Raw genomic sequence first — 71,249 nt, 5'->3', positions numbered from 1 at the left:
CTCTTCTATGTGTTCTCTTATTTTTCTTGTGCTCCTTGGAAAAGGGTTTCGCTCTCCAAAGAAGTAACAAGGACATTGATGATGATCATAGTCACCATGTTCGTCTCAGCTCTCTTTTGCCATCACCTACTTGCAGCTCCTCTTCTGTCAAAGGTCAACCCCAATAATTAATATTCTTCCATGTTTAATTATTATAAGCATATTGATTATCATCATATCATTATTGGAGTATTCCACTTTAACATACTTGCTGATATACATTCTTGCATACTTATGTATGTTTATATATCTATCTAGATAAAAATAACAGAAATGTTAGTTTTTTTTTTTACTTTTAATTTTTAGTTAATTTTTTAAAGAATTTATTATTATTTAATTAATTTAAATACCCACTTTTATGTATTAGTTATTCATAAAATAAATTAAAAAAATTATTTGTTTTTTATTTTTTTTTTCTTCTGTGAACGTGAAGACCGAATAAAAAATAATTTTTAAAAGATATCTAATTATACTATAACAATAATTCTGTGACGTGTTCTTTTTTCTTTTTTTAAAAAAAAAAAAGGAAAAAGAAAAAAAAAAAGCTAGCCTCCCTCTAAACTCAGCATCACTTAATAAGGATGAGATACATGATGCAGAAATAAATAAATTAATGAGCCTAAAATAAATAGGTATTTTTTTTTATAGCAAAACAAAGAACATTATATATGTCACTTTATATATATTATTTTTAGTATTAAATAATTAAAAAGAAGTATAAGAAAATAAAAAATTATCTTTTATACTATAAAAAAACATACACTTAATAGTTGTTTTTAGCTTTAGTATTTGGGAACCCTTTTTTGTTAGATAAAAGGCCAGAAAAAGATGGGGGTTAGAGAAACGGGGTTCATATATATATAAGACACACTTTTTTCATAAAATAAAATACAATATTAATAATAAATTTTAAACTCTAAATTCTAGATATCACAAAATATTGCATGTCTATATTCAACTATTGAATTAATAATTTATACAAATATGTAAAATTATTGGAAATTTTTTAATTGTCTAAATAATTATTAACAAAACCGTTTGCCACAACAGAGAATCCTTTATGAAAATGGTTATCCGGAAATTCGGAAAAGATAGAGAGACGAAGGAGCAAATAAATCAATCAAGTTATTGTAGTGCTCTCTTTTATTTTATGGGTTCCCATCATCATTATCCCAATGAATATTCATATGGAGCCCACGATCACATGTGAAAAAAGGAAACAATCACTCATATATATTTCCTAATTTAATCACTTATTTATAATTTGTTTAAAAAATGGTATAAAATATTAAAATATAAGATCAATTAAGTATCCGAATTGCATTTTTTTTTTCCTCACCGAATAAATTAAACAAGTTGCATATATTTGCATATATCCTGCAACTAAACAAGATTAGAAAAAGAGGGGGAAAAGTCGTTTCTTAATAATTCACCACAATTATGATTCAATGATAATTTACACACTAAAAAGATTCACGTGTTATTATTTAACAATAATATTTAAAAAATAATAAAAATTAGTCCAAACAGTTCAAAAATATTTTATTTAATATTTATTAATTATTTTTAAAATAATTATATAATTTTAAATGTAATATATATATATATATATATATATATATACACACAATTATAAATGTTATTTAATTATGTTTTATCATATCATTTATAAAATGTTGACGGTATAATTGGTCTCACAAATTCTAAACATTATAATTAATGTATATAACTAATTCCTAACGTTATTAATGAGAATTAGACTTCATCATTATCTATTGCACGTAAATTGGATTAAATATTTTTTCTTTCCTTATAAATTTTTTAATTTAATTTATTAACATGGGTCAGCGACGACGGCTAGTATTTGGACTTATGACTGTGAGACTCTATTAACCTTTTGTTTTTTTTTATTTTATTTATTTTATTTTTTACCAATAATCAAAGAGCTTTGAAAATCATGACTGCATGTTCAACTAGTTGACGCGTTTTATTTTTGTATTTTTACGAAAAAATAATCTTCGAAGAAAACATTATTCATTCACGTTTGGCGTTTCGCCTAACCAATCCAAAATAAGCTAAAAAACAATTTTAAAAAAAAAGGTTAAAAAACAAGTGGCAAATATAGTATGATATTTCGAAGAGGACACTTTCGTACCCAAGCCAATCATTTCTTGTATGAAACTTTTTCTACATATATAAAGTCGAAGATAGACATACTCGTTCATACTTTCATTAGAAAAAAATATATATAGGACAAATTTTAGAGGAAAAGATCTTGAAATGAAAGGTGGAATATTATCAAGACAAGTTTGTCCAACATCAAAGAAAGAAGAAAACTAAAATGTTTGGTCACTATTTTTTTAGTATTTTTTATGAGCAACGTGTCGATTAAAACGTTGTTGGATATATATGTTCAACAAAAATGTCGTGTACACTACAAAATAAACACAACGCAATCTCATTGTTATTTTGTACATGTCTTGATAAGGATTTTTTTTTTTATCATTTAAAGAAAATTAGGTGAAACTTTGCTATCTTAAATTATCATTCTATTTTTTTATTTATTTTACAATATATATTCCATTTATAATATCTATTTAGTATTATTATTATTTTTAATTTCTTCTAAATTTATCTGTGATAATAATGACATAATAATGTAATTTTAAGAAAAAGATAAATATAATATTAGTTATATTATTATTACTTGAAATTTGTTTTTTTGTACGAGGATAATTTTGTCTATTTACAAAAATATTTTTACTATTATCAATATTTTTTTTTCTTAATTCATATATATTTTAAATTTTGAGACGGATCTTACGGAGTATGAAATAGATGGAGTAAATAAATAAAAAATTAAATTTTTTTTAGTGTATTCATTAATCATTGAAATTGAAAGACCTCACTTCCCTACTATATGTGGGAGGCTGTGAGTGTGGTTTTATCAAAAAAATAATAATAATAAATTGAATATCCAGATAGCAAGTGACTGAAGTGAGGTTTATCCAAACGTCACATTATTATTGGGTAACATTAAATATAAAGAGAACTATGATTGGCTAATAAAGAGTTGTTTGGAAAGAAAGGGTTTATGCTACGATTAAAATCATGAGCAAGAATAAAACTAATATTAAATATCAAATACTTCTACTTTATTGAAATAATAAATCATGCAAAAAATTAAAAGAAATTACTATCATTAAACATTTGAATTATGAATTTCAATATACAAGTGATTCTCATTAAAAATAAAAAATATTACATGCACTACTTTTGTGTCTATGTCTCTACTTGTGTTTTTTTTTTTTTTTTTTGACATTAAAAATAATTGATAAAAAATAAAAAAGATATTTATTTTATATATACTATTAAAAAAGTGTATACAATAAATCTTGCAATATTATTTCTTTGCCTAAGCAAGAATTTATTATTATTATTATTATTATTATTATTATTATTATTATTATTATTATTATTATTATTATTATTATATGTTAGATAATTCCATCTAAATTATGAGTAATTAAAGAGGAAGAAAATATATACGACATTACAATGAAGTTCGTTTTATTATTCGTCTTAAAATAAATATTTAACCATAGATGATTGGAGTTAATTATGATATATTAATAACATAAAAAATTCTATACTGTTCTCTAATCCGATTTTTATATTTGCACAACTATTTAAATAATACTACTTGTTTAAGTATATAATCCCTTCTTTTCAAAATAAATGTCTCTTTTTAGTTTTATTTAATTTTTATCAAATTAACTATCATTGTCATATTTCAATAACTCATTAATTAATTTATACTTATTATAGGATTTAAGTATTTATTGAAAGAAAAATATTAATAGAGATCATAATTATTGAGAGAGAAAATATGTTGTAATTAATAAATTATGTTCTCCATTTTTCTTCAAATTTTTAGATTTTCAAATAAAAATTAATAATTTTCTTAATAACTATGTATAACTAATATTTTAGGTCTGATTTTGACAAAATTAATTGAATAAATAATCCAGGTTCTAACAAAATGAAGACAACATTGGATGTGGTACACAAACATGGGCCATGCTCCAAACTAAACAAAGCAAATAAGGGCCCAACATCACACAGTGACATTCTGAATGTAGACCAAGAAAGGGTCAAATACATTAACTCCAAGATATCCAAGAACATGTTGGGCAATGATGATGAACTTGGATTGAAGCAATTAGATTCTGCCACTTTACCTGCCAAATCTGGAAGCCTTATTGGGTCAGGAAACTACTTTGTTGTAGTGGGTCTTGGGACACCAAAAAAGGAATTGTCTCTTATATTTGACACTGGAAGTGATCTCACTTGGACTCAGTGTCAGCCTTGTGCTAAATCATGCTACAAGCAACAAGATGACATTTTTGATCCATCAAAGTCTTCAACATATTCCAATATTACATGCACTTCTTCACTTTGTACTCAGCTTTCTACAGCCACAGGTAAAAAATATTTTTACATTTTCTTTTTCTTAATCTTAACATAAATCATGCATGTTGTGGCTAAAATTTTTACGTATAGGGTAATTTTAGCATGAAACACGGGAATATTTGATCATTTTAGTATTTTACACTATTACGACAGTAATACAAAATGTCAATATTTTATAATAAAAATATTATTTTAATTATAAAAAGATAAAATGATAATGAGATTTTGTAAAAATTCACAACAAAGTATAATACATAGAGGAAGTATAAAGAATTAATGGAATATCTGTATAATATGTACAAATGAGGTTTAGAGATGTCCAATTCAGTATTAGAGATATAACCATTAGTGTTACTTTTTTTCTATCAGCTTAAGCTTTTGGGATGAGTAGTTTCATGATATGAAATGTTTATTATTCCTAGTATCCAGATGGTTATACTGGATAGTATGAGAAATGTTTATTTTTTAACTCATAGCCCATTATACACATTATACAAATATTCCATTCACTTCCTAATGAGATTCTAATACATATTTTAGGTCATCTTTTATTTTTAACATAATTTTGGTTTACTATAAATTAGGAAATGACCCAGGATGTGCTTCAACATCAAAGGCTTGTGTATATGGCATCCAGTACGGTGACTCATCCTTCTCTGTTGGCTTTTTCAGCCATGAGCGGCTGACGGTGACCGGCACCGACTACGTGGACGGCTTCCTTTTTGGTTGTGGCCAAAACAACCAAGGCCTCTTCGGCGGCTCGGCCGGCTTATTAGGCCTCGGCCGCCACCCTATTTCCTTTGTCCAACAAACCGCCGCAAAATATCACAAAATATTCTCCTATTGTCTTCCTTCCACCGCAAGCAATGTAGGTTACCTTGCCTTTGGTGCTTCTACAACTTCTAGTTATGTCAAATACACTCCCTTTTCGACCAACCCGGCCGGCGCTTCCTTTTACGGCCTAGACATCACCGGCATAAGTGTTGGGGGCACCAAGCTCCCTGTTTCCTCCTCCACATTCTCCACCGGCGGCACGATTATAGACTCCGGAACGGTGATCACCCGGCTTCCACCAACGGCCTATACCGCCTTAAGGTCAGCATTCCGACAAGGTATGGCGAGGTACCCCATGGCGAGCAGTCTGTCCATATTGGACACATGCTATGACTTGAGTGCGTATAAAACGGTAATTTTCCCAAAGATAATATTTGAATTCGCCGGTGGTGCCACGGTGGATCTCGCGGCGGGGACATTTTATGTTGCTAGTGTGAAACAAGTGTGCTTGGGTTTTGCACCCAATGGGGATGATAGTGATGTTACAATATTTGGAAATGTGCAACAAAAGACACTACAAGTAGTGTATGATGTTAATGGTGGCAAGGTAGGGTTTGGTGCTGGTGGATGCAAGTGATTTTACATCATATAGTTTAGCTACGGGCATTTAAGGGAGAAAGGAAAGGAATCCCAATTGCTCAAGGCATTTTTTATGATTGCTATTATTATAACAATTACGATAGGTAGAAATGAAAGGGGAAATAAAAAACAAAATAGGTAAAGTTTCAAGGTTTGGGGAAAAAATAATGAAAACATGTGTAGTGGTTGAAAAATATTAATGGGCAAATTAAAGTGTAACTGTAACATATGAATTGAAGTGGTTATCATGGCTCATGAATCATGATATATATATATGATTGTTTGCAACTGTAAGATAATTGAGTAAGCAAATGTGAAGCAAAATGTAAATTTCAGTAATGGATTGTTGAATAAATCGAATGCATATGAACTTCTAGCTTACTTTGATTTATCTAGTTTATTGTTCTAGTTTGAAGATCATATGTGTGCCTCTCCCAAAGGAAAAACATAATAACTTGTTAGATTAATAAAAAAGTACAAATAACAAAAAAAATTGAATGAAAATAATATTAATTCTAATATATTTTGATATGAAGATCAATAATAGCTAGCAAGTGGACGAATAAAATAATTTTTTAATCTTATTTTTAATTTCAAGAAAAATAGTTATCTCATAAAATAATACAACATTAAATATAATAAGTATATAGATTTTAAAAAGTACAATTAGCAAATAAAACATGTATGATTCTACTGAAGACCAGCCTACTCTGTTTTGGATTTGTTAACTTGTTCGCATGGTATCTAAAACACAGGGTATTGGCATCCATGGCTGCCACTGAATCCAAGAGCAGCCTTTCTTCAACTCCCAATTGAAACCCTTTTTCATAGCCATCCCTGATAAGACCAAACTACCAATAAACAATCCAAGTTCTTTGAAGCCACGATTGAGGCAGTAAAGGTGCTAATGGAGAAGAGAAATTAGATGTTAGATAAAGACAGTGAGAGAGATATATGTCGAATTTGAAGTGGGTGATAAGATGTTCTTAAAAATCTAGCCATACCAATTGAAATTCTTGGCTAAGTGAAGCAACTAGAAGCTTAGTGCTATATATTGGCAAGGTAGTTTATAAATTACTACTAACTGGAAGGGTCACAGGTACACCCTATCTTTCATGTTTCACTGATGGAGAAAAGTTTCAAATCAACCACAACATCCCAACCATTACCAACAAATTTGAGTATGGAGCATGAAAGCATCAAAGAAGTGAGGATGAATAATTCTCGACAAATTGAAGTTCTGGTGCAGTGGAAGGATCTCTCAAAATTTGAAGTCTTATGGGAAGCATCAGCTCAGATTCAGGAAGTGTTTCCCTCTTTAAGTATACATCAGCTACTAAGATGAGTTATTAATATAAAAATATTAAAATATAAATACACATTGAAAATCAGGTAAATAACGTATATATATATTTATACATAAATATATAATGACTAATTTTGATAACTGATTTTAATGTATAAATAACATTTTTATTATTACATATATTAAAACCATAGAAGCTTCTAATTTAGACCCTAAGAGAAAAAGAATTCTCAAACTACCTATTATTAGGTAAAGAAATAGAGTTAATGATAAAAAGAGAAGTGATAATGAAAATATTTTTTTAACTATCTACCTGACACAGGGGTTGAGGAGCCTGAATAGAGGAGATAGGATAAAAGTGTTCATAGATCAGATCATACTCATAAATTTGCGTTATTTATAGATCTGATCATACTCATAATTATTTATCTGTATCTGATTCATAATTTGTAGATATAATCTAATTCATAAGATGATCAGATCTGATCAGCAATAATCAAATCGAATTGTTAATATCATATCTATATTTACGAATCCAATTAAATAATAAACAAATAAATAATATATATTGTATTTATATTTTATTTTAATTAATAATTATTATTTATATATGTTGTATTATTTTAATTTTTTTATTTAACAAAAATTTTAATAATATTTTAAGAATAAACATATTTAAAAAAATAAAAAAAAATTTGTTAGACTAAAAAATAAAGTTTTGTTGACTTTTTTTATAGCAATAAGTTTTATTAATGTAATTTTTATTTTCCAAATATATACGATACCCAATGTATAACTCAAATCAGATGCAAGCATAAAAATTATAGATATTTAATCCAATATGATTCAATAAGTTTAATGCGGATATATAAAGCAAGATATGAAAAAAAAAAGGGTAAAAAACACAAATAAACCATGGGAGGAAAGTTGTTACATGAACAAGCCAAATTGAAGATTGATTCACGAATGAGCCAAAGCATACTTATATGTAATTCGAACCTATTTGGTTCGAACTACAAACACATAATTCGAACCTAATTGGTTCGAATTACTCATGATTAAGTGCCACCACAAATTCGAACCTAATTGGTTCGAATTACGAACAATTAGGTTATATAAGGAGTTCAAATCAAGCAAATTCGAACCACTTCTCATTTTTCATACCCCACCAAATCCCAGAGAAAACGACCCAGATTTGATCCGAGAAATAGTAGAACCGAAGACTCAGCTGATGGGGGACGATCCTGCAAGGCTGTACCGGTTGGACGGGGTTGCTCATATAGCCGGGGTCATCAACGACGAGGTTAGTACATAGAAAATTTTATGCACACAGTTTATTTGAGTTAGTGGTTTTGCATGTGGTTTTAGTGGCAGTTTATGTTAGTGGTATTGCAAATGGTTTATATTAGAGGTTTTGCATGCAGTTTAGTTGGTGATTTTTGGTAAGTGGTTTTTTGTAAGTGGTTTTATATGCGCTTCTGTTAATGGTTTATGTAAGTGGTTTATGTCAGGTGGTATTGTTAGTGGTTTATTGTAGTGGTATTGCAAATGGTTTATTTTAGTAGTTTTGCATGCGGTTTAGTTGGTGGTTTAGGGTAAGTGATTTTTTGTACGTGGTTTTATATGCGGTTGTGTTGATGGTTTATGTAAGTGGTTTATGTTAGTGGTTTTATATGCGGTTGTGTTGATGGTTTATGTAAGTGGTTTATGTAAGTGGTTTATTGTGTTAGTTTTTTTTTTTTTGGTTACCAGTATTGTATGTGGTTCTAATAATGCGGTCCATTTAATGCGCAGCCACAGCGATGCATCAGGAGCATGCGGCGGCAACAAGGCATGCCACTCGATGAGCGTTATGTTCCCTACTTGCAGATGGCCGGGTTATACCATCTGGCTAGGCTGAACGATAGATGGTTCCGGTTAGATAAGCCCTTTGTCAGCGCCTTCGTCGAGCGGTGGCGTCCTGATGACGCACACCTTCCATATGCCCTTCGGAGAGTGCACGATCACGCTTCAGGACATGGCGTATCAGTTGGGGTTGGCAGTGGACGGGCGTTATGTCAGCGGTTACCTTACAGAGTTCCATTTGTATATCGAGGGTGGACGTCCAGCTTGGGTGTGGTTCGAGGAGTTGCTTGGAGTGATTCCTCCTCCGAGCCAGGTTTAGAAGTTCACAGTAAACTGCACCTGGTTCCAGGAGACTTTCGGAGAGTGCCCCGAGGGAGCCGATGAGGAGACTGTGCAGCGCTTTGCTCGTGCCTATATCATGATGTTGTTGGGCACTCAGCTGTTTGCCGACAAGTCCGGCAACCACATTCACATCAGATGGCTTCCTTACGTAGCTAGGCTTGAGGAGATGGGTTCCTACAGTTGGGGGTCTGCAGTATTGGCATGGTTGTACCGGTGCATGTGCCGAGTGGCAAACAGACATGTGGTGAAGTTAGCGGGCCCACTTCAGCTACTTCAGTCCTGGATCTTCTGGCGCTTTCTCAGGTTTAGGCCTGCTGGGTATGATACGTGCAGCTGGCCTTTGGCATCGAGGTACGCTACTCAGGCTTTTCTATTTCAAGTTAAAATAGCTGATGTTCATGTACGCTTGTATTGTATTACAAATCTGTCATACTTCTGATTAAACATAACACCCATGTGCGCTGCAGGTGGTCAGGTTACAGCCCTTCCTACAGCGAGAAGGGTCCTAGAGTGCAGAACACGAGACTGAAGATAGACATGTTACAGCCCAGGAATGTGAGTTTTGTTCCGGTTACTTTTATTTGAATAACTAGACATCAGATGTTTCTGTAGAGGGAGTTGGCATGACAACATAGCTATTTCTTTGTGCAGTTTATCTGGATGCCGTATAGCTCCCCCGAGGTACTTCAGGTTGTGTGATGAGCGGATATTTTATACGCTTTTTGGGGATAATTTCATATAGTTTTGAGTATGTTTTAGTTAGTTTTTAGTCTATTTCTATTAGTTTTTAGGAAAAATTCATATTTCTGGACTTTACTATGAGTTGTGTGTTTTTCTGTAATTTCAGGTATTTTTCTGGCTGAAATTGAAGGAGCTGAGCAAAAATCTGATTCAGGCTGAAAAAGGACTGCTGATGCTGTTGGATTCTGACCTCCCTGCACTCAAAGTGGATTTTCTGGAGCTACAGAACTCGAAATGGCATGCTTCTAATTGCGTTGGAAAGTAGACATCCAGGGCTTTCCAGTAATATATAATAGTCCATACTTTGCACAAGAATAGACGACGTAAACTGGCGTTCAACGCCAGTCCTCTGCCCAATTCTGGCGTCCAGCACCAGAAAAGGATCAAAAGCTGGAGTTGAACGCCCAAACTGGCATAAAAACTGGCGTTCAACTCCACAAATGGCCTCTGCACGTGAATTGCTTAAGTCTCAGCCCCAGCACACACCAAGTGGGCCCCAACACACACCAAGTGGGCCCCAGAAGTGGATCTTTGCATCATCCATCATAGTTTATCCAATTTTTGTAAACTTAGGCTACTAGTTTAGTATTTAAACAACTTTTAGAGACTTATTTTGTATCTCATGACATTTCAGATAAAAACTTTGTATTCTCTGACGGCATGAGTCTCTAAACCCCATTGTTGGGGGTGAGGAGCTCTGCTGTGTCTCGATGAATTAATGCAAGTATCTCTGTTTTCCATTCAAACACGCTTGTTCCTATCTAAGATGTTTATTCGCGCTTAACTGTGATGAAGGTGATGATCTGTGACATTCATCACCTTCCTCAAACCACGAACGTGTGATTGACAACCACCTCCGTTCTATATCCGATTGAATGAGCATCTCTTAGATTCTTTAATCAGAATCTCCGTGGTATAAGCTAGAACTGACGGCGGCATTCATGAGAATCCGGAAGGTCTAAACCTTGTCTGTGGTATTCCGAGTAGGATTCTAGGATTGAATGACTGTGACGAGCTTCAAACTCCTGAAGGCTGGGCGTTAGTGACAGACGCAAAAGGATAGTAAATCCTATTCCAACCGGATCGAGAACCAACCGGTGATTAGCCGTGCTGTGACAGAGCGCGTGAGCGTAGTTTTCACTGGAAGGATGGAAGGTAGCCATTGACAACGGTGATCCACCAGCACACAGCTTGCCATATGAGGACGTGCGTGCGTGAATCAGAAGACAGAGGAAAGCAGAGATTCAGAAGACAAAGCATCTCCAAAACTCCAACATATTCTCCATTACTGCACAACAAGTAACCTTTAATTTATGATCTCTTGGTTATTCGCAATTCAACTGATAAACAAAATTGACTTCCTGACTAAGATTTACAAGATAACCATAGATTGCTTCAAACCAACAATCTCCGTGGGATTCGACCCTTACTCACGTGAGGTATTACTTGGACGACCCAGTGCACTTGCTGGTTAGTGGTACGCGTTGTAAAAAGTGTGACTCACAATTCGTGCACCAAGTTTTTGGCGCCGTTGCCGGGGATTGTTCGTGTTTGGACAACTAACGGCTTATTTTGTTGCTTAGATTAGGAAAAATTTTCTCTTTTTGGTTTAGAGTCTTTTACTATTTATCCCTTGTTAAAACACTTTAAATTTATAGCTCAGTTAATTAGAACGTGGTGTTTATGTTCATGGTAATTGGCTATCATATTTTTTTAAAAACCTTTTTCAAAAATAATTTTTCTGTTAAATCCTGTGCCAAACTTTAAGTTTGGTATTTTCAAAAATAATCTTTCTTAAAATTTTCGAAAATTTTCATAACTCATTTGGCTAGAGCGTTAATCTGTGTTCTTGGTAATTGGGTTAGAGTCTTTTATATTCTTTTCAAAACCTTCTTTTTCATAAATAATATTTTTTCTATTAAATCTTGTGCCAAAATTTAAGTTTGGTGTTTTCTTGTTGATTTCTCTTTGGTTTTCGAAAATTTTGGTTTGGTTTTCTAAAAATTTTAAGTTGGTGTTCTTTCTTAATGTTCTTGTGTTCTTGTGAGTCTTCAAAGTGTTCTTGAGTTTTCCTTGTGTCTTGATCTTAAAATTTTTAAGTTTGGTGTTCCTTGGTGTTTTCCCTCCAAAATTTTCAAAAACAAGGAGCATTAGATCTAAAAATTTTAAATCTTGTACTATCTTATTGTTTTTCTCTCTCCTCACTAAATTCAAAAATATCTTTTCAAAATATCTCTTCTAACTTCCTAACTTCTTATCTTTTCAAAATTTGTTTCAACTAACCAACTAACTTTTTGTTTGGTTCTTAACTTTTTCAAAACTACCTAACTAACTCTCTCTCTCTAATTTTCGAAAATATCTTCCCTCTTTTTCAAAAATTTCTTTTTTTTTAACTAATTAATTTTTATTTCCTTTTACGAAAAAAAAATTTTAATTTCAAAATTCAAATTCTTTTTAGTTATTTTATTTTATTTAAGTATTTACTTCTTATAAAATAAAATAAATAAAAAGATAAATCAGTCCAAGTTATATCCATATATCCATCATGGACATAAGTGGAAATGAACAGTCCAGGAGGACTCTGGGGTCATATTCTAACGCCTCTACTGCTTCATATGGGAGTAGCATATGCATACCCTCCATTGGAGTTAGTAGCTTTGAGTTGAATCCTCAGCTCATTATCATGGTGCAGCAAAGTTGCCAGTATTCCGGTCTTCCACAGGAAGAACCTACAGAGTTTCTGGCACAATTTTTACAAATTGCTGACACAGTACATGATAAGGAAATAGATCAGGATGTCTACATACTATTACTATTTCCATTTGCTGTAAAATATCAAGCTAAGAGGTGGTTAAATAACCAACCTAAGGCCAGCATAAGAACATGGAAACAGCTGACAGAAAAATTCCTGAATCAGTATTTTCCTCCAAAAAGGATGACACAGCTAAGGCTGGACATCCAAGGCTTTAAACAAGGAGATAATGAATCTCTTTATGATGCCTGGGAGAGATACAGAGAGATGCTACGAAAATGCCCCTCTGAAATGTTTTCAGAGTGGGTTCAGTTAGACATCTTCTACTATGGGCTTGCAGAAGGAGCTCAGATGTCTCTAGATTACTCAGCTGGTGGATCTATCCATATGAGAAAGACAATTGAAGAGGCTCAAGAGCTCATTGATACAGTTGCCAGGAATCAACATCTGTATCTAAGCAGCAACCCTTCCATGAATGAAGAGGTTAAAACAGTAACTGCTGAATTCAGTACTGTAAAACAAGCTGCTGAATTCAATCAGCAATTGGATTTTCTAACAAAGCAGCTAGGTGAATTCAAGGACAGGCTACAGGAGACAAGGATAGCTAATATACATATGGACGAACAGTTTAAGCAAACAAAGCAGCAGCTATCAAGGCAAATAGCAGAAGAATGCCAAGCAGTTCAATTAAGAAGTGGGAAAACATTAAATACCCCACCTCAAGGCATCAAAAATTCAAGAAATGAGCAACCCACCAAAGATTCACCTGAGGACAGTAAGAGCCCAGGGAAAAATAATTCTGGCACCAAAACGCCAGAAAATGGGTGGAAGGCTGGCGCTGAACGCCCAGACCATGCCCAAAACTGGCGTTCAGCGCCAGAAACAAGGCAGGATTGGCGTTCAACGCCAGAAATGGGCAAGAATCTGGCGTTGAACGCCCAAATGGGGCAGAATCCAGCGTTGAACGCCCAAAATGGGCACATTCCTGGCGTTCAGGCGCCAGGAACAGACAGTGAGCTGACGTTTAACGTCACTCCAGCTGCTGACTCTGGCACTCAATTGCCAGTGAGGGATCAGACACACACAAGTGCTGATAACAACCCCTCTAAAAAGGCTTCTTTAACCACTAAGGTTGAGGAATATAAAGCCAAGATACCTTATCCTCAAAAACTCCGGAAAGAGGAGCAGGATAAGCAATTTGCTCGCTTTGCAGATTATCTAAGGACTCTTGAAATAAAGATTCCATTTGCAGAGGCACTTGAGCAAATACCTTCTTATGCCAAGTTCATGAAAGAGATCTTGAGTCATAAAAAGGAGTGGAGAGAAACAGAAAGAGTTCTCCTCACTGAAGAATGCAGTGCAGTCATTCTGAAAAGCTTTCCTGAAAAGCTTAAAGACCCTGGGAGTTTTCTGATACCATGCATATTAGAAGGTGATTGCACCAAGACAGCTTTATGCGATCTTGGGGCAAGCATCAACCTGATACCTGCATCCACTATCAGGAAGCTTGGCTTAACTGAAGAAGTTAAACCAACCCGGATATGTCTCCAACTTGCTGATGGTTCCACTAAATACCCATCAGGCGTGATTGAGGACATGATTGTCAGAGTTGGGCCATTCGCCTTTCCCACTGACTTTGTTGTGCTGGAAATGGAGTAGCACAAGAGTGCTACTCTCATTCTAGGAAGACCCTTCCTAGCAACTGGACGATCCCTCATTGATGTCCAACAGGGGGAAATAACCCTGAGAGTCAATGATGATGAGTTTAAGTTGAACGCTGTCAAAGCCATGCAGCATCCAGACACATCAACAGACTGCATGAAAGTTGATCTCATTGACTCTTTGGTAGAAGAGATCAACATGGCTGAGAGTCTCGAATCAGAGTTGGAAGACATCTTTAAAGATGTTCAGCCTGATTTGGAGGATTCAGAGGACATGAAAGAGCCTCTGAACTTTCTTCTGAAAGAGGAAAAACCTCCTAAACCCGAGCTCAAGCCACTACCACCATCCTTGAAATACGCATTTCTGGGAGAAGGTGACACTTTTCCAGTGATCATAAGCTCTGCTTTAAATTCACAGGAAGAGGAAGCACTTATTCAAGTGCTAAGGACACACAAGACAGCTCTTGGGTGGTCCATAGGTGACCTTAAGGGCATAAGCCCAGCTAGATGCATGCACAAAATCCTATTGGAGGATAATGCCAAACCAGTGGTTCAACCACAGAGGCGGCTAAATCCAGCCATGAAGAAAGTAGTGCAGAAAGAGGTCACCAAATTACTAGAGGCTGGGATTATTTATCCCATTTCTGATAGCCCCTGGGTGAGCCCTGTTCAAGTCGTCCCAAAAAAGGGAGGCATGACAGTGATTCATAATGAAAAGAATGAACTGGTTCCTACAAGAACAGTTACAGGGTGGCGCATGTGTATTGACTACAGAAGGCTCAATACAGCCACCAGAAAGGATCATTTTCCTTTACCATTCATAGACCAGATGCTAGAGAGACTAGCAGGTCATGATTATTACTGCTTTTTGGATGGCTATTCAGGCTATAACCAGATTGCAGTAGATCCCCAGGATCAAGAGAAAACAGCATTCACATGTCCATCTGGAGTGTTTGCTTATAGAAGGATGCCATTTGGGCTATGTAATGCGCCTGCAACCTTCCAGAGATGCATGCTCTCTATTTTCTCTGACATGGTGGAAAAATTTCTGGAAGTCTTCATGGATGACTTCTCAGTATATGGAGACTCATTCAGCTCCTGTCTTGATCACCTGAAACTTGTTCTGAAAAGATGCCAAGAAACCAACCTAGTTTTAAACTGGGAAAAGTGTCACTTCATGGTGACTGAAGGAATTGTTCTTGGGCATAAAATCTCAAACAAGGGAATAGAGGTGGATCAAGCAAAAATAGAGGTAATTGAAAAATTACCACCACCTGTCAATGTTAAGGCAATCAGAAGCTTTCTGGGGCATGCAGGATTCTATAGGAGGTTTATAAAGGATTTTTCAAAAATCGCAAAACCTCTAAGAAATCTGCTAGCTGCTGACACGCCATTTGTGTTTGACACAGCATGCCTGCAGGCGTTTGAAACGCTGAAAGCTAAGCTGGTCACAGCACCAGTCATTTCTGCACCAGACTGGACATTGCCATTTGAGTTAATGTGTGATGCCAGTGATCATGCCATTGGTGCAGTATTGGGACAGAGGCATGACAAGCTTCTGCATGTCATTTATTATGCCAGTCGCGTTCTAAATGATGCCCAGAAAAATTACACAACCACAGAAAAAGAACTACTTGCAGTGGTTTACGCCATTGACAAGTTTAGATCATACTTAGTAGGATCAAAAGTGATTGTGTATACTGATCATGCTGCTCTTAAATATCTACTCACAAAGCAGGATTCAAAACCCAGGCTCATCAGATGGGTATTGCTTCTGCAAGAGTTTGATATAGAAATAAGAGACAGAAAAGGGACAGAGAACCAAGTGGCTGATCATCTGTCCCGGATAGAGCCAGTGGAAGGGACGTCCCTCCCCTTTCTTGAGATCTCTGAGACGTTCCCTGATGAGCATCTATTTGCCATTCAGGAAGCACCATGGTTTGCCGATATTGCAAACTATAAAGCTGCACGGTTCATACCCAAGGAGTACAATAGAATACAAAAGAAGAAATTAGTCACTGATGCAAAGTACTACTTGTGGGATGAACCCTATCTCTTTAAGAGATGTGCAGACGGAATTATCCGTAGGTGTGTCCCCAGAGAGGAAGCACAGAGAATCCTATGGCATTGCCACGGATCTCAATATGGAGGCCATTTCGGAGGTGAGCGAACAGCCACCAAAGTCCTCCAATGTGGCTTCTATTGGCCCACACTCTATAAAGATTCCTGAGAGTTTGTACGTAATTGTGACAGTTGCCAAAGAGCTGGTAATCTGCCTCATGGTTACGCCATGCCTCAACAAGGAATCTTGGAAATTGAGTTGTTTGACGTATGGGGAATTGACTTCATGGGACCTTTTCCACCATCATATTCAAACACTTATATTCTGGTGGCAGTTGACTATGTATCAAAATGGGTTGAGGCTATTGCCACACCCACCAATGATACTAAAACAGTGCTGAAGTTCCTCCAGAAACATATCTTTAGCAGGTTTGGTGTCCCTAGAGTGTTAATCAGTGATGGGGGCACTCACTTCTGCAATAAACAGCTTTACTCTGCCATGGTTCGGTATGGAATTCGCCACAAGGTGGCCACTCCATATCATCCACAAACCAATGGGCAAGCTGAAGTCTCTAACAGAGAATTAAAGAGAATCCTGGAACGGACAGTAAATACCCGTAGAAAGGATTGGGCACGAAGCTTGGATGATGCTCTGTGGGCTTACAGAACAGCATTCAAGACCCCTATAGGGACCTCTCCATACCAACTCGTGTATGGTAAGGCATGTCACCTGCCCGTGGAACTGGAACACAAGGCCTACTGGGCAACCAGATTCCTAAACTTTGATGCCAAACTAGCAGGAGAAAAACGATTGCTCCAGCTAAATGAGCTAGAGGAATTCAGATTCACAGCTTTCGAAAATGCCAAGCTTTATAAAGAAAAATAAAAAAAATGGCATGACAGAAAGCTGTCATCTAGAATCTTTGAACCAGGACAGAAGGTTCTGTTGTTTAACTCTAGACTCAGGCTATTCCCCGGGAAACTGAAATCCCGGTGGAGGGGACCATACGTGATTACAAGTGTATCACCATATGGTTATGTGGAGCTTCAAGATATTGATTCTGATAAGAAGTTCATTGTCAATGGACAGAGAATCAAGCATTATCTTGAGGGCAACATTGAGCAAGAATGCTCAAGGCTGAAGCTAGATTAAAAGCTCAGCAAGGTCCAGCTAAAGACAATAAAGAAGCGCTTGTTGGGAGGCAACCCAGCCATGGGGCAACAATCCTCTAAGCATTTTTGCCCTATTTTTATTTTTATTTGTTTATATAAAGTTCACTGACACTAAGGTAAAGAATCATTTGCATAAGTTTACAGGGTTACAGAAGGAATCTACACACAAAACAGAGATAGGGAGCTTACTGGCAAGAAAACGCCAGTGAAGGCCATTTTGGGCGTTCAGCGCCCAAAATGGGCATCCAGTGGGCGCTGAACGCCAGTAAGGATAGCTATCTGGCGTTCAACGCCAGAAAAGGGCAACAACTGGGCGTTGAACGCCCAGGAGAGCAGCATTTGGGCGTTGAACGCCCAAAACAGGCAGTGTTTGGGCGTTCAAACGCCAGGATGGTGGGGAGGAGCTCTCCTTCTACCCATCTCCTTCTTTTTCTTTTGCTTGAGGACAAGCAAAGCTCTAAGTTTGGTGTGCTTATCCGTGATCACTAAGATCATGGCCCCTAAAGGAAAACAACCCACTCCAAGAGGAGCAAGGGCGTGATTTAAAGGAACTGAAGCGCCAGAAATTCTCTCTTGAAGGACCAAGCACCTCACAGACTAGAGGAACATCCACTTCCCAAACCTCAAGGTTGTTGAGTTCTAATCTTAGCCTTAACTCTGTGATAACTGTTCTTATTTTAATTTTACCTTAGGAGTCATATAGTAGTAATTAGTATCTATTTTGATTTTATCTCTAATTAAGCTATAGTTTATTTTTCTCATCATCAGCAAACATGAATAAAGTAGTAGATCTTTTGAATAAGAAGCAATAAAATTTCGAGTTTTAATAAGAGAAATTCTAATTAGTTAAATGTGGTGGCAATGCTTTCTGTCTTCTGAATGAATGCTTGAACAGTGCATATATCTTTTGAATTTGTTGTTTAAGACTGTTAAATATGTTGGCTCTTGAAAGAATGATGAACATGAGACATGTTATTGAGAATCTGAAAATCATAAAAATGATTCTTGAAGCAAGAAAAAGCAGCAAAGAACAAAGCTTGCAGAAAAAAAAAAAGCAAGCAGAAAAAGCCAAAAGCTCTTAAAACCAAAAGGCAAGGGCAAATAAAAAGGATCCCAAGACTTTGAGCATCAGTGGATAGGAGGGCCTAAAGGACTAAAATCCTGGTCTAAGCGGCTAAACCAAGCTGTCCCTAACCATGTGCTTGTGGCGTGCAGGTGTCAAGTGAAAACTTGAGACTGAGCGGTTAAAGTCAAGGTCCAAAGCAAAAAGAAGAGTGTGCTTAAGAACTCTGGACACCTCTAATTGGGGACTTTAGCAAAGCTGAGTCACAATCTGAAAAGGTTCACCCAGTTATGTGTCTGTGGCATTCATGTATCCGGTAGTAATACTGGAAAACAAAGTGCTTAGGGCCACGGCCAAGACTCATAAAGAAGCTGTGTTCAAGAATCATCACACTAAACTAAGAGAATCAATAATACTATCTGAATTCTGAGTTCCTATAGATGCCAATCACTCTGAGCTTCAATGGATAAAGTGAGATGCCAAAACTGTTCAGAAGCAAAAAGCTACTAGTCCCGCTCATCTAATTAGGATATGAGCTTCAATCAAAAACTCTGAGATATTATTGCTTCTCAACCTATTAGTCTTCTATTTTATTTGTCTAGTTGCTTGAGGACAAGCAACAGTTTAAGTTTGGTGTTGTGATGAGCGGATATTTTATACGCTTTTTGGGGATAATTTCATATAGTTTTGAGTATGTTTTAGTTAGTTTTTAGTCTATTTCTATTAGTTTTTAGGAAAAATTCATATTTCTGGACTTTACTATGAGTTGTGTGTTTTTCTGTAATTTCAGGTATTTTTCTGGCTGAAATTGAAGGAGCTGAGCAAAAATCTGATTCAGGCTGAAAAAGGACTGCTGATGCTGTTGGATTCTGACCTCCCTGCACTCAAAGTGGATTTTCTGGAGCTACAGAACTCGTAATGGCATGCTTCCAATTGCGTTGGAAAGTAGACATCCAGGGCTTTCCAGCAATATATAATAGTCCATACTTTGCACAAGAATAAACGACGTAAACTGGCGTTCAACGCCAGTCCTCTGCCCAATTCTGGCGTCCAGCGCCAGAAAAGGATCAAAAGCTGGAGTTGAACGCCCAAACTGGCATAAAAACTGGCGTTCAACTCCACAAATGGCCTCTGCACGTGAATTGCTTAAGTCTCAGCCCCAGCACACACCAAGTGGGCCCCAGCACACACCAAGTGGGCCCCAGAAGTGGATCTCTGCATCATCCATCATAGTTTATCCAATTTTTGTAAACTTAGGCTACTAGTTTAGTATTTAAACAACTTTTAGAGACTTATTTTGTATCTCATGACATTTCAGATAAAAACTTTTTATTCTCTGACGGCATGAGTCTCTAAACCCCATTGTTGGGGGGTGAGGAGCTCTGCTGTGTCTCGATGAATTAATGCAAGTATCTCTGTTTTCCATTCAAACACGCTTGTTCCTATCTAAGATGTTTATTCGCGCTTAACTATGATGAAGGTGATGATCTGTGACATTCATCACCTTCCTCAAACCACGAACGTGTGATTGACAACCACCTCCGTTCTATATCCGATTGAATGAGCATCTCTTAGATTCTTTAATCAGAATCTCCATGGTATTCCGAGTAGGATTCTAGGATTGAATGACTGTGACGAGCTTCAAACTCCTGAAGGCTGGGCGTTAGTGACAGACGCAAAAGGATAGTAAATCCTATTCCAACCGGATCGAGAACCAACCGGTGATTAGCCGTGCTGTGACAGAGCGCATGAGCGTAGTTTTCACTGGAAGGATGGAAGGTAGCCATTGACAACGGTGATCCACCAACACACAGCTTGCCATAGGAGGACGTGCGTGCGTGAATCAGAAGACAGAGGAAAGCAGAGATTCAGAAGACAAAGCATCTCCAAAACTCCAACATATTCTCCATTACTGCACAACAAGTAACCTTTAATTTATGATCTCTTGGTTATTCGCAATTCAACTGATAAACAAAATTGACTTCCTGACTAAGATTTACAAGATAACCATAGATTGCTTCAAACCAACAATCTCCGTGGGATTCGACCCTTACTCACGTGAGGTATTACTTGGACGACCCAGTGCACTTGCTGGTTAGTGGTACGCGTTGTGAAAAGTGTGACTCACAATTCGTGCACCAAGTTTTTGGCATCTTTTCAGAACAAGTGGCGTAAGCTAGAATGATGGCGGCATTCAAGAGAATCCGGAAAGTCTAAACCTTGTCTATGGTATTCCGAGTAGGATTCAATGATTGAATGACTGTGACGAGCTTCAAACTCGCGATTGCTGGGCGTTAGTGATAGACGCAAAAGGATAGTAAATCCTATTCCAGCATGATCGAGAACCGACAGATGAATAGCCGTGCCGTGACAGGGTGCGTGAGCATATTATTCACTGAGAGGATAAGATGAAGCCATTGGCAAGGGTGATGCCTCCAGACGATTAGCCGTGCCGTGACAGGGCATTGGATCATTTTCCCGTGAGATGACCGAAAGTAGCCGTTGACAGTGGTGATGTATCACATAAAGCCAGCCATGGAAAGGAGTAAGACTGATTGGATGAAGATAGCAGGAAAGCAGAGGTTCAGAGGAACGAAAAGCATCTCCATTCGCTTATCTGAAATTCCTACCAATGTTTACATAAGTATCTCTATCCCTATTTTATTATATAATATTCGAAAACACCATTATCACTTTATATCTGCCTGACTGAGATTTACAAGGTGACCATAGCTTGCTTCATACCAACAATCTCCGTGGGATTCGACCCTTACTCACGTAAGGTATTACTTGGACGACCCAGTGCACTTGCTGGTTAGTTGTATCGAAGTTGTGACAATCATGAATTAAGATCAGAGCACCAAGCTTTGGAGCCATTACCAGGATTTGTTCGAGCCTGGAGATCACAATTTCGTGCACCAAGTTTTTGGCGCCGTTGCCGGGGATTGTTCGAGTATGGACAACTGACGGTTCATCTTGTTGCTCAGATTAGGTAATTTTCTTTTTATTTTATTTTCAAAAATTTTTCAAAAATATTTCTAAAATTTTCTCATCTGTTTTCGAAAAAAAATAATAACAATATTTTCAAAAAAAAATATGTTTTCAAAAATAAATTATTCTATGGTTTCAGAATTTTTAAGAATGAATTCTAGCGTTTCATGAAGCATGTTGAAGCCTGGCTGGCTGTAAAGCCATGTCTCAATCCTTATACCCAAGAGAAGAGCTTCTTTATCTTTCTTAGCCAATTGGCTGTTGAATGTAAGGAATGTCAGGCGTGTCATGTCTGAGTTACATACTAAAGCTTGGCTGGCTATTGAGCCATGCCTGACCCTTTGATTGGAGCTTTAGAGCATAAGATTCCTGGAATTCATATTGAAAATTTTGGAATCCTTATTTTTCTTTTCCAAAATAGTTTTTCGAAAATATAAAATAAAAATCCAAAAAAAAATTAGAAAATCATAAAAATCAAAAATATTTTTGTGTTTCCTGTTTGAGTCTTGAGTCATGTTATAAGTTTGGTGTCAATTGCATATGCATCTTGCATTTTTTCGAAAATATCATGCATTAATAGTGTTCTTCATGATCTTCAAGTTGTTCTTGGTAAGTCTTCTTGTTTGATCTTGATGATTTTTTGTTTTGTGTCTTTTATTGTTTTTCATATGCATTCTTGAATTCTTAGTGTCTAAGCATTAAAGAATTCTAAGTTTGGTGTCTTGCATGTTTTCTTTGCATTAAAAATTTTTCAAAATTGTGTCTATGATGTTCATCTTGACATTCAAAGTGTTCTTGGTGTTCATCTTGACATTCATAGCATTCTTGCATGCATCACATGTTTTGATCTAAAAATTTCATGCATTGCATAATTTTCACGTTTTCATAAAAATTCAAAAAAAAATCAAAAAAATATCTTCTTATCTTATCTTTTTCAAAATTTGATTTCAAAATATCTTCTCTAACTTCCCAACTTCTTATCTTTTCAAATTTGTTTCAACTAACTAACTAACTTTTTGTTTGTTTCTTAACTTTTTCAAAACTACCTAACTAACTCTCTCTCTCTAATTTTCGAAAATATCTTCCCTCTTTTTCAAAAATTTCTTTTTTATTAACTAAATTATTTTTTATTTAAAAAAAATTTCGAAAAAAAATACTAACCTTTTTCAAAAACTATTTTCGAAAATCACTAACTCTTTTTCAAAAAAAAAAATTGTTTTCGAAAATTCACCTCCCCCTCTCATCTTCTTCTATTTGTTTATTGATATACTAACATCTTTCCTTCAACTCTCCAAAAATCCGAACCCCCTCTCTCTGAGTTCAGATTTTCTTCTTCTTTTCTTCTACTAATAATAAGGATCCTCTTTACTGTGACATAGAGGATTCCTCTTCTTTTCTTTTTCTCTCCTCTTTCTTATGATCAGTGACAGAGAAAAAGGCATTCTTGTTGAAGCTTATCCAGAACCTGAAAGGACTCTGAAGAGAAAATTAAGAGAAGCTAAATTACAACAATCCAGAGACAACTTGATTGAAAATTTCGAACAAATAAAGGAAATGGCAGCCGAACCCAACAACAATGCAAGGAGAATGCTTGGTGACTTTACTGCACCTAATTCCAATTTACATGGAAGAAGCATCTCCATTCCTGCCATTGGAGCAAACAACTTTGAGCTGAAACCTCAATTAGTTTCTCTGATGCAGCAGAACTGCAAGTTTCATGGACTTCCATCTGAAGATCCTTTTCAGTTCTTAACTGAATTCTTGCAGATATGTGATACTGTTAAGACTAATGGAGTAGATCCTGAAGTCTACAGGCTCATGCTTTTCCCTTTTGCTGTAAGAGACAGAGCTAGATTATGGTTGGATTCTCAACCCAAAGACAGCCTGAACTCTTGGGATAAGCTGGTCACGGCTTTCTTAGCCAAGTACTTTTCTCCTCAAAAGCTGAGCAAGCTTAGAGCTAATGTTCAAACCTTCAGACAGAAAGAAGGTGAATCCCTCTATGAAGCTTGGGAAAGATACAAACAGTTGACCAAAAAGTGTCCTTCTGACATGCTTTCAGAATGGACCATCCTGGATATATTCTATGATGGTTTATCTGAGCTATCAAAGATGTCACTGGACACTTCTGCAGGTGGATCCATTCACCTAAAGAAACCACCTGCAGAAGCTCAAGAACTCATTGACATGGTTGCTAATAACCAGTTCATGTACACTTCTGAAAGGAATCCTGTGAGTAATGGGACGCCTATGAAGAAGGGAGCTCTTGAAGTTGATACTCTGAATGCCATATTGGCTCAGAACAAAATATTGACTCAGCAAGTCAATATGATCTCTCAGAGTCTGCATGGAATGCAAGCTGCATCCAACAGTACTCAAGAGGCTTCTCCTGAAGAAGAAGCTTATGATCCTGAGAACCCTGCAATAGCAGAGGTGAACTACTTAGGTGAACCTTATGGAAACACCTATAACTCATCATGGAGAAATCATCCAAATTTCTCATGGAAGGATCAAAAGCCTCAACAAGGCTTTAATAATGGTGGAAGAAACAGGTTTAACAATAATAAACCTTTTCCATCATCCACTCAGCAACAGACAGAGAACTCTGAACAAAATACTTCTAATTTAGCAAATCTAGTCTCTGATCTATCCAAGGCCACTGTGAGTTTCATGAATGAAACAAGGTCTTCCATTAGAAATCTGGAAGCACAAGTGGGCCAGCTGAGTAAAAGGATCACTGAAATCCCTCCTAGTACTCTCCCAAGCAATACAGAAGAGAATCCAAAAGGAGAGTGCAAGGCCATTGACATAAGCGCCATGACCGAACCTGTGAGGAGAGGAGAGGACATGAATCCGAAGGAGGAAGACCCCCTGGGACGTCCAGTGGTCAATAAGGAGCTTCCCTCTGAGGAACCAAAGGAATCTGAGACTCATCTAGAGACCATAGAGATTCCATTGAACCTCCTTATGCCCTTCATGAGCTCTGATGAGTATTCCTCTTCTGAAGAGAATGAGGATGTTACTGAAGAGCAAACTGCCAAGTTTCTTGGTGCAATCATGAAGCTGAATGCCAAATTATTTGGCATTGATGCTTGGGAAGTTGAACCTCCCTTGTTCATCAATGAACTAAGTGATCTGGATCAACTGACATTGCCTCAGAAGAGACAGGATCCTGGAAAGTTCATAATACCTTGTACCATAGGCACCATGATCTTTAAGGCTCTGTGTGACCTTGGTTCAGGAATAAACCTCATGCCCCTCTCTGTAATAGAGAAACTAGGAATCTATGGGGTGCAAGCTGCTAAAATCTCACTAGAGATGGCAGACAGCTCAAGAAAACAGGCTTATGGACAAGTAGAAGATGTATTAGTAAAGGTTGAGGGCCTTTACATACCTACTGATTTCATAGTCCTGGATACTGGAAAGGAAGAGGATGAATCCATCATCCTAGGGAGACCTTTCCTGGCCACTGCAAGAGCTGTGATTGATGTTGACAGAGGTGAAATAGTCCTTCAATGGAATGAGGACTCCCTTGTGTTTAAAACTCAAGGATCTCCCTCTGCAACCATGAAGAGGAAGCATGAAAAGCTTCTCTCAAAGCAGAGTCAACCAGAGCCCCCACAGTCAAACTCTAAGTTTGGTGTTGGGAGGCCACAACCAAACTCTAAGTTTGGTGTTGAACTCCCATATCCAAACTCTAAGTTTGGTGTTGGAGAGTCTCAACAAAGCTCTGCACATCTGTGAGGCTCCATGAGAGCCCACTGTCAAGCTATTGACATTAAAGAAGCGCTTGTTGGGAGGCAACCCAATGTTTATCTAATTCTTATTTTTATTGTTTTTCATGTTTTCTTAGGTTCATGATCATGTGGAGTCACAAAATAAATATAAAAATTGAAAACGGAATCAAAAACAGCAGAAGAAAAATCACACCCTGGAGGAGTATCTGTCTGGCGTTCAAACGCCAGAACAGAGCATAGTTCTGGCGCTGAACGCCCAGAATGGGAGCATCCTGGCGCTGAACGCCCAGAACAAGCATGGTTCTGGCGTTCAACGCCAGAAATGGCAGCAAAGGGGCGTTGAACGCCCAAAATGGGCACCAACCTGGCGCTGAACGCCCAGAGTTGTGTGCAAGGGCATTTTACATGCCTAAATTGGTGCAGGGATGTAAATGCCTTGACACCTCAGGATCTGTGGACCCCACAGGATCATCTCAGGATCTGTGGACCCCACAGGATCCCCACCTACCTCATCATCTCTCTTTCCATTCATGATCATCCCTTCTTTTTTTCCATTTACCACTCACATCCATACAACCACTACCTTCAAAATTCAACATCTCTCTCTCCCACCCAATCCCACCCATATGGCCGAATACACACCTCCATCCATCTCCTCCATATCCTCTTCTTCTTCTTCTATTCTTTCTTCTTTTGCTCGAGGGCGAGCAACATTCTAAGTTTGGTGTGGTAAAAGCATAGCTTTTTTGTTTTTTCCATAACCATTGATGGCACCTAAGGCCAGAGAAACCTCTAGAAAGAGGAAAGGGAAGACAAAAGCTTCCATCAAGGGTCTATAGCTCAGTGGTAGAACATTTGACTGCAAATCAAGAGATCCCTGAGATACCTCAGGGGATACATTTTCTTCCACACAATTATTGGAAGCAACTAAGGGTGGAACATCAAGAGCACTCCATCATCCTTCATGAAATCAGAGAAGATCTAAAAGCAATGAAGGAGGAGCAGCCAAGGCAAGGAAGAGACATAGAAGAGCTCAAGGACATCACTAAGGTGGACTCATTCCTTGTTCTTACTTTCTCTGTTTTTCATTTTCTATGTTATGTGCTTATCTATGTTTGTGTCTTCATTACATGATCATTAGTAGTTAGTAACTCTGTCTTAAAGTTATGAATGTCCTATGAATCCATCACCTCTCTTAAAATAAAAACTGTTTTAATTCAAAAGAACAAGAAGTACATGAGTTTTGAATTTATCCTTGAACTTAGTTTAATTATATTGATGTGGTGATAATGCTTCTTGTTTTCTGAATGTATGCTTGAACAGTGCATATGTGTTTTGAAGTTGTTGTTTAAGAATGTTAAATATGTTGTCTCTTGAAAGAATGATGACTAGGAGACATGTTATTTGATAATCTGAAAAATCATAAAAATGATTCTTGAAGCAAGAAAAAGCAGCAAAGAGCAAAGCTTGCAGAAAAAAAAAAATAGGCGAAAAAAAAATAGAAAGAAAAAGCAAGCAGAAAAAGCCAAAAGCTCTTAAAACCAAGAGGCAAAAGCAAAAAGCCAATAACCCTTAAAACCAAAAGGCAAGGGCAAATAAAAAGGATCCCAAGGCTTTGAGCATCAGTGGATAGGAGGGCCTAAAGGAATAAAATCCTGGTCTAAGCGGCTAAACCAAGCTGTCCCTAACCATGTGCTTGTGGCGTGTAAGTGTCAAGTGAAAACTTGAGACTGAGCGGTTAAAGTCAAGGTCCAAATTCACATTACTGAGCAGTCCTTTTTCAACCTCTGAATCTGATTTCTGCTCAAGTCCCTCAATTTCAGCCAGAAAATACCTGAAATCACAGAAAAACACACAAACTCATAGTAAAGTCCAGAAATATGAATTTAACACAAAATCTATTAAAAACATCCCTAAAAGTAACTAGATCCTACTAAAAACATACTAAAAACAATGTCAAAAAGTGTCTTATTTTAATTTTACCTTAGGAGTCATATAGTAGTAATTAGTATCTATTTTGATTTTATCTCCAATTAAGCTATAGTTTATTTTTCTCATCATCAGCAAACATGAATAAAGTAGTAGATCTTTTGAATAAGAAGCAATAAAATTTCGAGTTTTAATAAGAGAAATTCTAATTAGTTAAATGTGGTGGCAATGCTTTCTGTCTTCTGAATGAATGCTTGAACAGTGCATATATCTTTTGAATTTGTTGTTTAAGACTGTTAAATATGTTGGCTCTTGAAAGAATGATGAACATGAGACATGTTATTGAGAATCTGAAAATCATAAAAATGATTCTTGAAGCAAGAAAAAGCAACAAAGAACAAAGCTTGCAGAAAAAAAAAAAAAGCAAGCAGAAAAAGCCAAAAGCTCTTAAAACCAAAAGGCAAGGGCAAATAAAAAGGATCCCAAGGCTTTGAGCATCAGTGGATAGGAGGGCCTAAAGGACTAAAATCCTGGTCTAAGCGGCTAAACCAAGCTGTCCCTAACCATGTGCTTGTGGCGTGCAGGTGTCAAGTGAAAACTTGAGACTGAGCGGTTAAAGTCAAGGTCCAAAGCAAAAAGAAGAGTGTGCTTAAGAACTCTGGACACCTCTAATTGGGGACTTTAGCAAAGCTGAGTCACAATCTGAAAAGGTTCACCCAGTTATGTGTCTGTGGCATTCATGTATCCGGTAGTAATACTGGAAAACAAAGTGCTTAGGGCCACGGCCAAGACTCATAAAGAAGCTGTGTTCAAGAATCATCACACTAAACTAAGAGAATCAATAACACTATCTGAATTCTGAGTTCCTATAGATGCCAATCACTCTGAGCTTCAATGGATAAAGTGAGATGCCAAAACTGTTCAGAAGCAAAAAGCTACTAGTCCCGCTCATCTAATTAGGATATGAGCTTCAATCAAAAACTCTGAGATATTATTGCTTCTCAACCTATTAGTCTTCTATTTTATTTGTCTAGTTGCTTGAGGACAAGCAACAGTTTAAGTTTGGTGTTGTGATGAGCGGATATTTTATACGCTTTTTGGGGATAATTTCATATAGTTTTGAGTATGTTTTAGTTAGTTTTTAGTCTATTTCTATTAGTTTTTAGGAAAAATTCATATTTCTGGACTTTACTATGAGTTGTGTGTTTTTCTGTAATTTCAGGTATTTTTCTGGCTGAAATTGAAGGAGCTGAGCAAAAATCTGATTCAGGCTGAAAAAGGACTGCTGATGCTGTTGGATTCTGACCTCCCTGCACTCAAAGTGGATTTTCTGGAGCTACAGAACTTGAAATGGCATGCTTCCAATTGCGTTGGAAAGTAGACATCCAGGGCTTTCCAGCAATATATAATAGTCCATACTTTGCACAAGAATAGACGACGTAAACTGGCGTTCAACGCCAGTCCTCTGCCCAATTCTGGCGTCCAGCGCCAGAAAAGGATCAAAAGCTGGAGTTGAACGCCCAAACTGGCATAAAAACTGGTGTTCAACTCCACAAATGGCCTCTGCACGTGAATTGCTTAAGTCTCAGCCCCAGCACACACCAAGTGGGCCCCAGAAGTGGATCTCTGCATCATCCATCATAGTTTATCCAATTTTTGTAAACTTAGGCTACTAGTTTAGTATTTAAACAACTTTTAGAGACTTATTTTGTATCTCATGACATTTCAGATAAAAACTTTGTATTCTCTGACGGCATGAGTCTCTAAACCCCATTATTGGGGGTGAGGAGCTCTGCTGTGTCTCGATGAATTAATGCAAGTATCTCTGTTTTCCATTCAAACACGCTTGTTCCTATCTAAGATGTTTATTCGCGCTTAACTATGATGAAGGTGATGATCTGTGACATTCATCACCTTCCTCAAACCACGAACGTGTGATTGACAACCACCTCCGTTCTATATCCGATTGAATGAGCATCTCTTAGATTCTTTAATCAGAATCTCCGTGGTATAAGCTAGAACTGACGGCGGCATTCATGAGAATCCGGAAGGTCTAAACCTTGTCTGTGGTATTCCGAGTAGGATTCTAGGATTGAATGACTGTGACGAGCTTCAAACTCCTGAAGGCTGGGCGTTAGTGACAGACGCAAAAGGATAGTAAATCCTATTCCAACCGGATCGAGAACCAACCGGTGATTAGCCGTGCTGTGACAGAGCGCGTGAGCGTAGTTTTCACTGGAAGGATGGAAGGTAGCCATTGACAACGGTGATCCACCAACACACAGCTTGCCATAGGAGGACGTGCGTGCGTGAATCAGAAGACAGAGGAAAGCAGAGATTCAGAAGACAGAGCATCTCCAAAACTCCAACATATTCTCCATTACTGCACAACAAGTAACCTTTAATTTATGATCTCTTGGTTATTCGCAATTCAACTGATAAACAAAATTGACTTCCTGACTAAGATTTACAAGATAACCATAGATTGCTTCAAACCAACAATCTCCGTGGGATTCGACCCTTACTCACGTGAGGTATTACTTGGACGACCCAGTGCACTTGCTGGTTAGTGGTACGCGTTGTGAAAAGTGTGACTCACAATTCGTGCACCATTGTGCATCTGGATGCGTTGGAGCCTCGACACATGGCGGTGTGGCGGTCTGTCACGTCGCTGATATACTTTGCCATGGTAGAGTGGCATCAGGTAGATAGGGTTCTACCGCAGTTCGGTGGTGTGCAGCCCCTCTCGCGTCCCGCCCTTAACATCGACTTTCTGATGTCGAAGGACGGGAGAGGCGGTGATCGTTGGTTCCCGTCCGCTTTACAGCATTGTCATATTCTTTGGGAGACCCGTGCAAACCATGTCCTCCGGTTCGATGTTGTTGCCGACCCTGGACCTTCGCACGCCTACCTAGACTGGTGGAGTCAGCATGAAAAGAGGTTCTTGTCACCCGAGTTTTATTTGGGGGATCCGAGGGGCGTTCCTATTCCTGTCGAGGCGTCACAGAGGGGTCCTGGGCGAGTTCCTGACATGGATCGAGTCGACGACGTCCCTGATAGGCGTCGGGTTGAGAGGAGAGCTCGTGTCAGGACACGACGGAGCCAGCGTGAGTGGAGGTGGCTAGAGCAGGCTATCAGGGAGGCTGATGAGGCAGGTAGGGGTGGTGGTCGAGGACGAGGGCGTGGAGGCAGACGGAGGGCACCCATTGCGGGCCACAATGATGGTGATCTTCGTGACGTGGACGGTGGGGGAAGGGGTGCAGTCGGGGTTGTTAGTCCCCATCATGGCAGCCTTGGTGGAGAGGGGTACGCCACTGGAGATCCCACTGCCCATGGTGAGGCTGGATTTGGGGAGGGGCCACTCGGAGATTACTTCGTTGGAGTTCCCCCTCACGACCACACACTTCAGGAGAGTATGCCATGGGTGAGTCCGAGCAGCACGTTTTCAGACTTCCTTGCTGGTGTTGGGTTTGTTGGGGATTTTGGTGGATCCCCCTTCTTAGATGAGATCAGTGCCATCATGCATGATGATGAGGCTGCCCGTGGGTGGAGTCAGACGACGGGGACACAGGCACCGTTACATGTCGATCTGAATGAGCCGCCCTCCGTGCCTCCTCCTGAGTATTTCGCTTTAGGTGGTACCCCAGCTTCGGCACATACTGCTAGGTCACATTCAGTTGTCGGGCCGTCCTCATCCCAACCGGTACATGTCCAGCCTAGGACGCCTGCACAGCCAGCCCCGCAGGACGAGGACGAGGACGACGAGATCGAGGATGAGGAGCCGCTTATCTGGAGAGGTCAGAGGACACGGGTTCCACGTCGTTGCTTCACGGGGTCGCACCTGTTTAGATTATTTCTGTGCCGAGTTGTATGTTACCTATCTTCGTCTATGTATTTTGTTATCAGTGTTACTTCGTATCCACCTTTAGATGTATGTGTGTGTTACTCTGAAAATATCTGTACTTTGCGTTTTGATGTTATTTAATTTCCGCATCAAGTCTTAATTAATTTAATTTGTAGACTAATTTATTCCCATGTGTGTTCAACAGACATTTCGTTTAAAACTCCTTAAACGAAACATATTCATCAATTACGATCCCATGCACATAACATATTCAGGTCTGTTCCTTAGTAATTCGAACCATCTTGGTTCGATTTACAATTAGTGGAATTCGAACCAATTAGGTTCGAATTATGTGTTTGTAGTTCGAACCAAATAGGTTCGATTTATATGCAAATGTAGTTCGAACCAAATAGGTTCGAATTACATATAAGTATGCTTTGCCTCATTCGTGAATCAATCTTCAATTTGGCTTATTCATGTAACAACTATCCTCCCATGGTTTATTTGTGTTTTTTACCCAAAAAAATAGATGAATTAGAATTGTAGAAGGAACCACTCTTCCCTTCCTTCGACTCCTGAAAATGAATTTCACATTTTGCTTAGCTCACTCTTCTCTAACCTTTCTCTCACCTCTCCTATTACGTTTTATTCTATGAAACCTAACTAACTGCCATGACACTCATTCATGCCTAAAATTAATTCGTTTGCACGTGTCCCTAAAAAGGAGTATTCATGATGAATTCGGGAGTAGGTTTTTGACCATGTCCAACTTAAATTATTCGTAATGCTACACAACAATCGAACTCTAGAGTGTAAATTAAGGAGTATCAGAATAAAATTACAGAATTGAAGATAGTAGCAACAGAATTAAAGGCAGAAGCAGCAAAAGAAAAGGCAAAGAGATAGACCATAGAAAATCTGTTGAGATACATAATCTAATAGTATGAGATTACAAAATTGAAGACAGTAGCAGCAGAACTAAAGACGAAGGCAGTAGAAAAAAAAAGGCAAGGAGACAGACCATGAAGAATCTATTGAGATACATAATCCAACAACAGAAAAATACTTTGCCACTTAATATTACTACAAAATTGAAATCTTTAGAAAACGCACCGAAATAGATAGAGATTTTTTAACAATTTAATGTTTTTTTTTTTTGCTTTATAAGTAGTGCACTTCGAAGACAAATTGCTATTAACCATTTATATTTTTGCAATTATATATATAATTTGGATGATTCTAGCATTGTTTTTTACTTGAATTATGTTTTTATTAGGAAGTAAATCGGTTAAATTAATATCTAACTTCTCGAATAAAAAGATAAAAAAATGGTGATAGTAACTTGAAATAAAAATTTATATAAATGGGAGAAATAAAAAATGAAAAATAAGAAATTTAGTGGTGGTTATTATTAACCGCTGCAAAAATAATTAGCTTTACGAACGATATAGCAGCGGCGGTTAGTTAACAGTCGCGACATGGGCATCAATCGGGTTCCGAAGCTAGCAACGGCCATTAACTGCCGCAAAATACTGTTTAACGGTAATTATACCAGCGGTTGCACAAAACCACCACTAAGGATTTAGCCGCGCTCTATCTTAAAGCATTCTATCAACTGTTGCTATACGTTTGGTGGCGATCAGAAAGCCACCGCTATTTGAAAAATCAACTGCCGCTATATGCCAGATTTGTTGTAGTGTATCTTGGGGTCGCCAATTCCCTCGTATGGTTTTAGTATTGTTGGCAATGTGAAATTCTTCGTGAAGGTTGTGGTAGGCTTAGAGAATGGGGTTGAATCTATGCCTTCCTTTTAAGTTGCTGTTATTACCCTTTTAAAATGAACTTTCAATTCAGGTTCTGTTTGAACTCAGCAGCGGAAATTTATGAGACAATTTATTTTTGTCTCATGAATATCAGAAAACAGAACTCAGCAGAGAAGAGAAAAGCTAACACCAGCATGTATCATGGTTCGGTTGCCTTGTGCTATGCAACCTACATCCAGTCTCCTCCACAACTATGGAAGAATTTCACTATAGTTAACTGTATTACATACACCAATTTCACAGGATTGACCCAATCCTTTCACACTCAAGTTCTAACCTAACTTGACATTGGCTATGCTAATACCTAACTATTCACTCTTAGTGCTAACCCAACTAAGAAAGGGATACCTCACAGGTACAAGATACAAGACACAGACATACCTAAAGAAATCTGAAATAACTCTAGGCTTTTCTCTCAAGTGTATCACTCAGCCTTTTTCCACTCATGGCTTTTTCTTAAGCTTTCTCACAATGCCTTTTCTCACAAGAAATTACAGAAAGATAAACATAGAAAAGTACATCACAATCTGTAAAACATGAAGAAGATTGACTTCATCAGCAGCCTCTTTGCTATGTGCAAAACCAGATTCGCAAACCTCAGCTTGAGTTCTTCAGTATTGGCCGAATACTTCTTTGAAAGAAAGCATTATCCAAGTAGAAGAACTTCTTTTCAGAACACAGCTCACACAACTCTGGTTTTCTCTCCTTACCTTCTGAATGAACATCAAGCTTCTTTTATCTCCTTGCATGTTGCTTGGTTCTTCTTTCAAGGTCAACACCTTGAGCCTTGAGCTTCACCAACCCACATATTCACTTTTTCACATTAAACCTTAGAGTAGAAACTTTGCTTCTGACTCCTTCATCTTGGCCGAAAGCCACAAAGCAGTAACCATAGAAATCTTCTCATGGTCAACTTGATCTTAGCCATTGAGAAACTACTTGGTCCCCAAGTATCACTTGTGACCGTAGATGTGAAGCAGAATAGGGCAGAGACCAACTTTCCCTTGAATGCCATTTTCGGATAGAGCAGAGAGTTGGGAAGGAGAGAAGAAGATCTGATGCATGCAAGATGAGATGGATTACCTTTAACTTAAGCTTGATTTGGTTTGGATTTTCTGTTTTAGCTTCTGTGTTTCAAGCTTAAACTTTCTCTTTCTTGCTTCTTTGGTTACTAGCTTAGGGAAGAAGCTTTTTCTCTCTTTCTCTTTCTTACTTTTCTGAAGTTTTGATTTGACTTGATTAGAGAGGAGAGGAACGTTGCTTCTGGTAAGGCAAGATGGAGGGAATTGAAAAACAATTCGGGCTTGGATCGAGTTCTTCTCAAGTTCAGCCCGTTGGTGCCTTGTCTTGTTTCTTGGAAGACTTTTTGCTTGAGATGGATGACTTGGGCTTGTCTTTATTTTCACTTACCATTCAGCCCATTGGCATATATCTTTTGTTTGATGTTGGGCTGCTGCAACACTTGTTTTTAGCCTGCATCACTTATCAAAAATAATCAAAACTAATTGGGTGATTAGCCCACTAATCAAATGTTTGTCATCATCAATTTTATTAATTAATTTCTTAACTCAACACTTCGACATTTGAAAACTCATTATCTCTGCCGAGAAAGGGTCCGTCCTTTTTTTTGTAGACTTTGGTGGGATGATCTCCAGGGCCGTGTTTGTCTCAGAATGGTGTTTGCTTTCAGGACTCTCCTTGTCGGCTTTCTTTTTCTCTCCATCTTCTTTACTCCCACTTACATTGCTGGCTAAAAGGTCAGTTATCTTTTTCACTTCCGCTTGGCGGTGTTCATAGCCACCAACCCAGCATGAGTCGGAGTTGGAGGAGGTGGTGGCACGACATCTTCTTCAGCCATGATTGTCTTCCTACAAAAGAAAGATAAGTGGTAATCGTGGGGTTATAAGTAGTATTTGGCCCCAAGGTTGGCGTCAAATGTTCGATTCAGGAATCCTGCTCTCCGAAGTATAACTTGTTGGCACCGAAAAGTGCTTCCTTATTCTTCCACCTGGGAGATGCTGTGGATTACTTAGAAGTCTAATCTGCGTGTAGAACTTGCAAAAAGAACTCCGATGCTCAAATCAATATCAATTTTCAGAATATCTTAATTAAAGCTATTTAATTTTGGTAGTCTGTGTAATTCTCATTTGTCTTCGATAGCTCTGATCATCTCCTATTTATTATTGCCAAGTGTTAACCGACCTGTAGATACTTTGGCCGAGATTCGCACAGGAACTATTGAGGTGTCAGACAGTTACTTCATGAGATTAGGTTTAAATATTTCGTAAATCGATTTTGAGGTATAACGTATATCCGAGTTATTAAGGTACGGATCAGATTTTAACTTAAATTTTCTAATTTTTAGGCTTATTGTATTTGTAATTTAAATGCAGTATAAGAATGTAGAAACATTAAATCTGAGGATGTGTTTGTTTCAATTATTTAGCTGAATTTTAATAAAAAAAAAAAAATACTGAATAAAAACTTGTTTCATTCATTACGTAATTGTATTGATAAAAAAAAAATAAAATTGAAATATAGTTACATAACATTATATCCTTCCTTTCATAATCTACCAACATGACGCAAAAACAAAACTATACATGTGGTCTAACTCGAGGTGAGTTATCAAGTCCCAACATAAAATTTAATGCATTATTATTAGTAGTATAAAAATATTTTATATAAATATTTAATTATATATTATCATATATTAGCACAATATTTTTATTTTTTACATTTACCTTTTAAAATCACGATAAAAAAAATACTTTCATTAGCTAGATGATAAACAATGTATTAAAATTATGAGTGATGCCCCTAAACAAATTGGTCTAATAAAATAAATTAATAAATTAGTGTCTGATCTTTTAGAATTTTAAATAAATTAATTTTTAATAAAATAAAATGACAAATGAATCTCTAACATTTTTTGAAAAATGACAAACTAATCTTTAATAATTTAATATTTTTTCTAAAAAAATAATATAATTAAGGGATTAGATTAAATTGGTTGAAAATTTAAAAGATAAAAGACTAATTTATTTATCCATTTATTTTATTGAACACTAATTTATCTAATATTTTAAAAGATTAAGAACTATTAAGATATTGAACTAATTTAAAGTATCACTCTAAAAGTAAGTTCATCTAATATTTATATAATTAGCTTTGTTGGAGTAGTAGATTATTGTCAAGATGAATTGAACTTCTACGTACCTATTTCCTAAGTAAGAATTATAAGTTAATTAAAGACAGGATTGAATCTAAAGCATATGATATCATGATGTAGTAATAATAAATCCTGCTAGCAGACAATAATAATCTGTGTTTTTGGTCAGCACAACCACTTTGGAACCAGCTGTGTTGACCACCGCAAAACGATTCTTACGTGGCACCATTGCTACTTAATCATTTGTATTAATAAATAATAATCATTGAAGGAATGGCTCCAAAAGAAGCAAATCTTGCAAATGAGGTTAAGCCAAGTTTCGGTTCACTGGATTTTATTTTTATTTATTGCTTTGTGACTTCATGGTTTCCATAAACAAACAAGGAGAAAGGAATCAATCTGCAAACGCCAGGGGATTTCTGTGTTGTCATTATTATTCTTATTAGGTTTGAATCAACCTTAAAATATTTGGTTCTAAAAATTGAAAAGTTTCGGTTTTAACTACCAAAAAAACTAAAAAACAGAAATATATATATATTATAATACTAAAACCAATAAAAAATATAAAATAAAAATTTATTTGCTTATTATTATTATTTTAGTTTAATTTTTTACAGTATTCTCTAACCTAATAATAGACTAAAAATTAATTTGTTGCGAATTAAAATTTTACTTAAAAATTTGCTATTAAATAATAAATTATTATATGTATAAAATAAAATTTAAACTGACATTTATTTAAATAAATTAAGAGAATCTAGGTTGTAAAGAAAGAAGAGTACGAAAAAAAAAAAAAAAAAGACTCAGAAACAACGTATTATGTTTGAACAATTATTTAATTAATGTAACATTTATATTTATATTTTCTTTGGTTTAATATTTTTTGAAGTTTATATTTTGTTTGTGGTTGATTTTTATGATATTGTCAAAAGGATTAAATTTAATCCCTTGAAGACTTAGACTTTGCACTCTTTGAAAGAATCGAGATTTTCGCTTCTAGAAAAAACTTGTTTTAACAAATTAGTAATCTAATTCAGTAGATAAATTCAAATTGATTTTGATTATCATTGTTATCATATATAATAACTTAGAATTTTGCTAACATAGTTACATGTAATATTTTTGTATTAAAGTGGTTGGGTGCCTTGCCTTGCATTGGTTCCCCTCTGATCTATCCGACCCATGTGAACAGTGCCGTCGCCAGCTGGTTCTGGTGTGGTTTTTCTCTAAACACAATTTGTGGTATCGCGGTGATTGAGGCAAATAATAATAATGCAATGCTTCATACAAATCCATGAATCCATCACACCATTGGTGGGCAAGTTGGTGAGTGAGTTTGACATATTTTAAAAATAAAAGAAGGAAAAAAAAAAGAAAAAGGAATCGTTGAAGATGATTTTATAGAAAAATATTCAGTAAGAGTAAGTATTTATGCTTTTTTGTCAAAAAATAAATACTTTGGGAACTTTTGTTATATTGAAATAAATTTTCTTCTATAAGTAAGAAAAGAAAATAAAAATAGGATGTTGATGTTGAAAAGACATTAATGAAGTGCATGCTTCTTAATTCTTATGGTGAAAATAAATTTTAGGCAAAAAGTGTTTTCGACGAAAGAAGGAAGGTACATATATTTAGTCTTGGTTTCGATGGGTTTATTTGATTGAAATTTTTTTTATCAAAAATAAATTATTTTTATTAAAAAAATAAAAATAAAAATATTTTTAATATTTATAATTATTTTTAAAAATTTATTTAAATATAAAATAATTTTTGTCAATTCAATTTTTTTTTAAAAAAATAAAAAATATAATATTATTTTCCAAAGCCGAGCTAAATCTATTATTAAAGCTGAATGACATTTAGTCACCAAAAAAAAAAAAAGCTGAATGACATTTGAAGAAACTAGATGCCAAATTGGATGTGTCAGGGATGGAAGTCGTTAGGTGAAGTTATTGAACAAGGTTTGGATAAACACCTTGAAGACACGTAGCACAACTAACGAATGAAATGTTGGTTATCACTCATGCCAAAAGAAAAGCAAGGACTCCAATAAGTACTTAGGACAGTTATATTTGAAATTTAATTTCTATTGGGACATATAATTATAATTTTTTTGAAATTTAATTATTTTATTGATATTTATAGTTTCATTCATTTGTAATTAAATTTTTATATTTTTTTTAATTAAATTTTTATAAAGGAATTTTTTTATTCAAACTGATGATGAGACTCTGAGTCTCTTATTAATCACTACTTGTTACAATTATATTATTCACATAGGTCATTAGATGATGAAGTTCTGAGTCTCTTATTCATCACTACTTGTTATAATTATATCATCTATATAAGTCATTAGATAAGTTATGTTGCGGGTTTATGTCAGGTGTCTGTCTGCTTCTTCGGAAATTTTAATGAGGTACTACATATCGAAAAGCGTAAAGGAGCTAGTAGTGTACCGGTATCAGCGGAAGAGTTTAAAAATTGGGTACAGAATATGCAGTTGGTGGATCTGCCTCTGAATGATAGAAAGTTCATGTGGTTCAGGGGACGATCTTGCAGTTGGATTGATAGGGTTTTGGTCAATATAGAGTGGGTTGAGGAATTTCTGGATGTTCGACTAAAAGGTGGGCCTAGAGGGCTGTCAGACCACTGTCCGTTGATTGTGGAGGATAAGAGAGTTGGTGATAGGCCATGTCCGTTCAGAAGTCTAGATTCCTGGTTTACGCATGAGGGTTTCCTGGGTATGGTTAAGAATGAGTGGAGAAATTTGGGAAAGGCTCAGTTCACTAGTAAGTTAAAGGCTTTAACGGGTCCTCTACGTCTATGGCACAAGAACAATTTTGGGGGCATGGATAAGAGGTTGAAGACGATTGAGGAGGAGATTACGAAACTGGATAGTATGGTGAGTGATGGGTACAATTTGAACTTCATCAAACGATGCTGGGAGGATATTGGCCAGGAGTTCACTGCAGTAGTGATGGATTTCATCCAAAGTGCTAAGTTACCAAATGATGCAAATGTCACGTGGGTGATGCTAGCTCCGAAGTTTGTGGGTGCTAAAGAGATTAAGGACTTCAGACCTATTAGCATGGTGGGGTGTATGTACAAGGTGATTTCCAAGGTCTTAGTGCGGCGAATGAGAACAGTAATGCCGGATTTGGTAGGAGAGACACAGAGTGCTTTTGTTAAGGGTAGGAAGATACATGACGGCGCCCTCATTACTTGTGAGATAGTTTAATAGATCAAGACGAGAAGAAAGCAGGCGGCAATCATAAAACTAGACTTTCAGAAAGCCTATGATAGAGTGAGATGGAGCTTTGTGGATCTGGTACTTCAGAAGATGGGGTTCGGGCAGAGGTGAAAAAATTGGGTGAAAGAGTGTGTCAGTACGGCCTCTATGTCTATACTGGTGAATGGTTCACCTTCCAAGGCTTTTAAAATGGAGAGGGGTTTAAGACAAGGGGATCCACTTTCTCCTTTGTTGTTTGTGCTCGTGGTTGATGTATTACATAGAATGTTGGGGGAAGCTGTTAGGAATGGGCGCATAGCTCCATTGCTGGTCGGTATTGAATTGTCCCATCTACAGTTCGCAGATGATACTATCTTGTTTTGCCCTTCGAAGACAGAAACAATTGTGAATTATAAGAGGCTGCTGCGCTGTTTTGAGTTGATGTCTGGTTTGAGCATCAATTTTGATAAGTCGAACTTGATCCCAGTTAATTGTGATCAGGAGTGGGTAGAGCATGTCTGTGGTATTCTGGGGTGTAATCAAGCGGCGCTACCGATTCGATACCTCGGTATTTCATTGGGAGCAAACCCTCGATTAGTGAAAACTTGGAAGCCGATCATAGACAAAGTGGAAGAGAAGCTCAGCCTGTGGAAAGCAAAGGTATTAAACAAAGCAGGTAAACTAGTTCTTATTAAATCAGTCTTGAATAGCGTGCCGGTTTATTACCTCAGTCTGTACAAGATGCCAAAGGCGGTTGCTAACAAGCTCATTGCACTTCAGAGAAGCTTTTTGTGGTGTAAGGACGATGGTACTCATGGTATACCCCTAGTGAAGTGGGAGGTGGTCCAGGCCCCAAAAAAAGTTGGAGGATTGGGGGTGGGAGATGCAGTAATCAGGAACACAGCGCTGTTGTTCAAATGGTGGTGGCGTTTCTCAAAGGAGGATTGCCCATTGTGGAAGAAGGTAGTGTGTTCCTGTAATAATTTAACCCCTAATGCTATGCTATCTACTCAGACTCTCCCAGTGAAAGGGGCCCATGGAAAGACATATGTTAGTTAAATATAGCAGAACAACAGGTGAAAGAAAAACTTATTAGTGGTCTGGCGATGGAAGTAGGGAATGGAAGACGGACGCGGTTTCGGGAAGATAATTGGGTGCAAGGTGGTCCTCTTAAAGCAAGTTTTCCAAGGCTCTTCTCTATTTCAAACCAACAAGGATCAGTGATAAGGGACTGTGGGTTTTGGGATGGAGTAGAGTGGATTTGGAACTTCTCATGGAGGAGAGAGTTGTTCCAATGGGAGATGGAGTTAATTCATCAGCTTCATGAGAGGTTAAGGCCAGTGGCACTATCAACAAGGATCAGTGATAGGGGACTGTGGGTTTTGGGATGGAGTAGAGTGGATTTGGAACTTCTCATGGAGGAGAGAGTTGTTCCAATGGGAGATGGAGTTAATTCATCAGCTTCATGAGAGGTTAAGGCCAGTGGCACTATCAGCTGGCAGAGAGGATAATATTGTGTGGAAATTTGATAATAAAGAAATTTTTTCTACTAACTCTTTTCTGCAGGTGTTGCAAGCGGAGACTCTCTCGGAAGAGATTACGAGCTACAATTTCACTAGATCAATTTGGGGAGGAGTGGTACCTTCGATGATTGAGCTTTTTGGCTGATTCGTTCTAATTGGCAGGGTAAACACTAAAAAAAGGTTGAGTAGACTAGGCGTGCTTCATCAAAATGATACTTTATGCTCCCTGTGTAAAAAGAAATTGGAATATGTGCACCATTTGTTCCTTGGGTGTGAGTTTACGTGGCAGATATGGGGCGCTTGGCTCAGACACTTTGATAGACCGTGGGCGGTCCCAGGAACCATGAAAGGACTTTTTGAGAGTTGGCTTGGCATACAGAACAGAAAGAAGGAGGAGCGGCTGTTATTAGTTAGTTTCTTTGCAGTGATTTGGAATATCTTGATGGAGAGAAATGATAGAATCTTCAATAACAGAGAAGCAGGTGTTGAGCACATTCAAGAAAGGACGTTTTTGAGCTATAAAGAGTGGTCTGGTATTGATCCTTTTGGTTGTTGATAGCTCTGTCGGAGATGACCGATGTTCATCTTTATATATTTTATTTTACTTTATTTCTGTTATATTACTTTCTTGCTCCACTCCAATGTATTGAGCTTTCTTTGTTTCAAAAAAAATAAAAAAGTCACAGATTTATATGTTAATTTCACAGATTTAAAATATTATGTAATTCAATAATATTATTGTCTGAGATAAATTTTTACCAGTAATTAAGACGAAAAAAAAAAAAAGAGAGCCATCATCACTGTCAGAAAAAATTCAATAATAACATCATTTTAGATTAGTATTATGCAAACAATTCACCGATAAAAATAGTGTTAGAAATAAAAATCCACTGATAAATCATTACCAGTAATATTTATACAATTAGCGCTTATTTACAGATAAATTCAACGATAATAAAATTATGGTCGGATTTTTTTTTACGTTTTCACTGATAATTTCGACAATTTTCAACGTCTTTTATATAGGGTAAAAATTTATTCAAAAAAAATATTTTTTTTTTTACATTTATAAAATTGAAACCCACCACCATTGATTATAAAACTTAATATCTTATCACCTTAACTAAATCTATATTTATCAATATGAATAGAATATACTACAAAAAGTATTACCAAAAGATCAAAACACAAAAAATAACATAAAAAAATTAAAAAACATAACTAAATATTATACTTTTATATTCCCATAAAAGATTTTTAAAATTAAATTTTGATGTAACTTTTTATAAGTTTAATTAAAAAATATATATTTCTCTTTATTAAAATTTAATAATTTTATGTATTTTGTTTCATAATTGTTTGACTTTTGTGAATGGTAAAAAATCTTATAAAAAGATAAAAAAAAAATTGAAATTGAATTTTACTATAACTTTTTGTATTCTCCTTTTACATAATTATCAAAATATTTTTATAATTTTAAATAAAATATACAAGTCATTTGTTAAATACAAAATTGTTTATCACTTATTAAAATATATTATTTTTGTTATTTTGTGAAGTTTTAAATATGTTTAGTTAGAGACATTTTTGTCTGTTTGATCTTTTAGAAATAATTTTACAAGCACCTAAAGTCCTAAAATCTTTTAGAGGCATTTTTATAGTTATTTACTCATATTATAATAAAATAATATTACATGACTAATAAATATTATTATTTTTTGGTTAATAATAATTTATAATTATATTAATAAATATTTTATATATAAAAATATATAATTTACACGTATATTTATTAAAAATTTGACAGACGTAAATTAATACATACTGTTTGTACTTAAATTTTTTTAAAATTTATACATATAAATTAATAAAATTTATTTATTAAAAATAATTTAATATTTATACCGACTAAATAATGACAAAAAAAATACTTAAAATGACTGATTCTAATAAGAATTTCTCCTATACAATATTGATTATTTTCAAATTATAACACATAAATTTAGAAAAAGAAAATAAAATTAATAGACACGCTAATGAGTAATCACAACTGACAAGTATATATAAGTTCCAGACAGGAAAGGCCGAAAATAAGTTCCAGGAGTTAGATTGCCATCCTAATAAATCGGAAATTAAACCCATTCTCGATCCAAATTAAACAAAACCATCTCTTCTAACTTCTAAATTCTAGTTAATCTTCCTCCACCACTATCGATCACCTCCCCGGTGGCCATGGCGGATAGCACCACCACCATCACCGATGCCGATAATTCTTCTTCCAACAAGGAACCCCTCCTGGACCGGAGGAAACAATACAACCGCTGCGTCTCCAACGTGAACGACGAGTTCCGCACGTTCCGCTCCTACCTCCGGTGGATGTGCATGGACCAGTCGAACAACTTCACGGCGGCGCTGTCGTGGCTGGTGTTCCTCCTCTTCACGGTGGCCGTACCCGCCGCGTCACACTTCCTGCTGTCCTGCCCTTCCTGTGACTCCCACCACTCCCGCTCTTACGACAGCGTCGTGCAGGTCTCACTGAGCGGCATGGCGGCGGTTTCGTTCCTCTGCCTCACCGGGTTCGTTAAACAGTACGGACTCAGAAGGTTCCTTTTCTTTGATAAGCTCCGCGATGAGAGCGAAACCGTTAGGAATAACTACATGTTCGAACTTAATGTATGTTTCTCTCCCTCTCTCTTTTCCATTATTGCATTTTTTTTTAAAGAAAGAGCTCAGCACAATAAGACAGAGCATTTTGGATCCGTTTCAAATTGATCTGTCATTCATTCATTCACTTTCTTTCTCTAATTAGCGTGTTTATGTTTGTTTAGACATATTAATCCAATTAGAAGATAGTCGCAGTTAAGACTCTTCTACTCTGAGAGCACCTAAGAATAACTTCTCTAACGCATGAGTGCTATTTTTAACATTTCTTAGCGTGAGATTCTTGCTAATTTTGCGCTGTAATGTTGCTAAAGTCAGAGAACCATCTAGAAAGGCAGAACCCCATTTATAGTTAGTAGTAATGCAATTTCGTAAATCTTTTTTTGTATTTTTAATTGTCAATAATATTGGTAAAGGTTTAACTTAGACGGAGACATGATGAAGTGAAGAAAACTATAGCTTTAGTTTAATTTAACTTAAGTTCCAAAGAATATTAGCTAGATTACTACTGTATTACAAAAGGAAACAGCTGGAAATTTCTAAAGCGATTGAAAAAGATTGAGATAGCTCACAGTAGAAACCTTAATCCGTAATTATATGTATCTTGTTTTGACTTTGTAGTAGTATTTTTCAATCATTTGTTTTTGTAGAATGTGTCATATTTGTCAACTTTTTGGTTGTTATAAATTTATAATGAGTAAGAGCACGCTTTAAAGACTCACTTTGTCATTTAAGTATTAGATGATGAAACCTCCGGGAAAAATAAACAACACAAAGGAAAACACCTATGGAAGCTATAAAATAGGTGAAAAATGTTGAATTTAAAAAATATATATTTAATGCATATTTTAAAAATATTTAGATTTTTCTTTGTTTCTTCATAAATAATAATTTATAAATATATTTTAAATATAAATGAATAAATGAACAATTATGAACATTTTTGAAGGACGTATTATTACATACAGTCCTTTTTTCATTTTTCCATGTCCGTTATCCAAGTTTTAGTCATCATGATTAGCTCAGAGAATAAAAATATGAATGATAAGGATACTCTAAAATTAATTATCAAAAGTGTAAAATACATATAGAATATAAATATATATTAAAAATAAATTAAATTATTTATATTTATATGTAAATATATTAACAATTAATTTTAATAATTAATTTTAATGTATAAATAGTATTTTTTTTTAAAATATTGATCACCGCATTTACCGGAGAAGACACAGATGCCTCATCATTATGAAGAATTCAAGATCACACTACGCTAGAACAATCCATAGTGGTTCTTACTGTTCATTTATTCAAACTAGAAACATGCTATGAAAAACTAAGCATATGCTCTCTAATAATTTAAATAAACATTCTGACGAATTACGGACATATTCTCTAGCACTAATTATAAAAACACTAATTAGATGTGTGTGTATGATAGGAGAATTAGGAGAAATTTTAAGTGAGTAATATTTTTCTTATTTTTACCTCATATTTAAATTAAAATTAACTAATTTTCTTAAATTTGTGTTAACAAACACAGAGGTCACTGAAGATCATATCGGTATTTGTTGTGCCGTGCTTCGCTGCGGAGAGTGCATACAAGATATGGTGGTACGCATCAGCATCGTCACAGATACCCTTCTTTGGTTACATCACTGGTACAGTGGGGTGCATATTAGAACTCTGCTCCTGGCTGTACCGAACCACCGTAATATTTCTCGTGTGCATTCTGTTCCGTCTGATCTGCTACCTCCAGATCCTACGGCTGAAGGACTTTGCCACGGTGTTCCACGTGGACTCGGACGTGGCTACTGTGCTCTCGGAGCACTTGAGGATCAGGAGGCACCTGCGAATCATCAGCCACAGGTACCGCGCGTTCATTATACTCGCTATCGTATTGGTCACTGGAAGCCAGTTCATGTGTCTTCTTGTCACTACCAAAGCCAGAAATCAAGTCAATATCTACAAAGCCGGTGAGCTTGCGGTATGTATGCACTTTTGTTTGTTACCCCTTTTCTTACTCTTTCTGTTTTATTTATTTATGAATAAATTAATTTTTAAGCTCGAAAACAAGAATTTAATTTTTGATAAATAGTTTTATATCTGCGTCTAATTATGTAATAATTATTAAAAATCACTATCTTATAAGTTGATTCATCTAAAAAAATAAATTTAAATAAACACGTACGTAAAATGTTTAATGCTATTAGTGAATTAAAATTAAATTTTAAAAACAATTTACAAGTTACAAATTTAGAATGATAGATAAATAATTACATGCAATTATTTTTATCTAAAAGTGATAGTTAAAAATTATTAAATAATTTAATATATTTAACTAAATTATTATATAACAATTTTTAACTATAAAAAATTTCTCCCATCAGCAAATAGAAAAAAAAGCAAATTAGTTGTGAATTTGATTCTCGTCTCTTTTATACCAAAATATGCACCTAGGAATATCTTTTGGTAAAATCGTAAAATTACCACCAAAAAATATTTTAGTGTAGACGAAAATGTCTTTAATTTTTATTATCGATAAAAATATTTTTAAATTAGTTTTAAATATGATAAAAATGTCCTCTGAATTTTCATTACCTAAGACATTTTAGTTTACATGAGTATATTTTTATCACATTTTTAATTAATTTAAAAATATTTTTATCGATAATAAAATAATTCGAATGTATTTTTAATGGTTTATCAATAAAATTATATTGAAAAGAATGTTAAACTAATGGATAGTGGTTGAACAAATTTGATTATTTGTACATCTCACAGCTAACGTAAACTTCAACCGTGGGTTATATCTATAGGAGAAAATTTCTATAGTTTCAATTTAATATTGTTGATTAGGTAATCAAAGTTATTTCCAAACTTTTACGGTATGCCTTCTGTTTAATGAGTGTAAGACAAATTAAAAAAAGCAGAATTCTTTAAATTAAATAACCACCAAAGATGAATATAGTTTGGTTTCTTCCTCTACTTTCTAATCTTCCTCGTCCAGACGTCCATCATTCTCTTTCAATTTTATCTTAATTCTTATTATCATTTTTTAAACAAGATTTGGTTTACTATCTTAATTAAATTATTTAATGGTGAAAACTTAAGTGCAGTCGACTTCACGTGAAGTTGATACTTGAGAGCCGTTAAATGATTTTATTGATTTGGCTAAATTTTCATCTAACAACTCTCACGTATCAACATCACGTAAAGTCGACTTCACCTTAATTTTCACCTTATTTGATGAATAATTTTAAGGATGCGCACTTGTGGACCCCGATTATTAGCTGTACATACTACATAGTAGTATATTACATACACATTGATTTCATTTGAATTATAAATTATTCTATATATAAGAATAAGTGTTCGTGGTCGAGATCATAGTAATTTTATTTAAATGAAGACGTGGTCGTTATTTTGTGCAATTGTGTTGCCTCCATGTTCCTTTTATTCGTCGTGCTAGATCTTGTTCTTCATGATTGTCCATTACAAAACTGGGAAAAATAACAAATGATGACAACACTAAAATAAACAGGGGTAAAATATTTTATGATATTTTCTTTTTGGGTGTAGATTTATTATTTTTCGTAAGTATAGTTTAAAACGATAATAAATAATAAATTATGTTGAAATACATAAACTTAAAGTAATCTACATTAACCAATGATATGTGATATTAAATTTGATATTCTTTAATTTGTAATATTTGTATGAATTTCTCTCGCAATCAATATGATACATGATAAAACATATGATAAATTAGTATTACATTTATTTTTTATTTTATTTTAATGGCGCAGTTGTGTTCCGTTACACTTCTTGCTGCATTGTGCATATTGTTACGTAGTGCAACAAAGATCACACACAGAGCACAGGCGATCACAGGGCTGGCTGCCAAGTGGCACGTTTGTGCGACGTTGGATTCGTTCGACGGAGCAGGCGCCGGTGATGGACTAGTGGCAGCGGCTGAGAGTTCCACAGAGAGAATTTTCCCTCACGTTGGTACGGATGGAGATTCATCAGATACTGATGATGGTGGTGACGAAGAAGATGACATTAATTCTACCAAGTTAATTCCGTCTTATGCTTACAGCACTATTTCATATCAAAAGAGACAAGCTCTTGGTATGTTCTCTTAATCTCTTTGCTATATATTGCACTGCCCCTTTTTACAGTACATTGAATTTTATACTACTCCTAACAATATGTAATTAATGTTTAAATTCGAAAAAAAAAATTGCATGCTTACTTTTTTTTTTTAATAAAATATACATTTTTTATAATTTTTAAAATTTTTTTAATTTATTTTAAATCTTTTGTGGTAACTATCATTAATTTTGTCTATTTTTTAAGAAAAAATAAATTATTTTTTTATAAAATACCTTTTAACAAAAATTTAATTTTTTGCAATTATTTTTTTACTAAAATATTCTTTAACAGATTATTTTTTTAGTGACTAAATTATATTTTTACCAAAATATCCTTTAAAATATTTTTTAATAATTAAATTATTTTTTATTAAGATACCCTTTAATAATTTTAGTTATTAAATTATAATTTTACCAAAACTTTTTTTAACAATAATTTTTTTTTGTGTATTTTACTGTTAGTCTCATAAGATCAATGCATATTATTAAACATAGTTTTACAAGTTTGGCTTAATATTTTTTTATATTTTTCTATTAATCTCATAGGAAAGAATTTTTTTATTTAATGTTAAAATAATATGCATTGATATCACAATTTTAATCACTAAAAAAATAATATTGAAGGGTATCTTAGTAAAAAAATAATTTAATCATTACAAAATATTTTAAAAGATATTTTGGTAAAAATACAATTTAAATACTAGAAAAATAATTTGTTAAAAGATATTTTGGTTCACAAAATTTAATCACAAAAAATAAAATTTTTTCTAAAGGACATTTTTATAAAAAATAATTTACTTTTCTCAAAAAATGGGTAAAGTTGATATTAATTAATACAAAAATTTTAAAATGAGTTAAAGAAGAAATTTTTTTTAATTTATAAGAGAAAAAAGTATATATTTTAAAAATAGAGAGGATGAGAGTATCATTTTAGCATCTAATCAGAAGGTGAGTGAAATTTTTTCTTAAATAATTTATTTAATTTGTCCTAGTAATTTTTTTTATTACTCCTTGTAAAATTAAAAGCTTTTCATTTTGGTTTCTACTATTAGATTTTTTTTTGTTAAATATTGATATGAGATGTTATTTACATTAATATTTAACATATTACATAAATATTTAAACTACAATCATATTAAGTGTATATTAAAATTAGTCACTAAAATCAGTTATCAGTATAAAACAGATATTAGAATATAAAATATATAGTAAAAATAAATTTAACTACACATATATTTATACACATATATTTACTAATAATAGGAATTAAAATAAAAACTTTTAAAATTAATATGGACTAAAATAAACAAAAAAAAAAGAAATAATTATAGGATCCAATCTTAAAAAATATATATTTTATAAGAATTCAAAACTTATTTAACAAAAACAATAATAATAATATATTTTGTCAAAAAAAAAATCTTGGAGAAATGAAAAATGTAAAAGTCGTGGTATCAGATTCATGATGTGTAAGTATTTTGTTGATTCGCCTTTTATACTTTGAACGTTTAACAAGTTAATAATCTTTGAGTGCATTTAATTTATTTATTTATCACATGCACAACCAAGGTAGACGGCAGTAAAATATAAGCATAAAAAAGATTATGATCTAATATCTATCATAATGTATGATTTCTTTATTGAACTTGACTAATCATCAATTATCAATTCAGATCCAACATAAGTTTATCCTTTAAAGAACAGCTCATCGTCCTTTCCCTTATTCTTCAAGCTTGGACCAATTTTTTTATTAGAACACAGATCTGATCAATGATTAAGCTGTATATATTCTTTATTATGTACCCAACAAATTCTCATATATATAATGTCTCTAAAATCATTTATTGTTTCTTTTTAATAAGCATTATATTTGTCATCATGACTGCTCATGAATAATAATAATAATAATAATAATAATAATAATAAGTAGGAAAAGTATAGATAGACAATAAAAATACTAAACAATGTGAATAATGGGTATATTGGATGTTCAATTCACTAAGTATGCAAATCGTTATCCTAATATTAAGATTTAGGTAGATGATTTGGGGGTGTAGTGTGTTTTTACTTTATTGAGCCAATTTTAGAGCCTATTATTTATATTATTCATAAAAGTCATTGTCTAAATAATAATAATAATGTTGGTTATTTTTGCAGTGAATTATTTTGAGAACAATGGAGCAGGGATTACGATGTTCGGAGTGATGTTAGATAGGGGCACGCTTAACACCATATTCGGTATTGAGATGTCGCTGGTTCTTTGGTTGCTTGGCAAAACCATTTTTCTCTAACTCACTTTAATTGCTAAATAAAATAATAAGAATGAATTGTTCGAATGAGTTGTTTATATAGCATTTTTCTGAACGAAAGAAACCAATTTGGTTTATTTATAGTTCATGAATAACCTACTTTCTTTGCTCTGCTTCTCCTCTCGCTGGCGGCTACAGGCTCCTCACGGCTTAAATTGGAAGAGATTATTTCAATAGGTTTCAAATTTTGATGTGAAGTCTTTTTTTTTTATTAGTAATTTTATTTAAATGTTTTCTTTCATGTTTTCCGAGTATTATTCTCTCTATCCACGACTTCTTGTAATTATATGTTCCTCTATTAAATTTTTATTTCGTGAGCTTTACCACATTTTAATGCTACTTTGAGTTGCGTTGCATTGTTTTCTAGTCTCGCAAAGAATTTTTTTTTAAAATAAATAAATAAAAGAACAAACTCTGTAGAATGGTTGCTAACTTGCTATTTTGGTGAGGCAATTTGAAAGAAGGAAAACCAAAAGGAGGTTTACAAATAAACATGGATATCGAGAGCTAAAAATTACCAATGGAAGCAACCTCATTCTTGTGACTCTATTGGCTTCACGATGCACAAGAAACACTGGAACTTAGCAACTTAACAAGATCAAAGCACGAGATGCTTGAGAATCAAGCTCAATAATAACATTGTGATAAGAAAACTTACTATTTGATTACTAAAGGCCTAAATGCAAGAACTCCAATTATACATTTTTCTAACTCAACCTGTTCGACCAGGACTTACAATGTGATCTGCAGCAGGTCAGGTTGAGCTACATGTTTAGGCCTAACTTAACTCGACCTACTCGAACCTTTTATATGTTATAGTATGTAGTTAAAAATTAGTATATATGTATAATGAAATGAATGGTGGATGAAACCCACATCTCCTCCCTCTAATAATTTCATCAAAGCACTTAACACCAACCACTTTAATTGATACTAATAACACTTTTTTTTATTTCATAAATATACTTGAGATAAATAATACATAGATTTTATTAGAAATTTGTTGCTTTTAATATAGACTTAATTTTGTATTTTCTATTTTATTAGTATATTTATGTAATATAAAATAATTGAAGTGTTTGATTGAAAAAAAAAAAAAGAAAAAGATTTTGTTACGGTAGAATCGGGTAAAAATTTTATGATGTGGATAGTGTTAGAATTAATAGATTCTCAAACTACAAATAGAATATAGTTGAATTTTAAAAATATTTTAGACTTGTAGATAGAATTAGAATGGAAACTAAATCTTACAGTATCTTATTCATTGTCAGACCCTAGGTGGGTGGTTTCTTTTTTTTTTTTTTTGGTAACTTAGGTGGGTGGTTTCTAATACCCTCCACTTCATTCTTCAAGCCCATCTCTTTTTTTTACCTAACTTTTTAAGACTCCACCTCACAAACTCACCCTTAACCACAAACACCAGGAGGCTTTGACAACTTTACCCATTAACTATAGCAAAAAGTTTTCCTTTCTTAACAGCATCCAGCTACGGAGGAAACAATTGTGCTGACTAGGCTTTTATTTTATAATCTTTTTAGATAAAAGAAGACCTACATCAATCAAAAGAACTCAGAACTATTGCAAATGTCAAGCCACAAATGTTGATAAGTGATCACAACAGTTGCCAAAAACAACATCAAGTTCCATCGCAGTTGAAGATTGTTGAATATCAGATTAGAGATACAGGTTTTATATAAGTTATTCTGTTTTGATATAGTTTCCATCTTTAGATATCTGATTCTGTTGTATCTCCTAGTATTAAGGGATCTGATTCTGTTGTATCTCCTAGTATTAATGGATTTTATTTCTATACCTATGTATATATATATTGACGCTGAGAGATGATTCTCTTAAGAAATTCATCCAAAACACAATCTTTGTCTCACTCCATTCGTGTATTTTAAGTTGGTATCAGAGCTTGGTACTTGAGAAACTCATCATAATCATTGCGAGAGACAAATATCCCATGTGGTTGTGCGGCGGAGTGAACATCAGATGGCTCATTAGTTTGGACAACATTAGCTACCTTGGTAGGACGACCATGGAGAGCATAACATTTATCCTGAGTATGACCAATCCTATGGCAATAGGTACAACTAAGGCGAGTACGATTACCACGACCATTACCACGACCCCCACGGCCGCCGCGAGTGGGCACTTGAAAGGACACTTGAGAAGAAGATTGGGATGCCAATGCAATTTGGTCGAAAGTATGGGTCTCAAGAGAGGGGCCGGATTGCAAGAGTCGTGCAAATACGTCTTGAAGGGAAGGAACGGGTGAGGTGCCCAATATTTGTTGCCGAAGAGATTCAAGTTCAGCTGGCAACCCAAGTAACGTAAGTACCAAAAACAGCTTTCCCTGTTGAGCATGATGGTCATCAGCATTAGACACATAGGGAATGAGAGTCGAAAACTCTTCCTTGACAGCTTCCACAGCCCCAACATAAGATTCCATATCAGTTCCTTAAAGTTGTAAACTACACAGCTTCTTAGCAACATGGCAAAGTCTTGCAATGTCATTAGTATATAAAGCTTTAGCACGATCCCACACCTTCTTACAAGTTTTATAAGCCCGAAACATAGTCAGCTTTGGTGGATCAATGGTCTGCCACATAAGGTTACATAGCTGGGCATCAATCTTCTTCCAAGTGGTTTTGTCAGCGGCGCGAACATCATCAACAGATTTAGTAAGGTGGTCTTCATAGCCTTGGCCCATGAACTAAAGTTCCATAGAATCAGCCCAAGAAAGGTAATTTTTGGCACCCATCAATTTTTCAGAGGTCATTGTAGCGGTTTCAGAAACGACAGATGTTAGAACAGCCGATTTGCCACCATTGGAGTTGGTGTCGGGGATTACCTCAGAAGACATGATGGCAGACACTCAGAAACGGCTGGAAAACACCTGCAGAAGGGAAGCGAGGGCCGGAAAAAGCCTGGGATGCGGAGCGTGACGTTCACGCGCGTCCGGAGCGGAGGCGCGTGAGGACCACGCGCAGGAGAAGGGGCGGCGCGTGTCGGCGCATGCGGCGGTTGACGGCGGTGAAATTTGGGGGACAGGACGAACTTGGCTTTCCGGTTCTGATTCTGGGGTTGCTTCGGAGTGGGTCTGATGTTTAACAAGGTTTTGGCCGGAAAACAGTTTCTGACGAAGAGACACAACTGATAGTGTCAGCTGGTGGGAAAAGGGAACACGGCTGAAAGATTGCAGCCGGAAAAGAAGAAAAAACAAATAGAAACCAAGCTTCAAAGTAGGCATCTACTCCCATTGCTTCGGTGGCCCACTCTGGTAATTCTGTTGCTTGTATCTCTCATTCCTCTTCTCTTGGACCATGGGTCCTTGACTCAGGTGCTTCTGATCACATTTCTGGTACTTCTTCTGTCCTCTCTAAACTTGAACACCCTGCATTTCTTCCTTCTATCACTTTGGTTGATGGTTCTAAAATTGGTGCTAAGGGAATAGCTTCTTCTGTTCGTCTGAGGACCAAGTCACCTTCCGTGAACGTCCTCGGCAGTACCCTCTTGTTGTGTTTTCTTTCGATTATTTGTTTTACTGCTCTGTCTAATGGCTGCTAGCTCCCTGGTTTCCTCGGCCAGATCAAGTTCGGCATTCCTTGCCTGCAAGTTGTGTTGTTCGTCGTATAGCTCGGTTCTCAGGGTGGGGATTCCGACTTCAATGGGGATTAGTGCTTCGGACCCATAGACTAGTTTGAAAGGTGTTTCGCCCGTAGTTGTCTGTATTGTTGTGTTGTATCCCCACAATATTTCTGGGATCAGTTCCGCCCATTCTCCTTTTGCATCATTTAGTTTTTTCTTTATTGCCTGCAATATTACTCGGTTAGCAGCCTTGGCCTGCCCATTGGTTTGTGGGTGCTCGACCGAGCTAAAATGATGCTTGATGTAAAAATTTTTTAGAAATGAGCCGAGTTTATTATCTGTAAACTGCCTACCATTATCAGATATGATCTCCCTAGGTATTCCAAATCGGCATATAATGTTTTTCCATATAAATGATCGTACCTTTTCGGCTGTTATCCGTGCTAATGGTTGCGCCTCTATCCATTTTGAGAAATAATCGATTGCTACTAAAAGAAAGTTGACCTGGCCCGGCGCTATTGGGAATGGACCGAGGATATCGAGCCCCCATCTGTGGAATGGCCAGCTTACCTCCATGCTATGTAGTAGCTCGGCTGGCTTTGAGGAAATGGCTGCATGTTTCTGACAGTTGTCACATGTTTTGACTTTTGTTATGCAATCCCTTTTTATGGTTGGCCAGTAATACCCGGTTCGGACGATCTTAGCTGCCAATGCTCGTCCCCCGATGTGGTTTCCACAGACTCCCTCGTGGACTTCGTCCATTACTTCTTTTGCTTCGTCTTTGCTTAAGCATTTTAGCAGGGGTTGTGAGAGCCCTCGTCTATATAGTTTTCCTTCTATGCTTGTGTAAAGGCTGGCCTTTCGTCTGAAGTGCTGGGGTTTGAGCTCGTCTCTTGGTATAGCGCCTGTATTAATGTATTCAAGGAAAAGAGTCCTCCAATCATGGAGGCGGTTAATGTTCGTCACATGTAATAAATCAGTGCTCGGCTTTTTTAGTGAGAGTTGTGTTAGTGTGGATGTTTGTGTGTCTGCCCTAGTGGCTGCGAGCTTGGATAGTACATCCGCTCTCACATTTTTTTCTCTATAAACATGCAGTATGCTAAATGCATCGAATTTTGAAATAAGATCCTTCGCTATGAGCCAGTATTGCTCTAGCAAGGGATCTTTTACCTGAAATTCTCCTCGGATTTGTTGGACCACGAGGAGGGAGTCGCAATGTGTTGTCAAGCTTCGTACTTGGAGGCTCAAGGCGAGTTTGAGTCCTGCAATGAGGACTTCATATTCGGCTTGGTTGTTGCTTGCTGGGAAGTGGAACTGGAGTGCTTGTTCCGCTATTACTTTGTCTCCCTCCTTGAGGATTACCCCTGCTCCACTTCCTTCTCGGCTTGATGCTCCGTCAACATGTAGTTCCCAAGACTTGTCGTGTTCATTAGTCGTTAGTTCTGAGATGAAGTCGGCCAGCACTTGTGCCTTGAGTGCCGACCTAGGTTGGAACTGGATGTCGAACTCTGAAAGTTTAATGGACCATTTGGTGAGGCGTCCGGCCAGTTCTGGCTTCGTCAGTATCTGTCTTAGTGGTTGGTTTGTCCTCACTATGATTGTGTGGCTTTGGAAGTAGTGTCTAAGTCTCCTTGCTGTGATTATTAGTGCTAGTGCGAGTTGTTCTATCTTCGGATATCGTTGCTCTGTTGGTTGCATGACTCTGCTGACGAAGTACACTGGCTGTTGTGTTTTACCTGTCTCGCGTACAAGGGCCGAGCTTATAGAATAATTTGAAACAGACAAGTATAAATATAATGGTTTACCGTTTTCTGGTCTTTGCAGCACGGGTGGTGTTGATAGGATCACTTTAAGCTCGGAGAAAGCTTTCTCGCCTTCTTCTGTTCAGTGAAACTTTTTGTTCTTCGATATTGTTTGGAAAAGGTGATATGCTCGATTTGATGTCGCGGGTAAAAATCGAGATAACGCCGCTATCCTTCCTGCCAATTGTTGCACTTCTTTTATTGTTTTAGGGCTCGTCATATTGAGTACTGCCGAACACTTTTCAGGGTTTGCCTCGATTCCTCGTGAGGTAAGCATGAATCCGAGAAACTTTCCTCCCTTTACCCCAAAAGCACACTTTTCTGGGTTTAGTCTCATATTATAAGCTCGGATTTGTTCGAATATTTCGCCGAGGTCTTCACAATGTGATTTTTCTTTTCTGGTCTTGGCGACCATGTCATCTACGTAGATTTCCATGTTGCGTCCTATTTGGTGATGGAAGACTTTGTCCATTAAGCGTTGATAGGTTGCACCTGCATTCTTTAAGCCAAATGGCATTACTCAGTAACAAAAGTTTCCATGCTCGGTTATAAATGCTGTTTTGCTTTGGTCTTCAGGATGCATGAGTATCTGATTATACCCAGAGTATGCATCCATGAAGCTTAAGCTTTCGAAACCTGATGCGTTGTCGACAAGCTTGTCAATGCATGGTAAAGGGTAGGCATCTTTAGGGCATGCTTTATTTAAATCTGTAAAATCGACGCACATGCGCCATTTACCTGAGCTTTTTCTTACCATTACCACATTTGAGAGCCACGTGGTGAAACGGATCTCCCTGATGAAATTGGCTTGTAAGAGTTTACTGGTTTCTTCTAGGGCTGCTTTTGATTTCTCTGCTCCTAGGTTTCTTTTCCTCTGAGCTATAGGTTGGCTTGATAGGTTGGTGGCGAGTTTGTGACAGATGACGTCTGGATTTATTCCTGGCATGTCCGATGGAGTCCAAGCGAACAGGTCAGAGTTGGCTTGTAGTAACTTGATGAGATCTGCCCTGTCTTGCCCTTGCAGTGCTTGACCAATGTATGTTACTTGTTCTGACTTTGACGTCAGTTGGATTTTCTGAAGTTCGTCTGTTGGTTGGGGTCTTTCCTGCGCGTCTCCCCGGGGGTCAAGCTCGGCTAGGGATAGGACTTCCTCTCTAGTTTGTACTGCTTTGACCTCGTGTTGCTTCTGTCTCGTGTCCGACCTTTTTAGGCTAGAGTTGTAGCATTGCCGAGCTTGTTGTCGGTCTGAGTGGATCGTTGCTATCCTGCCGTTCTGTGCCTGAAACTTAACATATAGATGAAAAGTTGATATCACTGCTCTGAACATGTTCAGAGCAGGTCTTCCGAGAATAATATTATAGGGACTAATGCAGTCAACTATCAGGTATTGTATATCAAGGGTTCGGGATAACGGATTTTCACCTATTGTCGTTTTTAGCCATACATACCCCTTTATCGGTACCCTTTCTCCGGAGAACCCCACTAGTTCTCCAGATGAGGGTTGTATTATTTTTTCAGATAAGTTCATTTTTAAGAAGGTAGAATAAAAGAGAACGTCTGTGCTGCTACCTGGGTCTAAAAGGACTTTTCTTACCAATAGATCGCCTGTCTGGATGGAGATAACCACTGGATCGTCTAGGTGTGGGGCGGTCGAGCATATGTCTGTTTTGTTGAAAGTGATTTCTAGATCTGGTGTCTCCTGATTGTTTAGTGGTGCTGTTCCTTCGATGGCCAGCATAGCTCGGTAACTGCGTTTCCTTGCCGATATTGTTTCGCCGTCTCCGGCGAATCCTCCGGATATGCAGTTTATGACTGCTTTGGGTTGGTTACCATTTGACCATTTGTTAGTTTCTTTGTTGACTGAGGTCGGTTGTCGTTCTTCCTTGTCTCTATCATCCTCTTTATGTTTCCTTCCTTCAATGTACTTGTCTAGTAGGCCTTGTCGAGCAAGTCTCTCCAAGAGGTCTTTGGCTATTATGCATTCGTCGGTCGTGTGTCCGTATTTCTGGTGGAAAGCACAGTGTTTGCTTTTGTCTACGAACCTCTGGTCTTGATAGCTACCTGCTCTTGCTGGAGGTTTTATGAATTTGGCATTGAGTATTTCTTTGATTATCTTTTCTCTTCTCGTGTTGAATCTGGTGTAATTGTCGAATTTCGGAGTAAGTTTGAATTGCTTGCCTAGGTCTTTGTTGTGAGGCGACCTTGGTGTTCGGTCCTCTTCTCTCTGGGTCTTCTTTCCGTTTTGTTGGCCTCCCGCAGTTCTTCAATTTCCATTTGTCCGGCCGCCCTCTCCCTGAACTCCTCCAATGTCCGCGGTTTGGTGATCGCGATTGTTTCCCTAAACTTTCCAGGTCGGAGGCCGGCCTTAAGTGCGTGTAAGTGGACAGCGGGGTCCAGGTCAGGTATCTCCATTGTCGCCTCTGCGAATCTGGTCAGATAGTCCTTCAAACTCTCCTGAGGACCTTGGCGAATTGTGCCAAGATAATCCGATTCGTGGACGTATATTCGTGCCGCAGCAAAATAGTCAATGAAAGACTTTGACAATTCTTCGAAAGAGGAAATCGAACCTGCAGGTAATTTCGAAAACCAAAGTAAAGCGGCTCCGTCAAGGTAAGTCGGGAAAGCTCTACAAAGTACAGGTTCATTGTTAGGGCCGTTAAAAAACATCATAGACTGAAATTTCTTAATGTGAGCCCGGGGGTCACCAATCCCCTTATAGGGCTCAAGTGAGGAGGGTAGTGTGAAGTGTTTTGGCATTTGGAAATTTGTGATTTCCTCAGAGAAGGGATTATCCAACGTCAGTCTCTCCTTCGGGGGGTTGGCGATTAATAGGTCAGCCACACCCTGGGATGAGCTTTTGGGATTGCCTTCATCCCGTTTGTTGGCGCTATTTTGTGCCGACAGCTCGGCCAGTCTCTTGACCTCTGCTTGAAGTTCGGCCATCTGGGCCATAAGTTCGGCCTGCGTGAGCTGGTGGACTCCGTTGTCGGCCATGTCTGGATATCGTGTGATCTGAAAAAGAAAATTCAAATGGTAGAAATATAAAGGAAAAAGGTGGGGTCAGTTTTATCGGGCCCCACGGTGGGCGCCAAATGTTCCGTCCGAACGATCCGAGGTGTGTGCTTGCCCTTGAGAACTATTCAGCCTGGGCGGACTTATACGTCGGCCAGGGTTGTCGTAGTAAATGATCCTTGGATACCTCTGAAACACGGCGGCGGGAGCACCTGCAAAAAGCACTCCGACGCTCAAGTAAGAATATGAGTTTTTTTAGAGAAAGAAAGTATAATGAATAAGAGTAAAAAACTGTGACCTCTCGATGGGTTATGTTCTCTGTGTTTTATAGGCGAGTGAGGTGGAGTGGCTCCGATATTTATGATCGGAGTGGTTATTAGCATCTTTCTGTTGTGAGGAGTTACCGCCTATCTTGTTTAGTGGATTCTGTTGTTATAGATCATGGTTTGGAAGATAAGGCTGACTCAGTCAGAAGCTACTGTTGCCGAGATTTTAGGTCGGTTTTGGTACTGAGTGGTACACGTCACCTTTGAAATCTGTTCTTTACATGCCCAATTGTCCTTTCAATTTGATTTCTATTAACCAACTTACTTGTTCTCTCAATTGTTCTGTTACCTTTTTTGCTGACTCTGTCATTGTGCAGGATCGAGGGATGGGACAGACGATTGGTACAGGATGTGAGTCTCAAGGACTGTATCGACTTGCCTTACCCACTACTACTGTGTCTTCTGTTGCTGCTGTTGAGTCTTCGGACGTGGTCCATTGTCGCCTGGGACATCCCAGCCTCTCGAAGTTACAAGCTATGGTCCCAAGTTTATCTCGTCTTACTACCTTAGAGTGCCAAACTTGTCATTTAGGTAAACATGTTCGTAGTTCTTTTTCAAGTCGTGTCAATACACGAGCTGCGTCTCCTTTTTCTGTTATTCATTCTGATGTATGGGGACCTAGTCGGGTTACTTCTCATTCTGGTTTTCGTTATTTTGTCACCTTTATTGATGACTTTTCTCGTTGCACTTGGTTATATTTAATGAAGGACAGATCTGAATTATTTGTACATTTCAAGTCTTTCTGTTCTGAAATTCAAAACCAATTCAAAACTTCAATTAAAATTTTACAAAGTGATAATGCTCGTGAGTATTTTTCAGCACCCTTTTCATCTTACTTGTCCTCCCAAGGTATTCTACATCAGTCTTCTTGTCCTCATACCCCTCAACAGAATGGTGTGGCTGAGCGTAAACATCGTCACTTGATTGAAACTGCTCGCACTCTTCTTCTCCATACTCATGTTCCCCTTAAGTTTTGGGGTGAGGCTGTTCTGACTGCATGTTATTTAATTAATCGTATGCCTTCTTCTGTTTTGCAAAATCAAGTTCCTCATTCCATTTTATTTCCTCATGAGCACATTTTTTCTCTTCCACTACGAGTCTTTGGTTGTACTTGTTTCATCCATGATCTTACCCCAGGCAAAGACAAGTTAACTGCTCGCTCTATCAAATGTGTTTTCTTAGGGTACACTTGATTTCAAAAGGGTTATCGTTGTTATTCTCCAGCTCTTAATCGTTTCTTCGTGTCTGCCGATGTCACTTTTCTTGAGAATACCCTTTTTTTCTCTGCACCCGACATCACTTCACCTTCCATTACGGAGGTGCTTCCTGTTCCTTACTTAGATGGGCCTCCTATTCCCACAAAGCCTCTCCAGGTTTATCATCGCCACCCACGGCCTGCAGTCCAAGATAACTCATCTCCTGAACCTGTGGCTGAACCGTCCTTGGATTCTTCTTCGGGAATTAGCAGTAGTCCTCCTATTGCTCTCAGACAAGGTACTCGTTCCACCCGTAATCCTAATCCTATTTATAAATTTCTTAGTTTCCATCGTTTATCATCTTCGCACTATGCTTTTACCTCCTCTTTGTCTTCTGTTTCTATACCCAAAACAACAGCAGAAGCTCTTTCACATCCAGGGTGGCGCTAGGCTATGATTGAGGAGATGTCTGCCTTACATTCTACTGGTACTTGGGATCTTGTTCCATTGCCACCGGACAAATCTACTGTGGGTTGTCGTTGGATCTATACTATTAAGGTCGGCTCAGACGGAACCATTGATCGATTAAAAGCCCGCCTTGTGGCTAAGGGCTACACTCAAATATTTGGTTTGGACTATGGTGATACCTTCTCTCCTGTTGCGAAGATGGCCTCTGTTCGTCATTTTCTTTCTATGGCTGCCATTCGCCATTGGCCACTTCATCAACTTGATATTAAAAATGCTTTCTTACATGGTGATCTCAAGGAGGAAGTATACATGGAGCAACCTCCCGGGTTTGTTGCTCAGGGAGAGTCTTCCGGCTTAGTATGTCATTTACGCCGATCTTTATATGGCTTGAAACAATCCACTCGAGCTTGGTTTGGTCGCTTTAGTGCTGTTGTTTCTAAATTTGGCATGATTCAGAGTGAAGCAGATCATTCAGTTTTCTCCCGTCATTCTTCCTCCATGACCTCCAAATATCTGGTTGTTTATGTGGATGATATTGTCATTATTGGAGATGATCATGAGGGAATCACTCAGTTAAAACAGCACTTGTTTGATCACTTTCATACTAAGGATATGGGGAAGTTAAAATATTTTCTAGGAATTGAAGTGGCACAATCTAATGCTGGGATCTGTATTTCACAGAGAAAATATGCTTTGGATATTCTTGAAGAAACTGAAATGTTGGATTCTAGACCTGTAGATACACCAATGGATCCCAACACAAAACTTAGTCCAGATCAAGGAGAACCTCTTGCAAATCCTGGTAGATATCGCAGATTAATTGGCCGATTGAATTATTTGACAGTCACTCGGCCAGATATTTCATTTGCCACAAGTATCCTAAGTCAGTTTCTTGACTCCCCATGCGATAGTCATTGGGACGCAGCTGTTAGAGTCCTTAGATATATCAAAGGTGCTCCAGGAAAAGGTTTGTTGTATGAAGATAAAGGACATAACCAGATTGTTGGGTATACTGATGCAGATTGGGCAGGATCTCCATCTGATAGACGTTCTACATCTGGTTATTGTGTTTTTATTGGTGGAAACTTGATATCTTGGAAGAGTAAGAAGCAAAATGTTGTAGCAAGATCTAGTGCGGAAGCTGAATATAGAGCTATGGCACTTGTCACATGTGAACTTATATGGTTGAAGCAATTAGTTAAGGAACTTAAGTTTTGTGAGCCGAGTAAGATGGAACTGGTGTGCGATAATCAAGCTGCCTTACATATTGCTTCCAACCCTGTGTTTCATGAACGGACCAAGCACATAGAGATTGATTGCCATTTCATAAGGGAGAAGTTGCAAAGTGGGGAAATAGTAACAGCCTTTGTCAACTCCAACGATCAACTTGCAGATATTTTCACCAAAACTCTCCGGGGTCCTCAGATACAATACATATGTAACAAGCTTGGTGCATATGATTTATATGCTCCAGCTTGAGGGGGAGTGTTGAATATCAGATTAGAAATACAAGCTTTATATAATTTATTCTGTTTTGATATAGTTTCCATCTTTAGATATCTGATTCTGTTGTATCTCCTAGTATTAAGGGATCTGATTCTGTTGTATCTTCTAATATTAAGGGATTTTATTTCTGTACCTATGTATATATATATTGACGCTGAGAGATGATTCTCTCAAGAAATTCATCCAAAACACAATCTTTGTCTCACTCCATTCGTGTATTTCAAGTAAGATGAATGTCAATCTACATCTTTGTCAAGGGGCAATTGTGATCACGTCACCTTTCATTCTCATTCAAAACACGATATTTCAAGTTTCTCACTCCAATATGATACTTGAAAATAGTTTAGTTACATGTTACCTCCTAATCAAGTAAGCGGATCAAGATTACAAAATGGATCAATGTAATGAACAACAAAGAAGCTCCATCTGATGCAGTACAAGGGAAAAAAATCTTGCCATTAAGAATCACAGGAATCCTTGAGGAACAAACATAAATTTCGTTGGCAAGCATGACAGATATGTGAGGACCAATACATTTATGCCACTGCTAACTTTATGAATTGCAAATAAAACATAGCACATGTAGTAATGCTTACAAATGCACGTCTAAAATTTAACACAACAGTCATAATTTACACAACTGCCAGGACAAATATCCAAAATTCTTATGAAATGTCTCATTATATACCTGAATCATATCCTTCTAACTCAAAAGGAGAAAAGCTCACACTAATCAACTTCATTCTTGCAAGCACAAATTATCAATGGAATTCAAGGAAGGGATTATCAAGCACAATTACTTAACTGTATAATATGCAAAGGAACAAGATGTCAATTATATTCCAAAATGAAAAAGTCTCCAAAATTCTAAATTGATAATTTTAAGGCTCTACCGTTGTCACCTGTTGCCATTCCCCATCTACTGCTTCTTTCCATAATGTCACATTGTTATTACCATCAGCCACAGCCAAAATATTTCCAGTCAACGACCATGAAACCCTCCAAACCGGTGTCTTAAAATCGGACAAGATCTTGCCTTCCCACTGATCTCCCTCCTTGCCCACAGTCCACATAATCACTTTTCCATCCTGGGATGCACTCGCAATAGTAGATTTAGGAAGTCCCAAATTAGGTGCCCAAGCAACATCTCGAACCCAATCTGTATGCATCTGAAGAGCCGGGAAGCAGTCCATCTTCCAAAGTCCGTTGTTGAGCTTCCATACCTTCACAGTATTATCACAACCACCAGAACACAGCTTCTGTACAGGATCAAGCAACCCGGCACCAACAAGTGCACCTGGTGCCGTTGACGGTGCCCATGACACAGAAGTTACACCAACTGGATGGGCTTGGTCAATCCTCGAGGTGTCCCATCCACCATCTGCTCTTGCTGTAAAAACAGATATATTACCATCAGATGAACCACAAGCTAAACAGAGACCCAACTCATGAGGTGCCCATGCGACCGAATTTACCGATGACTTGTGGTCATCGAAGACATGAGCTTGAGTCCATTCATTTGGGTTACCCTCCTTCCAAATAATGACACGCCCATCATAGGAACATGAAGCAAGTAAAGAGCCAAATTTTGGGTGGGCCCATACCACCTGCCAAACAGGACCCTGGTGACCGGCCAAAGTTGCTAAATGCTGAGAGGCCGAGTTGCTAACCCCAATTATCTTAATTGTGTGATCAGATGAGGCTGTAGCGAGCCTCTTACCGTAGTAATCCATTGCAACATCATGGACTGTGTCTTGATGACCCGTTTCAACCTTCTGGGCAGGCATGTTTCTGGTATCAAGACACAAAAAAAAAGTTGAGTAAACAATTTGCCCATGAAAATAAACTAAAACTAAATTCTATTTAACTTGCCACCCCGCAATGTGCCTGTTTGATTTCGATGTTGTTCCTATCTTTTTATTTTTGTCATCAACAATATTAAGCACACTACAGCGTACAAGCCAACATACATCAAACAAACCATACATATAAGATTCAACACAATGTACATAAATATTATGTACAAGTTTATCGAAGCAACTATTCATGCTTCAAATATCAATTTACTTTGCATCACTAACCCCTCAACAAAAACATAATAGCTAATTACCCCAACCCACAAAAAAAGAACAGAACAGAATAACTGTTATGACAGCAATCAACACAATGCAACAAGGGTTTAGATTTGGCATAAAATTGAAACAAGAAGTGAGAGAGAATTTCGTGTCAGGGCTTATTGAAAAGTGGATCACAGAATCGCAGGCAATTAGCAAACGTAGACAAATCGAACAAAGTGGGGGCGGCATTACAAAAACGAGCAAGAAAAACATCAAACCAAATCCCAGAAAAAAAAAAAGAGGGATCTTCGATACAATGCAAAGAAAACATAAAACGGAGACGAAATCTGAAGATCTAGGTTCGAATTTCAACCGATCTACTATTCCCTAAACAAAAGAGAGAAAAGGTACCTGTTAAGTAGAACAGAGGGAGAAGGAGGCGGTGGCTGTGGCCGGAGCAGCCGTTGAGGGCGGCGTGAATTTCAATTAACGAGAAGCGTGAGATGAAACGAGATCCAATTTGAGAAATGAGAAGATGAAACGGGTGGATTTTAGCCCGGGCCTGTCCAATTGAGGTTAATAAAACGCCTGGTACAGTCTGACACACTCTAATCTGGGTTTTCAGTTTTATCATGGAATTGTGTTTGATCCCTAAAAGATTTAAGTTTTGAAAAAGGCACCACATAGTATTTTCAAAGGTGCCCCTAGGATTTAATAAATTGTTGGACTCTACCTCACACATAATGCGGCCCGAGTTGTTTTAAGCTGAATACGTATTCTTTATCATGAGGGCCGGCCCAATTCGTGGTTTCATAAGAATGTTTCTTAAACTTTTTTTTTAAATTCATGATCATACAAAAAACAAAAAGGAACCCATGAATAAGGAAAAATGAAAAAAAAAAAAAACAAGTGAAAAATAAAAAATAAAAATATTTAATAAATGATAATCTTTATGAAAATTTCATCGATAAGAAAAAAAGAGAAAATAAGAAAGGAAAATCTTTAATAATATGTAAAATAAAAAAGAGAAAATGATCATTCATAGTTCATATCATTGATTAAACAAAAAAAAAAGTCCGTAAAAAAAAATTTTAGTATGCCAACATCTTAAAAGAGTTGTAGTTATGCATTTAGTCTGAAATGCTTGTGGCAGCCATGGAAACATAGACAAGCAAACCTACACTTTGAATCATAAACATTTTGAAGACTTTCAACACATCTGTATTCTTTAAGATCGAGTGTTGATGGTAAATACATTTTGTTTGTGTTCTGCATTTTTTGTTATTTTGGAAGAATGAAGAATGAAGTACTCGTTTAATGTTTTTGTTGTATATGATTTTCTAGTTGAGGTATGTTCTATTGGAGATCAATTAGAACAAGTCAGTAATATGCTATGCAACAATAACACCAATAAATACTCCACCAAATCATAACATTCGTTATAATATTTTCTTCTTTTTTTTTTATATATTATTTTATAATGTTTTTGTTAACCTCCTCAAAAGTGCTTTTTAAACCCAATCTTAAAATCCAACTCATTTAACTTATCAGGAAACTCCAACTCTAATATTACTTATTATCCAACTTAGGAAATTAACAAACACAAATCACTAAATTAGCCCAAAAAATGTTTGCAAGCCCAATAGAATGGCCCAACTTACAACAATAACATATTTATACATTAGATATGCAAAATATGTATATCACGTATCGATCCTAAAAGCAACATCGAAAAATATAATTACTAAAAGATCAGATAAACCTGTTTAAAGGTCAGAATTACCACAGCAATGTTGCACATGGTTAGTCACCAACACACCTGTCGATTGTTTGGACTGACACAAACACAGACCGTACGAAACATTCCATTAGACCATCTCCAGCAGGAACTCATTCCAATTCCTATTTATGGCACACTTGTCATAAAAAGTAACTTTACATAAGCTTTTGCGTCATAAACAGTAAATAGGAACTCAAAGCATCTCTCTTCTCCATTAGGAGAAACTAACTTTAGTCCATGTTGTGATCCAACTTAATTAATTAATTAAAATACTTGAAATTAATGTAATTTAAATTTATAAATTTAAAAATAATTTACTATTAAAAGATATTAATATTAAATAAATTCATATATAACAATAATACGCAATATATAATTCGGGATTACACTAATTTATAAAATTACTTAATACAAAGAAAAATATAATTAAGCTTTATAGTTGACGACAAGCATTGTGAAATTGCCATATGTGTTCAATCAAGTCCACTTTCAATTGTCTATGCTGCTGCGTATTTTAAAGTTGGGCATTTCTTTGGAGAATTGATGGTATGGTGCAAAATCTTCTTCTTCCAACTGAGGTTGTGATGAGCCATTTTCGACATCATCATACTCTAAGCCTTGAGCAAAATTTTTTGTATAAGTGTCTCTTTCATCCTCAACAATCATATTATGCAATATAATACAAGCTCTCATTATGTTGGCAAGCTTCTTCTTTTTCCAAAAACGAGCTGGACCACGTATAATTGCAAAGCGTGCTTACAACACTCCTAATGCTCGCTCCACATCTTTTCTTTGCCCTTCTTGGTATTGTGCAAATAACTTGCATTTCTCCCATTGTGGCTTTGAGATTGATTTGACAAATGTGGCCCATCCAGGATAAATACCATCTGCTAAATAGTATCCCATAGTATAATTATTACCATTAATAGTATAATTTACCTCCGGAGCACGGTCATTTAGAATATCATCGAACATTAGAGAACGATCTAACACGTTGATATCGTTATTTGAACCAGAAACTCCAAAGAACACATGCCATATCCAAAGGTCTGAAGATGCTACAACCTCAAATACTATGGTTGCAACCCCACGATAACCACTCATGTACATACATTTCCACGCCTTTGGACAATTTTTTCATTGCCAATGCATGCAGTCAATGCTACCCAACATGCCAGGGAAGCCACGTTCCAATGCCTCTCAAAAGTGAAATTTTTACCATAATTTGTGAAATAAAGTTTGTAGGCCAACTCCTTTATATCATTAGCGTTTGAACCACTCCTTATGTTTCGACTAGCTTGATCGTAGCAATTAGCAAATTGTGCAACAGCCTTGTTGATCTTATACCATCGTTTCTTACATGCAACTACCCACCTTGTCATGTCGGAGCAAAATTCTATACAGTAGCTATGAATTCGACTCAAAAATGTTTCTCCCTTTTGATCAGTACCAACTATAAGGTCAGTTGAAACATTTAACCATGCACTGATTAACATCTCATCCTCTTCCCAATGCTAGTGTTGAATACTATCTTGCCTCCGATCTTCAATATCATCATCATTGAGGTCGATAGCATCTAATCCACGAGGGGTTGGCAAAATCTGAATATTGCGAATTTGGACTAGATTGTATAGAAGTATGAGAGGATGAGTTAGAAGAGCCACCAACACCAGATGAGTTATGTCTTGATGCACTGAATTGAGTTGGAAACGGCAAAGAAGTTGGAATAACATTTCCGATAGAAGGGTTAAATATGGATGAAAATGGAAAATGTGGTGTTTGTGAATTTTGATTTTGCGGTTGGAATATAGGAAATTGATTATTATAAGGAGCTTGAAAATTGAAATTAGAAAAATTTTGTGGATTTGGATTCTGAAATGTATTCGGTAATGTGAAGTTTTGGTTTGGGACTTAAGAGTTTGAGGTTTGAGATTGTTGGGTATTTGGTGTAAATATAATACCCACAACTAATTGGCCCTAGGATCACTCTCTCATATAAATGACACTATCATATTTTCCATCTCTCAAACTCACTGACATAAAACAAAGGAGAGAATTTTTACATTTCAAAACATACACATTTCATTATGGAACACACAAAATATATAAGACATATGTGCCTTTATATAGGCAATGCTTCCTACTAAAATAATAATTTATGAATCACAAATCAATTTTGTAATGACCACTATTTTATGAGTTGGCTTCATGAATCTTCTTTCAACTTGCATTCATGTAGTTTCCATAATCTTCTAATTTCAATTTAATTTGATTTTGAATTTCTTCAATGATGTAGAATGTTGTAGTTGTGCTATTCTCTTGAATGTTCTTCAAAGATCTTCAAGCTTCCAATATGTTAGCTTCTAGCAATATCTAGCCAATTGATGATTATTGTATTCAACTCAAACTTTGCTTCTTCAATTCTTTAACCATGCTTCATGAAAATTCTAATCCATGCAAGTTGATAGATAGCACAAGAAGTTTGTAGAATCTTGGTGATGAACCATGAACTTGTAACCACTTTGAATTCAAATTGAATTTTGCTTTTGACTTTTCTAAACTTTTGTTACTTGCATACCTCTTGATTTAATTTTCTAACATTGCCTCCCTTAAATCAAGCTTGTAGAATTAATCATTCCAAGCATCCTTTTCAACTTATAAAATAACTCTGTCTTCAGTGGTTTTGTAAAGATATCAGCAACTTGTTCTTCAATTGGACAGTACTCGATCACAACTTCTTTTTCATTTACTAACTCTCTGATTTTGTGAACCCGAATATCAATATGCTTCGATCTTCCATGGAATACTGGATTTTTGCAAAGTGCAATAGCTGACTTGTTATCACAAAATATTGTTGTTGGAGTAATTTGTTTCTCGTTCAACTCCTCAAGAATTCTTCTTAGCCAAACTGCTTGTGTTGCACAATTTGCTGCTGCTATATATTCTGCTTCTGCTGTAGATAGTGCTACTACTGGTTGTTTCTTTGACGACCATGAAATTGCACCAGAACCAAGATGAAATACAAACCCTGAAGTACTTTTTCTTGTTTCTATATTTCCGGCCCAATCACTATCAGTGTAGCCAACAAGGTTTACTTCATTAGTATTCTCATAATAAATTTCATCATTTAAAGTACCTTTGATATATCGCAGAATTCTCTTTGCCGCTTGCAAATGGTTGGTATAAGGCTCCTCCATAAATCTGCTAAGCAAACCAACTCCAAACACAATATCTGGTCTAGTCGCAGTCAAGTACCTTAGACTTCCAATCAAGCTTTTGTAGTATGTGGGATTTACTGCTCTTCCCTTATCTTCTCTCAACAATTTGAACTTCTCTTTGACTGGAGTAGAAACTGGTTTTGAGTGCTCTATCTGAAATTTCTTCAAAATATCATTTGCACGAGAAATGAAAATTCCACCATCTTTTTGAACTACTTCAATGCCAAGAAAGTAAGACATCAAGCCTATATCCGTCATTTCAAAGTGCATTATCATAGCCTCCCTGAATTCTGTAATTATCTTCAAATTGTTCACAGTAAAGATCAAATCATCAACATAAAGACACACGATCAAGATATCTCCATTTTCAACAAATTTGATATAAAGAGTATGCTCAAATGGACATCTTCTGAAACCATTCTCAATGAAATAAGAATCAATCTTCTTGTACCATACTCTTGGTGCTTGCTTTAACCCGTACAAAGCTTTCTTCAATTTATAAACTTTATCTTCTTTTCCAAGAACTTCATATCCTGCAGGTTGCTCAACATACACTTCTTCTTCTAAAGTGCCATTTAAAAATGCAGACTTAACATCCATTTGATGTATCTTCCACTTATTTTGAGACGAGAGTGAAATAATCATACGAATAGTGTCTAATCTAGCAACAGGAGCAAATACTTCAAAGTAGTCGATACCTGATTTTTATTTGTATCCATTTGCAACTAATCTTGCTTTGAAACAATCAACTTCACCATTGGGTTTGTACTTAGTCTTGTAAACCCACTTTACTCCAATCAGCTTCTTATCTGTTGGTAAATCTGTCAGCTCCCATGTGTCATTCTTCTCAATAGCATGAATCTTCTCATCCATTGTTTTCTTCCAATTGTTATCTTTAGAGGCTTCTTCAAAATTTAACGGCTCACAATCTGAAAAATAGAGCAAAATTTATGATTTCTTCATCGGACGGATCGTTGTCATTGCCAACTTCATAATCTGCTAATCTAGTAGGTAGTCTCCGCTCTCTTTGCGATCTTCTAGATGATTCTGGTTGTTCAGATGTGTCAGGTTGCCTTTCTTCTACTTCATCACATGCATTTGGAATTATAGTTAGTTGCTTTTCTGTCTTTTTGTTCCAGTCCCACATGTCTTTCTCGTCAAACGTCACGTCTCTGCTGATGATCACTTTCTTTGATTCTGGATTATACAGCTTGTATGCTTTTGAGTCTGTGCTATAACCAATAAATATACACTTCTCGCCTTTGTCATCTAACTTCTTCCTTAATTGATCTGGTACATGGGCATAAGCGGTACACCCAAAGACTCTGAAATGATGAATGGAAGGCCGCTTTCCACTCCAAGCTTCCTCTGGAGTTTTATCATGAACACTCTTTGTTGGACACCTGTTTAAAATATGAACTGCTGTTGCAACTGCTTCTGCCCAAAATTCTTTAGGCATTTGTTTTGACTTGAGCATGCATCTGACCATATCCATGATGGTTCTATTCTTTCTTTCAGCAACTCCATTTTTTTGAGGAGTATATCTAGTTGTTAGTTGGTGTTGAATTCCGTGTTGCTTAAAGTATTCTGAACACGCAAGATATTCTGTTCCTCTGTCTGTTCTGAAAATTTTGATTTTACAGCCACTTTGTTTTTCGACAAACACCTTGAATGTCTTAAAGACATCACATGCTTCTGATTTCTGCTTCAGAAAATATACCCATGTATATCTACTAAAATCATCAATAAAAGTGATAAAGTACCTACTACCACCATTACTTGGAACTTCTACAGAACAGATATCTGAATGCACAATTTCAAGTAATATTCTGGCTCTCCATGACTTTCCTGTAGGGAATGGATCTCTATGCTTCTTTCCCAATTGACAAATCTCACAAACACAATTAGGAATATGAATCCGTAGTAGACCAGAAACAAGTCCTTTTCTTGACAAGTAGTTTAGGCCAGAAAAATGAAAGTACCCAAACCGCATATGCCACAACCAGTTATCATCAAGTATCACAGAACTCATGCAAGAGGGATTAA

The 71,249-nt window shown here is 36.5% G+C and overlaps 6 protein-coding genes and 1 non-coding gene across 7 annotated transcripts in view; 3 read left to right on the top strand and 4 right to left on the bottom strand.

Annotated features, from left to right (window-relative positions):
• Positions 1-6,306, top strand: part of LOC112720234 (aspartyl protease family protein At5g10770) — a 6,433-nt gene extending 127 nt beyond the window's left edge. Inside the window, exons 1-3 of the mRNA XM_025771096.2 lie at positions 1-153; positions 4,071-4,523; positions 5,097-6,306. The exon at positions 1-153 is cut by the window's left edge and continues 127 nt beyond it. Coding sequence (XP_025626881.1) covers positions 1-153; positions 4,071-4,523; positions 5,097-5,923 — 1,433 coding nt within the window. The 3' untranslated portion in view covers positions 5,924-6,306. The remainder of the gene's footprint in view (positions 154-4,070; positions 4,524-5,096) is intronic.
• Positions 6,307-23,810: 17,504 nt separating this feature from the next.
• On the bottom strand, positions 23,811-23,918 carry LOC112724933 (small nucleolar RNA R71). The gene has a single exon (XR_003164072.1). It is a non-coding gene; the product is annotated as a small nucleolar RNA R71 (small nucleolar RNA).
• Positions 23,919-40,700: 16,782 nt separating this feature from the next.
• Positions 40,701-41,673, top strand: LOC112720966 (uncharacterized). Its single transcript, XM_025772059.1, has 3 exons — positions 40,701-41,042; positions 41,161-41,232; positions 41,407-41,673. The coding sequence occupies exons 1-3, from the start codon at positions 40,701-40,703 to the stop codon at positions 41,671-41,673; spliced, it is 681 nt and encodes a 226-aa protein (XP_025627844.1).
• A 1,409-nt stretch (positions 41,674-43,082) lies between these two features.
• Positions 43,083-50,575, top strand: LOC112720233 (uncharacterized). Its single transcript, XM_025771095.3, has 4 exons — positions 43,083-43,790; positions 45,322-45,765; positions 47,588-47,912; positions 50,093-50,575. Exons 1-4 carry the CDS (start codon positions 43,350-43,352, stop codon positions 50,224-50,226), a joined length of 1,344 nt encoding a protein of 447 aa, XP_025626880.1. The 5' UTR covers positions 43,083-43,349; the 3' UTR covers positions 50,227-50,575.
• Positions 50,576-53,125: 2,550 nt separating this feature from the next.
• LOC112720965 (uncharacterized) lies at positions 53,126-55,536 on the bottom strand. Its single transcript, XM_025772058.1, has 2 exons — positions 53,735-55,536; positions 53,126-53,438 (listed from the first exon to the last, which is right to left on the bottom strand). Exons 1-2 carry the CDS (start codon positions 55,534-55,536, stop codon positions 53,126-53,128), a joined length of 2,115 nt encoding a protein of 704 aa, XP_025627843.1.
• A 186-nt stretch (positions 55,537-55,722) lies between these two features.
• On the bottom strand, positions 55,723-59,288 carry LOC140176022 (uncharacterized). Its single transcript, XM_072205865.1, has 4 exons — positions 59,244-59,288; positions 57,842-58,652; positions 56,395-57,710; positions 55,723-56,139 (listed from the first exon to the last, which is right to left on the bottom strand). The coding sequence occupies exons 1-4, from the start codon at positions 59,286-59,288 to the stop codon at positions 55,723-55,725; spliced, it is 2,589 nt and encodes an 862-aa protein (XP_072061966.1).
• A 3,449-nt stretch (positions 59,289-62,737) lies between these two features.
• LOC112720232 (protein transport protein SEC13 homolog B) lies at positions 62,738-64,890 on the bottom strand. The gene is made up of 2 exons (XM_025771093.3): positions 64,617-64,890; positions 62,738-63,939 (listed from the first exon to the last, which is right to left on the bottom strand). The coding sequence occupies exon 2, from the start codon at positions 63,933-63,935 to the stop codon at positions 63,030-63,032; it is 906 nt and encodes a 301-aa protein (XP_025626878.1). The 5' UTR covers positions 63,936-63,939; positions 64,617-64,890; the 3' UTR covers positions 62,738-63,029.
• Between the last annotated feature and the right edge of the window lie 6,359 nt (positions 64,891-71,249).

This window comes from Arachis hypogaea, chromosome 11, assembly GCF_003086295.3.
Source record: "Arachis hypogaea cultivar Tifrunner chromosome 11, arahy.Tifrunner.gnm2.J5K5, whole genome shotgun sequence".
In the NCBI taxonomy this organism is placed as follows: domain Eukaryota; kingdom Viridiplantae; phylum Streptophyta; class Magnoliopsida; order Fabales; family Fabaceae; genus Arachis; species Arachis hypogaea.
This window is presented reverse-complemented; position numbering and strand designations above follow the sequence as displayed.

Excerpts from the sequence above, each read along its gene's own strand:
- LOC112720232 (XM_025771093.3), bottom strand. The coding sequence starts at position 63,935 with ATGCCTGCCCAGAAGGTTGAAACGGGTCATCAAGACACAGTCCATGAT.
- LOC112720233 (XM_025771095.3), top strand. The coding sequence starts at position 43,350 with ATGGCGGATAGCACCACCACCATCACCGATGCCGATAATTCTTCTTCC. Across the intron at positions 43,791-45,321 it reads ACTACATGTTCGAACTTAAT|AGGTCACTGAAGATCATATC; the intron begins GTATGTTTCTCT and ends TAACAAACACAG. Across the intron at positions 47,913-50,092 it reads TCAAAAGAGACAAGCTCTTG|TGAATTATTTTGAGAACAAT; the intron begins GTATGTTCTCTT and ends TTATTTTTGCAG.
- LOC112720966 (XM_025772059.1), top strand. The coding sequence starts at position 40,701 with ATGGAAGTAGGGAATGGAAGACGGACGCGGTTTCGGGAAGATAATTGG. Across the intron at positions 41,043-41,160 it reads TTGTTCCAATGGGAGATGGA|GTGTTGCAAGCGGAGACTCT; the intron begins GTTAATTCATCA and ends TCTTTTCTGCAG. Across the intron at positions 41,233-41,406 it reads GATCAATTTGGGGAGGAGTG|ATATGGGGCGCTTGGCTCAG; the intron begins GTACCTTCGATG and ends TTTACGTGGCAG.
- LOC112720965 (XM_025772058.1), bottom strand. The coding sequence starts at position 55,536 with ATGCAACCAACAGAGCAACGATATCCGAAGATAGAACAACTCGCACTA. Across the intron at positions 53,439-53,734 it reads GCCGAGGACGTTCACGGAAG|CCGTGTTCCCTTTTCCCACC; the intron begins GTGACTTGGTCC and ends GCAATCTTTCAG.
- LOC140176022 (XM_072205865.1), bottom strand. The coding sequence starts at position 59,288 with ATGACAGAGTCAGCAAAAAAGGTAACAGAACAATTGAGAGAACAA. Across the intron at positions 57,711-57,841 it reads GAAGAGGACCGAACACCAAG|CAAGAGCAGGTAGCTATCAA; the intron begins GTCGCCTCACAA and ends TAAAACCTCCAG. Across the intron at positions 56,140-56,394 it reads GGCTCTCAAATGTGGTAATG|AATGCAGGTGCAACCTATCA; the intron begins GTAAGAAAAAGC and ends TTTGGCTTAAAG.